Source organism: Polistes dominula, unplaced genomic scaffold, assembly GCF_049000335.1.
Source record: "Polistes dominula isolate Pdom_NZ unplaced genomic scaffold, Pdom_raw_medaka contig_23, whole genome shotgun sequence".
Taxonomy (NCBI): domain Eukaryota; kingdom Metazoa; phylum Arthropoda; class Insecta; order Hymenoptera; family Vespidae; genus Polistes; species Polistes dominula.
Window position 1 is genome coordinate 4809805 of NW_028300963.1, and position 72089 is coordinate 4881893.

Below are 72089 nucleotides of genomic sequence, written 5' to 3' on the forward strand. Positions count from 1 at the left end.
ATGATGATGTTAATGGGCTAATAATTTGAATAAAACGTGGCCCATTGCTGGGCCCATTACTCGGCCGATAATAACTGCCGGTAATGGGCCGATAATAACTGCCATTAATGGGCCGATAATAACTGCCGGTAATGGGCCGATAATAAATGCCGGTAATGGGCCGATAATAAATGCCGGTAATGGGCCGATAATAAATGCCGGTAATGGGCCGATAATAAATGCCGGTAATGGGCCGATAATAAATGCCGGTAATGGGCCGATAATAAATGCCGGTAATGGGCCGATAATAAATGCCGGTAATGGGCCGATAATAAATGCCGGTAATGGGCCGATAATAAATGCCGGTAATGGGCCGATAATAAATGCCGGTAATGGGCCGATAATAAATGCCGGTAATGGGCCGATAATAAATGCCGGTAATGGGCCGATAATAAATGCCGGTAATGGGCCGATAATAAATGCCGGTATGGGCCGATAATAAATGCCGGTAATGGGCCGATAATAAATGCCGGTAATGGGCCGATAATAAATGCCGGTAATGGGCCGATAATAAATGCCGGTAATGGGCCGATAATAAATGCCGGTAATGGGCCGATAATAAATGCCGGTAATGGGCCGATAATAAATGCCGGTAATGGGCCGATAATAAATGCCGGTAATGGGCCGATAATAAATGCCGGTAATGGGCCGATAATAAATGCCGGTAATGGGCCGATAATAAATGCCGGTAATGGGCCGATAATAAATGCCGGTATGGGCCGATAATAAATGCCGGTAATGGGCCGATAATAACTGCCATTAATGGGCCGATAATAAATGCCGGTAATGGGCCGATAATAAATGCCGGTAATGGGCCGATAATAAATGCCGGTAATGGGCCGATAATAACTGCCATTAATGGGCCGATAATAAATGCCGGTAATGGGCCGATAATAAATGCCGGTAATGGGCCGATAATAAATGCCGGTAATGGGCCGATGATCAACTATTATTAATCGGCCAATGATCAATTACCATTAATGGGCCGTGGTTATCATTTGGATATTGAGCCCTCTATGGGCTATTAGAAAACGTCAATGATCGGCCGTTAGTTGTCATCCTTTGCCCGGCGATTGGCCATCCAAGGGCCTGTTTTCCAACTTTGTATGGGGAATTATTAATATCACTCGACTTGAAAAAAAAAAAATAAATAAAAGAATAACTCCACCCCAACTTTTCACCTTTACCAACCAGTACCCCAACTTCTTCTTCATATTCTTCTTCTTCCTCTTTCTTTTCCGCGTTGTGTTTACACTTTCCTTATTATTTTCATTTTAATTCTCATTCTAATATCTTCGACAAGGAAACATTTTTATTTCATAAAAAGAAAAAGAAATGAGAAATGTTTAATTGATCATTGAAGTTGAATTTTATAAAATAACAGATTCCCATGTTCTCAACCCTTTTTCAAAGTTTGTTTGCATTTTAATTTATTTTCATTTCAACTTGTTCGTACACTTTCGACGGAGACTATATCTTTCCTTACAAATAGAAAGGGATCATAATATCTCAAGATTCATAAAAAAAAAACAAAGATAATAATAATTACCATACGTGTTCCATCGACTGGTGTAAGTACCTCAAAACTAAGGCACTGAAGCAAAAATACAAGCATCCTCCGGCACTTTCTAAAGATGTACAGAAAGTGCTAAAGCCTATTTATGAGGATCTGACTAAGACAGAACTGCTGGAAAGATGTTTAGGTAGACATACGCAGAATAATAATGAAAGCTTTAATAACTGCGTATGGAACATGGCACCTAAACACCTGTTTAACGGCAAAAAAGTTGTTGAAATTGCGTGCAAAGTTTCAGCATGTATCTTTAACGAAGGATTTCAAACAATGATGAAGATAATGTAAACGATGGGCATGAAACTTGGGCCATCGACTTTGCTAAAAGACGCGACGACCGACGTATCGAATCTGCGAACCGTCGAAGCTCTGAGTGCTCAAAAGATACCAGATCAAAGTGGAAGAAGGCAAGACTGGAAGAAATTGAAGAATATGAACAAGAAGAAGGTCTATTGTACGGTCCAGGCATCGCAGATTAAGTTTAGGTAAGAATTTTTAACGATTTTGAGTAGAAAAAAAAAACTTTAAACGCGTTTATCTCGAAACTATGTTTTGAAATACTAGCTCCATCGTATCTCACGAACCAGTAAACCGATTCTTATAAAATTTAATCCACATATTCTACACATGAGCTGTAACAAAGTGACGGAGAGTTTTTTCTTATATTTTAATTTTTACTATTTATTTTTAGTCAAAAACAATAAAAAAAAGGTCAAATTTACGTTTTTTTTGTAATTTGTCCACCATTTTTTTATTTATTGATAAAATTTTTATATAAAACTGTCACTTTGTAGCTGAAGTCATACAGAATATAAAACCATTTTACTTTTATGTTTCAGGTAAGCCATTCTCAAGTTCTGATGGAGCTACCAAAGCACTAAAGTTTTAAGGTGTTTTTTTATACTACTGTTTTTGCAATAAAAAATTAATTAAAATGAAAAAATAAAAATTCATTTATATAGTTTAAGACTCAATTTAACAAACCCAACAACTTTTAGATCGATATCTTTTATAGTTTTCTTGGAAAAAATTCGCGAAAATAGCCTTTTTTTTAGGTGCTCAGAGTAGAAGGTCCCCTTAATGGGTAGCGGGTAAATTTTTTGTTCATAAAGGGTGGTACCATTTACGAATAAAGAATTTACTTCAGGGATGCGACCCTGCCCACGCGAGCCATGATTCTATCTTACTCCCTTACTCCAAGGATAGAATCATGTTCATTTAACTTTTAAGCTGGAACTATCGTCTTTTTTTTTCTTTTTTTTCTTTTTTGGCTTTTTGATATGCATAGATAGATATGCATGTAGCATGGGAAACTGAAGCTTCATTGTAAGGGAAGGCATCTTCCGCTAATTGTTAGACGGACCCAAGGATTCTTTTCCGTAAGTTCGCTGTTAGTATATGGTGTTGGACTGAACATTTAGTGTAGGTTTCTCCTAAATTTAGAGTCAGTGGACTAGTCCAATCGGGGGGAAACCACTTAAAAAAAAATCGTGAATAGTTCCGCTTTCAAAGTTATACCCATCCCCCTTTTTTCCTTTCCCTTTTATTTTTTAACTCTTTTTTATCCCCTTGTTTTCTGTTGCAGATTGGACTATGGTAAAGAAACGACCACAGGTGGACCAAAGGAGGATCATAAAGGAACAAGAAGTGGACTTGGTAATATAGGATAGTATAAAATAATTATTTGCATAAATAAAATTAAAATTTGTATCCTTATATAATTCTCTTTGTAGCATCGCACATGTGTAATAATTATTTTTAATGTATTTTCTTTATTTATAGGTTTCATGGAACAACTCATAATTGTATATTCTTTTTAATTATTATACTTTATTTTATGTAGATTAAAAATTATGTATATAAATGTATATAGATTGTATTTGTATAAGTTGAAGTTATTCTAGGGTGTGTTAGTTTTAAGTAACATCGATGATTCTATTGAATTTCTTTTCAGATTACATTCCTTTTTTATCATTTTGTATTTTTTGGTATTCAAATTTTTCTTTAATATTCTCGATAATAATTGTGTGAATTTTTTTGAATGGTACTCTTATGGTGGGGCCTAAGAGTTAGGTTCATTCCTTTGAATGATATTCGGATGTGGACATCTTTAGGATGCACATGCACTCGTGGGTCTTCAGAAGCGGTTACCTCCTCGTGGTTAGACCTGGGCAATGGATATTACTTTCCATGTAATATTTATCATATTTTTATATGCTATACATTCCATGGCAAGTGAAATCTAGCTAAAGACCGCTTATCATTAATATTATAATTGTAATTAGTTTCTTTCATTTTCCTAATAAATATCATATTCACATTCCTCTCATTGTTTTCCCTTAAATATTCCCTTCATATTATATTTCACATAATAATACTCGATTTATTTTGTAATAACTTTTATCATGTACATTCTATCAGTCGATTTTTTGAAGTGTAATGCGGTCGGTTTAAACACGTCTCGGTCGTGTTCGCGTTCGCGTTTGTAATAAAAAACTTTATTATAGTTTTTTATTTTCGTTACCGTCTACTGGTCATCGTCATCTTAAGGGTAGGAGACCCATCGGGCATTCATCATAGGAGTCTAGAAGTAAGTATAATTTTTCTGTCAAACATTTTGATGATAATTTCAATGTGATTTTATATTATAACGATGATATTAATAGTTCTTTTTCATTTTTCTGTTTCAGACTACCATTGCAATCGTGCGTGTTGGCAATGAAGGGATCGTTTGTTTGCATCGTTCAACATAATCGCGAATTAGAGTCAGTGTTTGTTCGCCGTATGTAAAAATTTCGGTTTTGTTCGGGAAAAGAAACTCCGACAGTTTCTTTTATTCGATTGAAACGCGCGCGCATCGTCATCCTAAGGGTAGGAGACCCATCGGGCATTCATCACTGAAGATAGAAGGTAAATTAAAATTTCTATTAAACATTTACTTTAATAATAACTTATAATTTTGAAATGATAACGATGATTCTAATCGTTTTGTACTTTTCTCTTATTTCAGAAGGGTATGCAGTGTTAGTGTTTGAATTTTTTGACTGCGTGCAATGCAGTTAATAAAAATTAGAGTCAGTGTTTGTTCGAATAATTAAAGTAAAATTAAATCGCGAAGTAGAGTCAGTGCTGTGGTCGTGATAAGAAACACGTAAAGTTTCTCCGTCGTTTGAACCGTCTACGTCATCGTCATCTTTAAGGGTAGGAGACCCGTCGGGTATCATCTAAAAAGATGAAAAGGTAAGTTAATTTTTTTTATTAAACATTTCATTAATAATTTTATATGATTTTTAAATAATAACATTGATTCTAATCTTTTTATTTTTCTTTTTTCTGTTCACAGGTAAGACGTGTTCAGGTTTTGATATTTTAACTGTCCGGTATGCAGTTGTAAAAGTAGAATCAGTGTTTGTTCGAATAATTAAAATCAAATCTTTTATCGCGAAATAGAGTCATTGTTTGTTCGAATAATTGAAATCAAATTTTTATCGCGAAATAGAGTCAGTATTTTTTCGTTTATATTATATAATTTTAATATCACGGATTTAGAATCATCAATAACTGCGAGCAATGCAGTTAATTACAATAGTGTATTTGTTCGTATAAAGTTGTTTTTTTTATTTATAACAGTCGTACAGACTGTTCGCGAAAGTAGAGTCAGTGAAGTGAAGACCGGGAGTGAAATTTTCGTGTGTATGCATTTGACTGCGTGCAATGCAGTTTTTTTTTAAAGTAGAGTCAGTGTTTTTGTTCGATTAATTAAAAAGTACAATTTTGATCGCGAAGTAGAGTCAGTGATCGGGCGGGCGTATAAATTCAATTTAAATAATAAGCGTATGTAGAGTCAGTGTTGTTCGCCGTATCAGAAAAATGTCGGTTTCGCGATAAGAAACTCATCTATAGTTTCTTATATTCGTTTATCGCGTTATTAGAGTCACGCGAGTGAGTGAGTGAGTGCAAGGAAAAGTGCATCAAGAAATTCTCCGATGGACCTGGTGGACGAGGGATGCAGCTGGGACCATTTTCTACGAAGTAGGAGTGTTTTGGAGCCACCGCAGAGCTTCTAATGCCAACTGTTCATATATCATACATATAACATTTTATTCTAATAAAATGTCACATCTATGTTATATAACATTGGTAACGAGTGAGTCAAAAATTTTAAGTCCCTCCGGTGCTCAATCATGCCGAGGATGAAAGGTCCGAATCGGCACGAGTTACTGGTTGTAATTTTTACAAGAAAAATTATTGACGAGCACATGAGTTTATTCTAAAAAAGGATTATTCCTTTTTTGAAATTGCTCATGAAACTGTATATTTCATTGTATGTATGTTTTATTAGTTTAGGATAGGTCTTCTTGTCTCTTCGGTTAAATTCATTTAATTAACGATGCAAATTAATTAAATGCACTTTTATTTTTGATTACGTGTTTGATTCGCGTTTTAGTAGTGGTGAAATCGAGTATTAATTTACTCAATTTCGTACCAATAAAGCATGTCATAAATTTCTTACATGCATTGCTTCGTAATTAGTATATTTAATCGCGATTAATTTCGATATTATAAATAAATGAGCAAGAAGACAAACCCCTTTCGCGAACGGATAGACTCTGGCAATTAAGTGGCGGCTGTGAAAAGCCCAGTTCTTTAATTAGAACAGCCAACTTAATCAAAGGAGTCGTCCGAGGTTTTTTAATTTTTTTAAATTCTTAATATCTTTTTGAAAGTCTTAAAGACTTTTAGAGTCATAGCCCGGTTAGATTTATTTGAGAATATTTAAATGTATTAATCAATTTTTTAGATTAGGATTTTCAGCAACTAATATACTAATACCCCCTTTTCTCCCCCCTATGCACGCTTCGTTCTCATCTATGCGTGTTACCCAGGTGTTACACGTATGGGTGAGAAAAAGATTGCATGGGTTATTAGTTTTTAAGTTTTCCTTTGGCGGCTGTCATTGTGCTAGTGATTGCACGGTGTACATTGCACCTGTGTGTGCGTGATAGGTGGTGCATTGTACATCGTTCGCGATTACGTGAAATACCGCGCATTTTTGAAAAAGTTATTCAAATAAAAATAACTTGTAGAGTCACGCGTACGATACGAATTTTTTTTTTTTAATAATCGTTTTGCATAGTAGAGTCACCCACATGTATTTGTGGAAACATACACGTATATAACTAGTATGCATATATATACTAGTGTATACTTGTATTTTTGCAGTAGTTTTATTTGCAATAATCACTAGCCTTGACATACGATTACAGCAACTGGTACGTAACCTTTTAGTATATAAGTTTATAAAACGTGGTTGAACTAGGGTGTCGGAGGTGCCCCGGGGCATGCTCTCTAGTGTAGGCTTTTGCACCCTGGTGGAGTGTGTGAGAACCGTGGAGTGAATGGGGGGGGTATGCATGTGTTTTTCTCTGAGTGAATGTGAAACTTTAATTTTAAGTAGGTAAGACCCCGGAAAAGCACATGGTACACTTGTACTTTGATAGTGCAAGTCTCATCTCCGGGTTTTTAAATATAGAATTGTCACAAAATTTGATCTTTTTATTCTATCATACTTGCTTAGTAAATTTATTTTGTGACAATTCTATCATTTTTAATATGTATCATGATTCAAAGGTATTTGCAACCATTTGAAAGATTTATTTTTACTTCGATTCTATCTCGAACGAGACATAATCGAAATTAAATTCGCAAAATCTTTGATGAATTTGATACTTTGTTTTAAGTATAACAGGTTTAACACTTCGCACTATCGCGATTTTGTCTTTCAAATGTTTGATATAATTCAATATAAATTAAATAAAATTATTGCAAAGAAATGCATTGCAATTTTAGTATTATTTTTTTTCAATTCGTTTTTATTACTTGATAGTAATAGTGCGAAGTGTCATGGATTAGCTCAATTAACTGCTCGGACATTCGATTAAATGTGCTCGTGTAACATGTGCACAGTCGATGAACTCTTAGTTCATTGATTGTCCACGAGCTAAATGAAATTATTTCATAGATATTGTAATATGAAATGTATTTCATTTATCTTAGTGTTATAAGCAGTTGAGAATAATTGGGTGAAAATGTCTTGAAGTCGTTTCTAAATTGTAGGACCATAATCTGGCATGTTACAACGGTATGGTATTAGAATAGAATCGATAATTTACATGGTTAATAATATTCCTTTCGACGAAGAGATATCTCTCGATCAAAAGGTAATCATTATTTTCTATGTAAAAAAAGCTCAGGATGTTTTACTAATCACATTTTTATTTTCAGGGTTGTGTTAGGGTTGGTTAGGTCGGGTTTTTTTATTCATTTTATAATTTAGAATCAGGGACGATTCTGATTCTGTATCATTGATCGTTGTAACATGCTAAATTATGAGAATACTTTTTGGGAACGATTGACGTTTTTGGTTAATGACTCTTTTCATGCTCGCACGTAGGGAATGTCCGACAGTAGGCATCAAGAAAGAAGAGGCAAAATGCCGAAGAGGCCCCCACTTAATTGTGGCTCAAGAGGGCAACTACAGACTCAATGAGTTATTTTCAAATTCAACAGCATGGTTGAATTTTTGCGAATAGCTCATTGGTCATTTGATATTTTGATTGTTTTATTATTTTGCTCGTCAATAATTTATAGTGGTTTTTAAGAATGGAAGTAATTAATATAGTTTTCTTTCTGTCATAGGTGAACATCGTTGGAATTACCACCACCAACTCTACCAGAGATTTTTATTGCTAAAAATAAATCGAGTATTTGATAAATTTGATTTTATAAAGTACAATCCCATTTAGAATCCCCCCTCACTTTAATCTCATATCACTTTTTAATTTCCAATTACCCCACACCTTTCATTTTTTCATTCTTCATTTCATTCATAGAAATTAATTATTTTATAATATTTTTTAATATATCTTCTTTTTTTTTCTAGGTATTAGGAACATAATTTTCATTTTAATTTGTTTCAGGATATGATGAATTCTAATGCACTTGTAAGTGCATCGGGTTTTTCATCGGGAACTTGCCCTTCGATGCATTCATTGCATCTTTTCAGACCCTCAAAATAATCTTTTCTTTTTTAGGTTTGTTTCCAGTTTCTTTTTTCAGTGGGTAGCGGGTAGATTCTTTCTTTGGTTTCTTCGCAAAGAAAGGTCTACTTTAGGGATGCGACCCTGCCCTATGCGAGCCATGATTTTCTCCTACCTCCAATAATTGGGAGAAAATCATGTCCCTTACCTAGAATTTCACTCACGAACCATAACTTTCCTATTCTTTTTAATATTTGGTTAACAGGGTGAACTATGATGCAAAATTTTATTCAAAAAGAGGGAGAAATGGACCAAAAGAGGACTGAATTATGGTAAAGGGTAATAAAAAATAATTATTTTTTAAAACAACTGAAGTATTTTAATTCTTTTTTCAGGTAGCATCTAATATCGTTTTTTTTTTTCTACAGGTAGCATTTAATATCTTTTTCTTTTTTTACAAGTACCATCTAATATCGTCTTCTCCATCTAATATTATATATATATTTATTTTTTTTTTTTATATTACATTTTAGGTAGATTAAAAATAATTAAATATAAAATATTCGTAATTTGTAATTTTCCTATGTGCATATATTGAAATTATTCTAAAGTTTGTTAATTTGAAGTAACATTGATGGTTATATTGAAATTCTATACAGGTTGCACTCCTCGTTTATCATTTTGTATTTTTGGTATTCAAACTTTTCTATGGTATTCTCGATAATAATTGTGTGAATTTTTTGTATGGTATTCTTATGGTGGGGCCTAAGAGTTAGGTTCTTTTCTTTGAATGATATTCGGATGCGGGCATTTTTAGGATGCACATCCCTCTTGGGTCTTCAGAAGCGGTTACCTCCTCGTGGTTAGACCTGGGCAATGGTATTTTACTTTCTATGTAATGTTTAACATATTTTTATATGCTATACATTCCATTGCAAGTAAAATCCAGCCAAAGACCGCTTACAATAAACATTATAATTGTAATTAGTTTCTTTTTTTAACTTTCCTAATTAATATCATATTTTTTTTGTATTCTTCTTTTATCTATTTTATTTATAGAAACTAATTACTTTATAATGTTTCTTAATAAAATTTATATTTCTACAGATATACTACATCGATTAAATAATATTTATGCAATTTTTATTTTATTTCGTTTCAGAAAAAGATTAATTCTAATACAAGTGAAATTAGTAAAGTATAGTTACCGTTAGTCTATTGGTTAATAATTTTAATATAATTTTTATTTTATGTTGTTTCCGGAAAAAATTAAGTTTAATGTTATTTTTATTTTATTTTGTCTTAGAGAAAAAAATTAATTCTAATAGAAGTAAAATTTTAAAAATATAGTTCCCGTTAGTCCATCGGTTAATAATTTTAATGGTTTAACTTTATTCGGTTGTAATTTTAATGTTAATTTTATAATAATTTTTATTTTCATTTTATTTTCTTTCAGAAAAAGATTAATTCTAATGCCAATGAAATTAGAAATATAATATCTATCATATTTTCTAAGTAATGCATTCAATGACAAGTAATATCGAGTCAATGGTTTTTAGTTGTGTCCACATGAGATTATCCCTTTGTTTCTTAACATAAAACCCTTCATTCTCCCTTTCTCCTTCTTGTAGATAATCCCTTAAATTACGACCCCCGGAAAATAACATTTCGACTAAGAAAATATACTTGTGTGTTCCCCTTTGCAACGATAATGGCATGTCGAGGTTGGTCTACGTATCCGAGGGGTGCATTTCAATTGATTCAATTTCGCGAACTTACTACGTACAGCACAGCAATGGAGTTCGTTGACCAGGAACTTAAAGGTACAGGAAGAAAAGCTCACATTGGGAATGTCCTTCGAGGGTAATCATTCGTTCATTAAGATCATCATTGTCATTTGTCTATTGTCTCTTTCTACATTATCGCACAGTCACGTTTCCCTTTTTGTTTTCATAGAATTTCAAGAGAAATTCACCATATTCGCGTTTCATTTCACGATTCTTTGAAAACGATAAATGAGAGAAGAACGTGGGATTACTACGTAATATTTTGTCCTTGAAAATTAATCAATTTTTCTTTTTCTTATTCTTTTCTCAAAAGATCAATACTTTTGTAAAAAAAAAAACGAGTGTGAAATGATTTTACTTTGTAAAAAATTGTCAAACAAATCTTTCATCTTTTTCTTCAATTCAAATACTTTATCAAATTTTCGAGATTTCGTTTATTCTGATTTGTTTTTTTTTTTCTTTTTTTCTAGTAAAATAGTGGAAGGAAATGTTGAGTATTTCAGGAACGTTATTCTGGGGAAATATCGATGAGTCAGAGATGCAGGAATCATCCCCTGAGATGTTATGGTTATGTGTTATAATACATATGTGAACATCTACGCACAATCATGATGCCACACGTTTCGCATTAACATGAAATATCCGTGCACATAAAATCGGTGATTATACAAGTGATCTATCATTAAATCTTCATTTAATTGCTTGATTCGTATAATTTAGGAAGATAAGAGGTAATTGTCATAAATTAAATCCAACGCTTAATATTTATGTATGTTTATTGAAAATTACTTATAAAATCAAACAACACATTTCACATCTGTGATATAATTAATTACTGAATAAACGACCTCGAAAATTACCTAATATACGATAATGAACTAGCTTAAAGCGCGATATGTTAGTTGCTTAATCAAAAGCATTTCGAATTGTCGTTCATTTCAGGTAATATCATTAATTATCAAACGATCCGAGTTTGCGTCACGAGTTGTCAGACAGGTGTGTGTGTGTATGATCAAGTTTCTAACGTCACGCGAATCTGCTAAATAATTTCATTGATATGATATGATAGACGTTTCCTTGTTTATCGAATTATTGTTCGTTCAGTTTCTTTCTTTGTTTTTTTTTTTTTTTTTAATTAAATTCCATTGACGTAGATAGGAATTATTAATTATTGATAATTAGTGATTACGTATCTAGTATTTTTTTTTTTAATTTTAATTGTAATTATGAATTATATATATATATATATAATATAATTTTTACTTTATGATTTAAAGATGTTCAATCGGAAAATTGATAGAATTGCAAGGTCAAGGCTAAAACGACGTTACGCAGTTTATTACTTTCCTATTCGATATGTCTCTTTTGATGATGATAATATAGTTTGCGTTATTACAAGCCAAGCATTTTCGTAGAGGGATTGAACGTAATTCAAGCGTATGTAACACTATCGTATCTTTCTCATAGACAAGCTCGTCCGTGTACAATTAATTAATCGATAACTGACATTAAATGTCTAGGTAGGTGTCAAGACTTATTCAAAAATTGTATGCCTGATGTATGTTATATAATTGCATTTGTGTTTATCATTCGATAAACGATATTTTTTTCCTTCTTTTTCTTGAATATTTTTTGCTGATTTTTTAACGACAATTAATTGATCGATATTCTAAAAAAAAGAAAAAGAAACACATTTTCTAGGAAAAAAACGATTTTAATGATTTGAATATGAATGTTGTTAAAACATGCATTTTGCATAAATTGATTTTTTTTCTTAAGTACTTCGTTAATATCGTTCGTCTGATTTATGATCGATCGTAAATATCTAAAGTTGCTGACCCGTTCAAAAATTTTATCCCAGACGATCAAGGTTCTAATATTATGTACATTCTGAATTCTAATCAAAACATCCAATAGTCATTTGTTCATTTAATAAAAAGTTATTAGTTTTATGCACTGTTTACAAGCGTTCTATTCTGACAACGTAGAGAAAATAAAAGGGAAAAGATTGTTACCATTTTATATTCCTTGTATAAAAATAACATAAGCCCTTATCGTTAAATTTTAAAACAAAGTATCGCTTTTAGAAAAGATACTTCAGTATCAAACAATTTGCTTATTAAACAATCTTTAAACAAATTTTAAGGATTTTTGTATACATCAAGATTTAAATCTAATTACTATTAAAAATATTGAAATTCTGAGAAAAATCATGAAATTTCATTATACGTATGAAAGATTAATTGCAACCGTTTTTTAACTTGTCAATAATCTTTTTCTAAATGTAAAAAATATAACATATAAAACCTCATAATTTTACAAAATTATTATCCTATCTAATTAACAAATGAATTTTTTCTTTCTAGCAGATAAAAAAGCTACAACGTAAACGAAAATATCCTAACGAGTTCGTAATTAATCATTATAAGATGAAATGGTAAAACACGTAATAGGAATATGTAACAAATAGGACGAAAAAAAACGTGCAATCAAAGGTAAATTATTCTAATGAATAAATTTAACGTATTATCAGAATAGGCAAAACTATATGTTTTACATCGAATAATAAAAAAGTAAATTTTATATAAATTTATATAAAATTTATAATATTATATATTTTTAATTTATATAAAATAATTTATCGATATAAATATTGTTTCGATTTATACAATATATAATATTATAATAGTATTATATAAATAGTATAATTTATATGATATTATATAAACCGATGCATATTTATATAAATATGAAAAATAAATTAGTTTCCATCAGACAAATACAGCTTTTTTTCTCATTTCGTATAAACAAGTTATAAACATCCTTGAGAGACACAAGTACATAGTACAATCTTAGATTGCTTAAATAGGCTCTATGTTTTCTCACTTTTTCCTATTTTCTATCAAGATATAGAAGATACAAGAAGTCGTTGCGTAATAGTAATTTTATAACTGAACCATTCTTAAAAGAGGAGATTCAGCAGTATTTTTAAACCATTTACTCAGTTTATAATTTTTAATTTTTTTTTAATTAAACATGTGGTATATTATTAAAATTATTGCTTTAACAGTATTTGTAATTATATTATTCAACATTATTAAATACTTAAAAAATAAATTTCGGGAAATTAATATGGTGAAAAGTTGTCCAGGCCCTAAAGCTTATCCTTTGATCGGAAATTTATGTATGTTTCTTGGTGATTTGAAAGGTACATTTTTATTTCATATTAATAATATATACACTTCTGTTATTTCTATTAAATAAAATTGTCTTAGATATAACTTATAAATTCACGAAGTCATCTGTAACATATTCTTCACCTTGGCGACTTTGGATAGGCCCAAAATTAATCTTAATATTTGATGATCCTGAAAATATTAAGGTAAGATTCATATGAATTAATATCATTCTCTCTTTACAATTCGCTTACAAATGTTGAATTTTCTTTCAATCGTTGTATTTTATTGTTGATAAAATATGTTTATTTTCTTCTAGATTATATCAAACAATCCGTATGATTTTAAAAGAAGTAAACACTATGACTTTGTAAAACCCTATTTTGGTAATGGGTTGATTACAGCTCCAGGTAAATAATAGGTTAAGGTTTCTTTATGTTTTAATTACTAAATACAATATTTGAAAAACCAGCATAACAAATTAAAGTAACAAATATTATCTTATTTAAAGCGTCAATGTGGAAAATTCATCGAGCGATGTTAGGTCCAGTATTCAAACAAAAAATGTTTTCAACTTATATGGCCGGAGTAGTTAAAAATTCAAATATACTGGCAACTATTTTAGAAACTTATAATGGCAAAAACGTAGATATCATGAAAAATATATTGTCATGTACACTTAATATAATATTCGGTAAGATTTGAGAATTTTGGAAAGCTTGATAATAAACCGTCGTATTAAAATTTATTAAAAATTGATTTTTTGTTTCTACTGACAGATTGCCTATTGGATTGTAATTTAGATTTACAAAACAATTCGGAAATAAAATATGCCGAATACGCTGAGAAGTAATAATAAAGAAAATATTTATATACTTATAATATAATACAATATTATTTTATATTTATTTACTTTTACACTTAACAGAGGCATTGTCATTATTATGGAAAGGATGATGAGAATCTGGTTACATCCGGATTTTATATTTAACATTTCGCCTCAGAGAAAGCGATTACAGAAGCTTCGATTAAATATTGATAATATCACATACGAGGTACATGTAAAATGATTTTTCTTATTGTAATTGTCTTTTTTTATTAATAAATATTCTATAGCTAAGCAAAATAAAATCTTACTTACATAAATAATTTTCATTTGTGAAGATTATAAGGAAAAAAAGGAATTAATGAAAGAAGGTAATATTCTTCAAGAATCAAAAGGAGTTGATGAAAGTAAGAATAACAATTTTATAAAATATTCTAATGTTTATAAATTTATAAATAGTATACTTTTATACCAATACTAAGAAGTATATTATATTCTCTTGATAATAAAGATAAAATCAGAAGTCCATTTCTTGAGGTGCTATTAACATCACTTTACAAGGGTGGAGAATATTCCGAAAAAGATATTCGTGATGAAATGAATACATTCATTTTTGCAGTAAGTTTTATTTTTTTTAAATAAGATAAAGTTTTTTATTTTATCCATGAAAGATAATAGACATTTTATATTTTCTTTTTTAGGGAAGTGAAACTAGTGCTAATGCAATTGCATTCTTATTTTTAATGCTGGCAACATTTCCGAAAATTCAAGTACGCATAGATTAAAAATTAATTTATATTTGTCCTTATCTTTTAAAAGTTAAATATATTTCTATACAAAATTTGTATCACGTATCATGTATCACGTGGGCATTTTTGGTTGCAGAATCAAGCATATCAAGAATTATACGATATGTATGGTTCAAGTGATGATCCTATTACATTGGAAGATACTAAAAAAATGGAATATTTGGAGCGAGTCATCAAAGAAACTTTACGATTATTTCCATCTATTCCATTGATTGGACGAACTGCATCTAGAGATATGAAAGGTACATTTATAATAAAATATTTTCTATATATATTTTTTTCCATTGACATTACTATTTTATGTAAAAATAATGTGTAATTATGTATCGTCTAAAGTGAATGAGAATTTGGTTATACCGAAAGATTGCTATGTCCTTATTTCAATTATTGGTCTTCATCGAAAAGAGAAAAACTGGAAGAATCCTTTAACATTTGATCCGGATCGATTTTTGCCAGGAAACTTCGATAAAAAATATTTTCTACCATTTAGCCGAGGGATTAGAAACTGTATAGGTAATAACATATACTTATCTATTCTTGAAATAATATTTTAATGAATTGATCAGTTAATTACATGTTTATTGAATAATGCTCTTTTAGGACAGGATTTTGCTATGCTCGAAATGAAGATAATTGCTGCTACCATATTAAGAAAATTTACTCTACACACAGATTATGCAGTATCAATTGAAGATATTAAACTGAAATTTGGTATAACTTCGTATCCAGCAGAACCTATAATATTGCGATTTTGTAAAAGATGACATTATTCATTATTTTCAATACTATGCTTCCAATAAAACAATTGTTATAATTACCTGTACAAATAAAAAATCTATACTGTACATTTCCAGTTTTCATTTATAATATCTATATTCGTAATGTTAACTACAAAATATGCAATATTACAAATAGACTTAAGAATTATACACTTTAAAATAAAAATTAAGTATATAACAGGATAACTCGAGTAAAACTTAAGTTACTTTTATCAGCAAATTTCGTATAATAAAGATATTTAATTTTATTCGTTGAAGTAAAAGAATCATTTATAATCATTTATTTATTTTATATAAAATTTTTACTTTTTTCGCACTGTTTACAAGCGTTCTATTCTGACAACGAAGAGAATATAAAAGGGAAAAGATTGTTACCATTTTAAATTGCTTTTATAAAAATAATATAAGCCTTTATCGTTTAACATTAAAACAAAGTATCGCTTTTAGAAAAGATACTTCAGTATCAAACAATTTGCTTATTAAACAATTTTTAAACAAATTTTAAGGATTTTTGTATACATCAAGATTTTAATTTAATTACCATTAGAAATATTGAAATTTTGAGAAAAATAATGAAATTTCATTATACGTATGAAAGATTATTTGCAATCGTTTTATAACCTGTCAATAGTATTTTGCTAAATTTAAACAAAATTAACATAATAAAAGTCTCATAATTTTTTAAAATTATTACTAATCTTGATAACAAATGAATTTTTTTTTTCTAGCAGATAAAAAAGATACAACGTAATCGAAAATATCCTAATGAATAATTTCAATTTGAATTTCAATGGTAAAACACGTAATAAGAATATGTAACAAGTAGGACGAGAAAAAAACGTGCGCGATCAAAAGTAAATTTTTCTAACAAATAGATTTAATTAATTTTTTATCATAGTTTGCGTTAATACAAGCCAAGCATTTTCGTAGAAGGGATTGAACGTAATTCAGGTTACGTATGTAACACTATCGTATCTTTCTCATAGACAAGCTCGTCCGTGTACAATTAATTAATCGATAACTGACATTAAATGTCAAAGGAGGTGTCAAGACCTATCCAAAAATTGTATGCCTGATGTATGTTATACAGTTGCATTTGTGTTTATCATTTGATAAACGATTTTTTTTCCTTCTTTTTCTTGATTATCTTTTGCTGATTTTTTAACGACAATTTATTGATCGATATTCTAAAAAAAAAAAAAAAAAAAAAAACACACACATTTTCTAGGAAGAAAACGATTTTAATTATCCGTATATAAATGTTATTCAGTTCGTACGTGATCATATCAGAGTTTCGTTGAATTCCTCGTTTGAATTGATTTGACATTTCTTATTTGTGGAAAAAAAAAGTGAAGAAATGTATGAATAAAAGTTTTACTTAGGTTTTATTAAAGTGGCAAAAACGATTTTAATGATAGCTACATAATTTTCATTTTAGCTTAAATTATTATTACTATCTGTGTTTTTTAAATGAATTTCTTACTTTAGTTTCACGAATTAGGAATATTTAATATTTAATTTATATCCTAATATTGTTTTATTATCATTAGCAGACAGTTTTTATTGTGAGATTAATTATAATATTTTTAATTTAATTATCATTATCCTTTTCCTAATTCTTATAGATAAAGTCGTATCTATCGTCGATAATTTACCGACGTTTTTATGTCGGTAATTTCATTCTCTCTTTGTTATCGACTGCAAAATAGTTATTGTAATGTAATTATTAGTCGACAAAATAGTACCATTATAAAATGAATGTATGTATGTGAACAAAGATTTCACTTTTTGTGTAAAGAGTTTATCTTAGTTTGCACCGAGACCACCAGTGGGCAATAGTTGGTAAAATACTGTATTTTTTGATAATATTGTATTGTTCTTTAGTAGTACTGTACCTTTCTTTGATATTATTTTATCTTTCTTTGATATTATTTTACTGTCATCGCGTTGAGTACCTACTATCGTCCACTGTTAATCCCAGTGCTAATTAAGATGAATTTTTTACATGAATAATAACATTTCAATGTTCTAATATTTTCTATATTCTTTCCTTTTGCGGATAATCAATGTCACGTACAGTCGATAAAACAGTTTTACGTCGATAAAATTTTCTTTTTACTGTGCATACCATGTCTTAATTTCTTTTTTACAAGCTTTTAAATCATACTTCCTTTCCTTAAATTCCTTGTATTTTTAACTTTAACTTATATAACAAATGACAAAAATAAATAATTACACGTACTTTGTAAGGAATAGAATTTTCTTTCATTGATAAAAAAAAAAAAGAAAAAACAAAGTAACAAAATTACATATGAATAATTAGAATTTGTTGATTATAACTTTGATTGCGTTTCAGAGTCCTTTTTACTTTTAAAAAAAATTTTTTTTTTAAATACTTTTCATTTCTTCGATCATGTTATTCAGGACGTTGACCTTAGCATGGAAAAATCCAACGACGAACATGGTGCTTATTAATTTTCACGCGCATACTCTTAACGCTTACACGCTAGCGAACACACGTACTTCGAAAACGTATTCCGTGGTACAAGTCCTTGTTGCTCGGTCGCATAACTTTGCATAGCAATCGAGCTGTGGAACTTGCGCTCTATTTGCCACGATCCGGACTTTATAACACGGACGAGAGATTAAACCGTAGGAAATAGAGCCAAAGAAAAAGAATATGCATGGATAAGTTATAAATAGTTGTATATATATATTTACAACTAAAATTATCGATTAATGTGAAAGATTTCGTATGGTTGGTTTATTAACAAAAATTGTACGGTGTCCCATTTAGATCGACACATTTTTGTTACTTTTATTTTTTTTTTTTTAATTTTTTTTTTTTTGATTAAGAATAAAGAATATAATAATTATCAACACTTTGGTTACATTTGACGTATCAATACGTCATGCATTTATTTGGATAAAGACTTACATGACGTTTTGATACGTCATTGAAATTGAAACGAAATTTAATTAGTTTATTTTGATTTATTTCAAAGTAATGTGTGTGTGTGTGTGTGTAATTTTTATATTATTATAATTAATTATTATAATATGTAATATTATATTTAATATTCATTTAAATTAATTTAAATAAATTAATTATAATATAATTATAATATAAATTAATTTATATTATAATTTAATATAAATAATAATTAATATATTAACGATACGCATTACGTACGATATATTAATATATTAATATATTAATGTTAATATACGTTAAAATATTAAAATATATGTTTTATATTAATAAATAATTAAATTATATTTAATATAATTATATATTATAATTAATTTATATAATATATAATAAATTAATAATATATAATATAATAATATTAGGGCATAATTAGAATTAAGTATATTGTCAAGGGGAACGAACATGTAGGGAGGGCCTTCGGGGTAAACACCCCAAAGGGGTATACCTGAAATAAACTTCTTCTTCTTCTATATAATATAATAATAATATAAATTAATTATAATATAATTATATTAAATATAAGTTAATTATATGAAATTATAATAGAATTATATTAAATTATAATATAATTAATTAAATTATTATTAATTAATATTTCAAATTTTTATATAAATCATTTCATACAAAATATAATTGAATATTTTTATTAATTTAGTTAATGTTACAAGAATTATCATTGAAACGGGTGGCCCTGTAATCTCGAAAGGCAGGAAGGAAGGAAGGAAGGAAGTTACGTCGTTCTAAGTTCACGTTGGGAAGCTAATCTAATACCTAAACATCGTGTAAGTTTGGATGTTTATCTTTCTAGCAATATCGAAAGTTAGCTCTTCCGCACTTTGGATGCATTTCATGTGCATACACGTATGTATATATATATATATATATATATGTATGTGTATATGTATTTCAGTTAAGATTAGCTTTGAATATAGGTGGGTTTGTTAAAGGAAACATTGACGTACAACTACAATGATCGTAGAGACTTTTTCTATTAAAAAAAAAAAAAAAAAAAAAAAAAGACAAAATTGGTATTATTAATTGGTATGACAATTCGTATACGATGAAATGGAGATAACGATCGTACTAATTAACCACCACTGTAGACAACCTGTAATAACTACCTTATCTCAACGTACACGAGCTTGCATTAGATCATACAGCGGGATAAGTATTGCCACAACATTAAGCTGTTATCGCTTAATTTCCCATGAAATCCCATTAAACGAAAGCACACACACAACCTTGCTTATATTTTGGGTATATTTTCTCTTGGGAAGGGAAATATAACCTACATATATGAATATCGTTTTCTTTTTTCGAAACATTAAACAATGTTCTTAAAATATAATGAAAATAACACACGTTTATATGAAACACGTGTAACGAGTATACAAAACAAAAGAAAAAAGAAAGATACGAAAGGTTTTTTTTTCTTTTTTTCTTTTATATACAAGAATATTTCTCTACTTAATAAAAAAAAACAAAAACAAAAAAAAAGTTACAATATAATAATACAGTTATAAACAGTTACAGTATAATTATGATATCGTTTTATAAAAATTGCGGAATATTACAATACTAACGTAAAACTATGATTAAATATTACAACTAAAAATGTCAATTAATATTACGTTGATTAAAAAAAAAAAAATATAACAAATGTCTTCTTCTTCTTCTTTTTTTTTTTCTTCTTTTTTTTTTTTTAATTTTAAATGATATTTTTAATGAGATTTTTATCATACAAATAAATTTCGATCGAAAATATTACAATAAAGTTAAATTTATGATTGATTTTTCATGAACACGTTGAAAACATAGATAGATAATTATTTCAATGAATACGTTTAAACCTTTAACATTTACTAACAAATTATACATAAAATAGTGCTAGACGAAATAAAGTGGACTTTATTTTATATATACAGCAGTAATAGCAAACTAAGCTTTAGAAAATATCGTACGTTTAGTTCGCGCAATTGGAGAATTCGAGTCGAATGAACCGCACGCACGCGAGTGCATCGTTTGTAAACGAAGGGTCGAAGGGTGGCAAAGAAAGAGGAGTAGAAGAGCGGGAAAGGGACAGGGGGGGGGTAGAGAGAGAGTGGGGGGGGGAAGAATTGCAATGGAGAAACTGCATTCCGTAGAGAGATAACATCCGACAACGAGGAGAGAGGGACCATAGTTGTTATCCGGTATAATGATTTGCTTGGTGGAACTTTGCCAAGTGGGTCATTCTTGTAATTGTTGTCGCTTCGGTTGCCTTTCGAGAGTCGCGTTTTGCGAACGAAATGCAATTATCATGGACTAGAGAAAAGAGAGAGAGAGAGAGAGAGAGAGAGAATCTACGCAATACTATAAATCGTTCCAATTATATCTATACCAATATTTCTTCCTTTCATATATATATATATATGTAATATACTATGTATTAGGTAGACCGGAAAGTAATGTCGGTAAAACAAATACCCAATTTTGTATATTTTTTTGTAATCAATAATCGATCGATTTTCATCAATTTGATATTAAAAATTGGCATACTAGATGAAGAAAGGTTGTTAATGATAACAAGGTTGATTATGTTATTGATTAAAAATCTAAATTTGTTAGAAATTTATTTGTTGCAATTTAAGGTTAGGAGGTGACATTATTTTCCGGTTCACCTAAATATTATACTATTTTTGGTAATATAGTAATATAGTAGTATACTATAATAGTTATTATAATTAGTATATTATATATAGTAGTTTTTAGTAGTATAGTAATATACTATATATACTAAATATTATTTATTATTTATTATACTAATTATACTAAAATAGTATAATACTATTATATTATTTTAATAAAAAATTAAAAATTGATAATTAACAATTAATAATAATATAATTGAAATTATAAAAATAATATATATATATATATTATGAATATTAATATTTATTTAACGTCTTTTTTAACCCTGCCCCACCTTTCCTTCGTATTCCTAGTTTCATTTTGGTTAATCTCATATATGGTTTGTTACCCAGTCATAATAAAGTTATTGAAGTGTTGTTTTATATGACACATGGGATAAAAGTGTACAATTCTTTTGTCATGTATTTATTTTTTTGTTTTTTTTGTTTTTTTTTTTTATTAGGAAATCGACAAAAGCGTACGTTTGTCAGGTACATCCTACGAAAAATGTTTTTCACAGCCTGATACATGCCACTCATTCTATCATTCTCTTTCTTTCTTTCTTTCTTTCTTTCTTTCTTTCTTTCTTTCTTTCTTTCTTTCTTTCTTTCTCTCTTTCTTTCTTTCTTTCTTTCTTTCTTTCTTTCTTTCTTTCTTTCTTTCTTTCTTTCTTTCTTTCTTTCTTTCTTTCTTTCTTTCTTTCTTTCATTCAGTTATGTATCAAAACGCGATAAAAAAAAAAAATATATATATATATATTTAAATATGCATATACATATATATGTATATGTATATGTATATGCATCTTGTTGTTCAAAAATATTTCGTAGATATAAATCATTTTTATCTATAAAATCATTCGTAAGAATCTTGTTTGCTATGCGAAACTCTCTGGCGATGTCTTTATTGGTTTTGGAAGTAGAAACGTTACCAGGATGCAGACTAAAAAAATTGATTATCCATACATAAATAGAAATTATTTAATTTAGACTTTATTTAATCGTTTAGATACATCTTTAAAAAAAGAAAAAAAATATTATTTTACGATACTTATCTTATCTAAAAAAAATAAGCTTTATTATTTTTTTTATTTTTTTATTTTTTTTCAGAAAAAAGCAACAACAACAAAAAAAAAAGAAATAAAAATAAAAATATTATTCGTATTATCGCGCGATAAGTATAATTATAAAGATATTATATTCGAAGCGTGGTTGTTGTGTTGTTTCCCCTAATATTCTGTATATATATATATATTTATCATATTAATAGAATATGAAATAATAATAATAATAATAGTAATAATAATCATAATAATACGCGAGTATTAAACGAGATAAAGTAAGTATCGATTATAAAACAAAACATAAGATATAAAAAATATAAAAATGAATAAAATATAAATACTTACCTATGAAAAAACAGGCCAAACCGAGAAATGCTGCTAAACACTCGAAGTCAAGTAGAGCTGAGAAAATGACATTCCCCAATACGACTCCTAAGTTTCCGGAGGACGTGATAATACTCACGCTGGTGGCCCTTAAATTAATGCAACGATTCGGTTAACGGAGCACGTCGCGAACCTCTTGTATTTATAATGGCTTTTTATCTATCCTTATTTCACTGAAATGTAACCTGATAGAGAGAGAGAGAGAGACAGAGAAAGAGAAAGAGAAAGAGACAAAAAAATACCGAAAGAATGAAAAGAAGGAACGAGAGAAAGAGAAAGAACAGAAAAAATGAAGAAAGAAAAAAACCTTTCTCGTTTTCTCACGAGATTAATTCTATTTAAAAACGAGGCAAAGTATGGAATAACTAAACGATTAGACTTATTTTACATTAGGGGATTATCGTTATTTTTAATCGATCAACTTTTTTCATTTTTCTTTGAATTCTACATTTTTCGAAATTTTGTCTATCAATCGAAGTGTATTAACCCATTACCCGCCAATGATGGCTCTTTTTTTTTGTGGACGCATATTGAAATTGTTTTTTTTTTTTTTTTTTAATAATTGCAACTTCAGAATGAAATATATTCGTTAAAATTATGAAATTGTACTTTGTGCTTCATGAAAATATTACAAATTCATACTATTGTATTTTAAATCAATAATTAATGATATTAAATAATTATTATATTTAAATAAAAACAACAACAACAACAAAAACAATAGTTGGAAAAATAGTTCTATTTGGATTAGTATGAATATCATTATACAGTTAATTTAATTTTCTTTTTTCTTGCATTTTCGTGATTATAACGGATAATATAAATTAAAGTATAGAAAAACAAAAATTATTGTATTTTAAATCAATAATTAATGATATAAAATAATTATTATATTTAAATAAAAACAAAACAAAACAAAAAACAATAGTTGCAAAAATAGTTCTATTTGAATTAGTATGAATATCATTATACAGTTAATTTAATTTTCTTTTTTCTTGCATTTTCGTGATTATAACGGATAATATAAATTAAAGTATAGAAAAACAAAAATTATTGTATTTTAAATCAATAATTAATCATATAAAATAATTATTATATTTAAATAAAAACAAAACAAAACAAAAAACAATAGTTGCAAAAATAGTTCTATTTGGATTAGTATAGATATCATTATACAGTTAATTTAATTTTCTTTTTTTTGCATTTTCGTATTGTGGCAGGTAATGGGTTAACGAAAGATTAAAAAAATAAAAACAGTAAATAAATGGTTAAATAAAAAATGTTGGTAAAAAAAAAAAAAAAAGAAATGAATGATGTAGAAGATTATATAGCGATCTGGATTGAACCGCTTACGAGATAGATAAAGTTTATAAGATGAGTGTATCTATAATACTTTTTTATTTGCTAGGTATTTACCTTAATGGGATAGGAATAACGTCGGCATTCACCGAGGTAACGATATTACTCGCTATTCTTGATGTCACGATAACGGCGGCTGCTAACGTCAGCATATAGGGAGGTGCCTGTGCCCAATTTATTCCAAAACTGCTTGCCAGTGATATCAGGAAGGCCACAACTGCAACAGTAGCATCTGTTAATCCATGGATTTAAACCAAGACGTTATTTCGAATTGTCCCCCTTTTCATTCTATTATTCAAATTCTATTCTATTATATCAAAATTCAATGTCACATTGTTGATTTTCAATGAACTTCAAAATTACTGAACCATTTTTTTTTATTTTGTGTGATTTTTTTTCAATTTATTATAGTATTGGGATCTCTGGCAGGGGCGTGACGTAGCAATTCGACCTATCTATTCTAATTTTGTATTTAGCCACCAGATAGCGTATTCAAGTGCTAGAGATCCCAACATAGGATTGTTTTTATTAGGGATTATTTTGTATTTTTTTTTTTTGCTAATTTATGAATTTATTATTTAAAGGTTATCTAGGTCTCTAGGTTGTTTAAGTATTCAATAGATGGCGGTGTATTTCAATGTACATACGACATAACCTTACTTTTTCTATTTTTTGTGTGTGTATTATTATTTTATATATTCCATTATATTATGATATTATTTTGTGCATTGTTATAATTTACTAAATAGTTTAGAATTAAATTAAATCAACACACTTCATAAGAAAGCCACAGCAACGTGTGGTCGGAGTATCCTAGTGAATATATAAATTATTAGGTGAGCTCTCGGTATCTTAATTGGATTAGACGTATCTACGTTAATTAGATAAGATTACAATAGATTTTTGAAAATTAATTGAAAGATTTTATATATTAGTCTTATCAGAAATACAAAAGATGATTGTTCTAATATACAAAAGAGTCTTTTGTTGAAAAATTAAATATGAAATATAAGTACTTACATAAAATAATTCTTTTTCGTAATCTATTGGTCATAATAAATCCTACGAGAAAACCAAATAGTACAGCTGACGAGGCAATGATCGTTGAATTTTGATAAACGGATGGATTAATTTTCCACTAGAAAAAATAAAATAAACATAATTACACACGCAATATAATATAGGTACAGAAATCGTTTAATTAACAATAAGAAAACGTGTTAATAATTATTATCAAATGATCGGTGTGATATCGTTGTGTAAACTAAAAGTGTACGCCTTGTCTCGATTATCTCGTATCTTTCGAGCAAAAGAGTTAATCTTGCTAGTTTGTATCGTCAATTTATTCTCACCTCGAAGCATGCATCGTCAAAGTTTGTACAATTTAAATATGGTCTGCCAGGTTTAGCAGCATGCCGATCCAACATTTCACATATCGTTGGAGCTCTTCCGGCAGGTTTCCAATGTTCGTAATCATAGTTGTTTAAAATGATGAACATATGTGGTACCCATAATCTCATAGTATTAAAACTGTAAGAATATACATATATATCTTTCAACTCGTATCTTTCTACATTATTACATATCTGTAATGTATTAACGATTATAACATGACAAATAAATATTATGTCTGTAAAATATTAAACTTCATATTAGGGGTACCGACAAGTAATCAAACATTTTTCAATGAGTACACTCACATTTAGTTTGTGTCAATGAACAATCGAAAGACATTTTACAAAAGGAATTGAATAGTTTTCTTTACGTAAGGCAAAAAGTGTTTGAAAATGATGAAACAATTTTTTGTTGATTAACATTTAAAATTTGTTCAATAAATAAAAAGACAAATATTGATTACTTTTCGGTCCCCCTAATATATATTTATCGGTATAATTGTATCTTTTAATAAAAAGATATTTTATTTGTACTAATTTTTATCTTCATTTAAAGCATATTATATATACTTATTTGCAATATACTCGAATATCATTTACATCATTTTCCTATTAAAATATATTTTTTTCAGACGTTATTAAAACACACAAATACACACATACTTAAAACGATATATACTTATTAAACATTTACGATATTTTAATGGTAATTATTTGAAATGAAGAGAATAAAAATAAAGAAATGCAAGAAGGTGAATGACAGTTTGACAGTTTGCATTGGGGAGTATTATTATTATTATTCACACATACACACACTTACCCTAGCATACTTCCAAATTGTAGAAAAGTTAGGACGGAGAAGGCTGACAGATAAGGTGCCGAGAACAATAGTTTAGTGTTGTAAAGGTCGATCCGAATTTTTTCGAGACTTGCCCTTAACGTCGGCCGTGGTAATTGCGACTTTTGGACGAGCAACGTTTTTATCTGTAAAACGAACGTCGAGAGGAGAGAACAATGGGATACCGTCTAAAATACAGTCGGTGAATTATACATATCCCGACGTTTGAACCCCCACCCCTCCTCCTCCTCCTCCCCTCGTAACACGCCCGTAGTACCGGTATCTAAATGTTCTATTCGCTCGGAAAATCCGATTTTTCGCGTTTCTCTCTGTTTTCTCGAGTCATACGTGGCGATCTCACCTCCCTTTTTTTTTTCATCCCTTTTTCTCGCCACGTGCTTTCTCACTGGACGATACGGTAAATAAAAAATGTCGTTTGTTTTCCACGTACGAGGAGGAGGAGGAGGAGGAAGAGGTGAGTGGGGAAGGGGATATCTCTTTTTCTCATGGTCGTTTGTTAAAAAAGTATCAGGGAAAGAGGTGTAGGAGAGAACGAAAAAAATATATGAATCACACACGCGTTATTTTCGTCCTATCATAGGCGGAGAGAAGAAACTCGTTGACAATTTAAAACGACTGATAAGACATTGTTCACGTCGTTAATCTTAATACGTCATTATAATAAATCAGTTGGAAAATATTATATTACCTCGGTAAATTATTTCGATTTGTTCTCGTTCATTTGTACGTTCGTTCGTTCGTTCGTTCGTTCGTTCGTTCGTTCGTACGTTCGACGAATGATTTATCGTTAATTCATTTATTAATAATTTATTAATTATGCATTTAGGATATATATATATATATATATAATATTCTAATATTTGTACAATATGGTAGTAAACTTCTCGAGGATTCAATTTTCAATAAAGTATTGTTTATATTAATTATGTGAATATTTATTAATGTAATATTTTTGGTAATATTTCAATTATTAGATATTTAAGCAGATAATATTCGTAAGAGAGGTAGGTGGGGTGGTGGTGGTATTCTTATTTAATGTCTAATCTTTTACGGAAAATGATTCTGTGGAAAATACGTGAGAGAAAGAGAGAGAGAGAGAGAGAGAGAGAGAGAGAAAGTAAGAGAAGAATGTGAAAATTCAGACGATGGCTAAATATTCGTAGCTTCGTCGGTAGGAATGTCAGAAATTTTGATTATTAACGCGATCGTTCGTCCGTAAACGAGTCCCATGAGATACTACGAGAGCGTAATATTCAGTAATTTACGAGCATTGATTAAACCACGTCGTTAAAATAGTCTCTATTACCCATGCTTCTTCATTATGACGTACGTTGAATGACGAGTTAACGTTAAAGTTATCGCAAATGATTTTTTTCTTTTTTTTGTTTTTCTTATTAAATTTTCTAACGAAATTTTCCTAACGATTTTTATTAGGATAAAATCGTGAAACGGAGGAAAATGAATGAAATTCGTTGGAAATTGTGGGAGGGTAGTACGAATAAGAAAGGAGAGAGAAATGTGATAAAAAGAAAAGGAAGAAAGATTTCGAAGAAGCTCGCGAAAAGAAAAGTTATTTCCTTACTATCGCGTGCTACCGTTATAATTACTTTTACGATCCACGAACTAGGAAAACTTTTCTTCCTATCTTTTCTTTCCTTTTCTTTTCTTTTCTTTTCTTTTTTGTTATGTTCTTCACGTTAACAGTTCGCGTAAATTCGATTTTGTTAAAGGAAGGGTTCGATAAAGTTTACGCGTGTTAGGTGAAACTTTTGCGTTAAAACTCGTCTTTAATTAACCGATCGACATGATAGGAGAAAGATATACCGGGTGAGTCGATAACAATTGTTTTTATGAAAAGAAACAAACAAAAAGTAAGTTTATGTTTGATTTTATAGTTAAGAAGAAGAAATGATTGATAATTAACCCCTGTCGGTCATAAGTTACGTGAAAAAGTTATTTACAAATAAAAATATTTTATTTAATAATTAAATAATTAATAATCTTATATATTTGTAGTAATCCTTTTTCTTCAAAAAAAAAAAAATAAATAAATAAATCATTTATAATTAATAATCAATTATTCTAATAATATTAAACAATTTTGTTGCATAATTTACCGAAACCACTTACAACTTACAATCAGTGAGAATCATCAATATAAAAATCTGACGACCGATAAGGGGTTTTTTTTTCTCTTTTTTTCTTTTCTTATTGAAAAATATATAATCGTAATAATTTAATTGTTGTTGACCCAAGTCTGTATAACATCTACATATCGATTAATTACGAACCTTACCGGGAACGTATCGGCCGGTTTTCGGGTGTTCATGCAGTACATCCTACGAAATAGTTTCAAAGCAACATCCTGTCTTCCCATTTCCATCAGGTGTTTCGGACTTTCAGGTAACATGCTAGCTGTCACAAATCCGAGAACAGGTGGTATTGAACAAATCAGCAAGTAAATTCGCCAGCTGTTGTAAGTTTTACCGAATACATCGACTTCCAATTCTAGGGGTAGGATATTGAAACCCAAAGCTATATATATATACATTGAAACAATAAATTATTAATAATAATCAATAAAAAATATATTAATTATGAATATCAATATTATTATCGAATGAAATCATTTCAATTAGTTACTATACGTAGAAATAAATTGTATTTTCTTACCTGCCGGTACGATAGTTCCCATTGAAAACACAAAACCAGACCAAGCGGCAAAACGTGCTTTGTATGTTGTAGAATGAAATTCTGTTAAGTATCCCATTACCATCGATGGTGGACCACCTCCTCTGAAATTTTCCACATATATGTGTATACATATGTATATGTATTGTAATTATATGCGATATAACATACGCAAACAGCAAAAATAGAGTTGCATCGAGTACGAATTAGTGAGTATAACCTCAGGCAAGATAAGAAAATGACTAAGCTTGCGAAACACGAGGAAAAATTCTATCTACGTGTGTGTATATGTTTCATTTGTCGCATGTTAGGTATTTCTATCTTTTCCTATCACCTTCTATATTATTTTTCTTCTTCTTCTTCTTATTTCTTTACTCACATAATGCCGCTGATAAATTTGATGAGTAAAAACACGTGGTACGAGTCTACAGCAGTGCTCAGTATATTTAGGATGGAATTTGCTAGTAAGCCAAGAACGAACAAGGTCCTTCTACCTACGTAGATTGTCACGTAATCCCACAACGAAGCAGTGGCCAACATTGCTGTTGGGATATAACATAAAAATAAATAAATAAATAAATAAGCCTTTTACAAATATCAATTTTCTTAAAAAGATCATTCAACTTTTTAATACATGAGGAAAGAAGTCTTTTTTTTATATTTTATCTTACTTTAGTCGGAGTAATTTGAAAAATAATTTGATTATTCTGTCAAACGAATACGTTCTCATTTGAACTATGTTACGTTAATGCTATTTATCTTATAAATAATAAGTATATTTTCCGATGGTTAAGCGCAATAACGAAAGATAATGCAAATGAAAATTATAATTAATGGATTATTTAAAAAATAAAAATTGTGTTACCTATAAATGGGAATGCTATGAGAACGCCTTTTCGAAAAAATGTTAGTTGCAAGTCGCATTCTGCTGACGCTAAAATAAATGCCGGTGATGTTGTGTCAAATAGTGCAGTCCACGCGATTGGCACTGCTGCCACGAATAATAAAATGTTGAATAATCCAAAACCTAAGAATAAATATTTGGTTTGCATTTAAAAACTTGTAGAAACATATTTCGATAATTTAAACGTTTGACAAAGTTGGATAAATCGTTTTTTAATTAATGAAATTAATTAACAAAATATGAGAATGTGAACCTTATAATAATACGACGAATAGTAATTCATTATTATCTTTTAATAATTATTAAGGATACATAAATACTTTCATATTTATAAATAATAATTATCGATGAGAAAACGTACCGGTAACCGAAATGGCTTTTTCATAATTGGCGGGTTCATCGACATTGTTGACGTTACCTTAAATAATGCGTAGAACGTGAAATATTATTCAGAAGAATTAATTAAAAAAGAAAATAATACAAATAACATATCATATGACAATATCAATTATGCAAATGTAGAACAATTGTGAGATTGATTCTCTTACCAGTTATAGTAGAGACCTTATTATTCTCCTCTGATGTTTCTCTGACCATATCCAAAGATCAAGGAGACAATAAGTTTGACGATGAAAATGAAAATGATTAACACGATGAAGAAGTAGAAGAAGAAAATCGTTCGATCCAGTCGAACGCTTCCACGCGTTATACAACAATATATATATTTGAATTATATATAAAATCGAAGATGGATGAATCTGTTGAAACAGATGAAATAAATCCGTGACGATGAATCCAAACGAAGAATAGAGAGAGAGAGAGAGAGAGAGAGAGAGAGAGAGAAAGTCCCGGTCACCCTTTTTTTCTTCTCTCGCGTAGCAAAAGTTGACAAATATAATTTCTTCTTGTGTATTGAAATCTAAAATGTTGAATTATTAGAAAAAAAAAATTATTTATTTACGTGATGTAACACGAACGACATTTTTGTTTAAGATTCGCGAGAGTGAGCGAGAACGGGACTCCTCCTCGACAAAAAAAAAATCACTTCGAGAAACACTCGATAGCAAGAAGGAGTGAGCTTTACTGGCAACTGTCCCGTGTGTTCGAAACCTAAAGCCCACCACCCGACACACACACACGTACACACATACACACGCACAGTGTCTGCGACTTGCCAATAAAAACGGGTCAAACGATTCAATTGATACGCACGCACACACGCATGCACTCACTCACTCACGAGCATCTTCTTAAGTTACTTTTAATCATTTCAAAGACCAAACCAAAAATGTTTAGGGAATCCCTCTACTTTTTTTTTTTGTTAGTTGATAACAAATATAAACAGGTTTTGAACAGTACTTAACAAGCTATTTTTGTATGATATATGATGATTTTTTGTGTCCTTCTCTTTCTTTCCTTCATCGTTCTATTTTTTTTCGCTCTCTCTCTCTCTCTCTCTCTCTCACTCTCTTTCGCTTTCCCTTTCACTTTTAATTAATCGTTTTTTTTTTGTCAGGGTTACAGATAAAAAAAACAGCTTTAAATTAACTCTACAAATGATTCCATATTTATGTCGATTAATAATGAATCGTATTATTATTGTGTAACATTATTGATATATAGTTGACAAAGAAACTAAATAAAATATTAAAATGAACGTAAAGCGTGACACTACTACCATTCAATGAATTATCGCGATTAGATCATATGATGATGACACGTGACAATGTTAGTAACCATACATACTAGCATGATTTGTAGCAATGCGTTTGGTATCTTTGGTTATATTAGTTTCTTCTTTGATTACGTCAACTATATTACACGTTGTAAAAGATCACGTTGATTTACACTTTACCACGTTACTTGTATTTGATTTTCATTTGCACCGTTATAGAAATGGAACATCGATATTCCTCGTTGGGTATTATGCAGGTATCTTAAGAAAATCCAATTTGAATTCTCTTGCTTCCGTAAATACTGTGATATATAATGACGTCATTAATATGTGATCATCTAATATTACAATCGTTTATCTTGAAAATATGATAATATCACGTGAGTAATATAGATCTATCTTGTGTGATATTCGAAAAGGGGAATAGAAATCTAATCGATAAAATAATCGATCCGAGTTTTATAACATTATGATCCGTAACTATGTACACATATGACTATTTATCTGAACGTTCCAGAAAGAACTGAAAAAGATAAGTTTTCTTACGGTGAATGGATAACCGACAGATTTCGCTAACGTCGTTTAACGTCAGATTTCTTAAGAAATCTTAAGAGATCTTAAGATCGGAAAGATTTTCCTCATTTTTTTTTTTTGTCATTGTCTTATCTGTTTATTGTCGTTATAAAGAAGTATCGATTATATTTGATTCGCTACTTATTGTAAGAGACAGACACGTTAATCGGTATCAAGATGATTGAGAAACGTAAACAGATATTATTACTGACAAAAAAAAAACTCAAATCTCTGGATATTATTAGACAAATTACTATTTACTTAATGATCTAACGAATGATAATGGTAATTAATAAATCGTATAAATTGATGCAAATGTTGCAATATAATTAATTTGTATATTTTTCTTTAATCTTTTTTTTCTTTCTATCTCTTTAAAAGATATGGATAAAAATATTGTTTGCCTACTGTTGTTAATTCGATAAAATCTTTATTAATAACTAGAAATCGATTGATAATAAAAGATCGTTTGATACTTTTTATCGTTACTGTAAGAGGCTTAGCATTTTTTTTTGCGTTAGTGGAAAAGCTTGACTTTTCTTTTTATAATAAAACTGGTATTTTTTTTAAATTATTATTTATATTATTATAGTTATTAATATATTAATAGTTGTTATATAGTATATTATAGTTAGTTATACAGTATATTAATAATTATTTATATTATTAATATTTTTCTAGAAACTAAACGGATCAATCAAATGTTAAAATATTTCATATTTAACAAAATATTCTTTTTTGAAGTATAAAAAAAAATATTTCTAAAGTTATTCTAAACGTTAATCAAATATTGGGAATTGTTATACAGTATTTATTAATAGTTATTAATATTTTTCTAGAAACTAAACGGATCATTCAAATGTTAAAATATTTCATATTTAACAAAATATTCTTTTTTGAAGTATAAAGAAAAATATTTCTAAAATTATTCTAAACGTTAATCAAATATTGCGAATTGTTATACAGTATATATTAATAGTTATTTAGTTATTAATATTTTTCTAGAAACTAAACGGATTATTCAAATGTTAAAATATTTCATATTTAACAAAATATTCTTTTTTGAAGTATAAAAAAAAATATTTCTAAAGTTATTATAAACGTTAATCAAATATTGCGAATTGTTATACAGTATATATTAATAATTATTTATTTATTAATATTCTTCTAGAAAATAAACATATCATTTAAATGCTAAAATGTTTAACAAATATTTTTCTTTAAAGTATAAAAAAAAATATATATATATATATATATACCTAAAAGTATTGTAAACGTTAATCAAATATTGCGAGTTGTTTTGTTTATCCAAGCGAAAAAGGCCTCGAGGGGGTTATAAAAGGGTTAATTACTAATAATATTCCTGAGTAGTAAGCTTGTGAAATTACAAACTAACAATCTCAGTTGTGGTCATACAACGTTTGTGAGATGGTTAATTAGTATCGAAAAGAGAGAGTTGAAAGATGGAGCTGGTATGCTCGGCAAGCATCCCCCAAAGGCAATAGCACGTTCCCGCTTAAACATAGAAACGGAAACGGAAACGGATATTTGATTCGGTGTTAGGTCGTGGGTAGCCTTTGGCCCATTTTCGGCAGTTCAAACCAAAGTGTGCCTGACCCAGTTGACAAGAACACGAGAGTGCCATTCAATTTCTAGCCGAGAGTACGGAAAACGAGATTCTGAAAATCAGCTTGGTCTTCAGCAGCTTTCCACTTTGTCACGTGTACATTTGTTAAACTTTTTCAGTTTATCTCTATTTTTTTGTTCTTTTTTTTTTTTTTTTTCAAATGGTATACTACTTAAAAGCATTCACATATATGTATACTATAGTTGTCATAGTTGTATAATGGAAAATTTCTTCTTCTTCTTCTTTTTATTTAATAATCAAAGTATAATTTTCATCTTAAAATAAATCATCAAGGTGTAACGTGAACAATTTTCAAATAAAAAAAAAAGCATCGTTTCGAGATAAAAAAAAAAAAAAAGAAAGCAAAACTGACCTTTCTATGTAATAATATAATGTGATATGGCTCGAGTAATAACTGATAATGTTTATTGCAAACATACTTCTAGAGTTAGATAAACGTAAAATATTAATATATGCAAATGTATAAATGAATGCTCGTCAAACAGGCTGATATGCGTTACAACTTTTATGGTAGATTGAACACAAGTCTTACTCATGCGCGTAACTGATATTATCGAATAAAAAAAATAATGTATTAAAGAATGTAGATAAATGACGTCAGGTATAACAAAAAAAAAAGAAAAGAAGAAAAAAGAATAAAAAAGTAGTTTCAAGAAAAAAAAGAAATACTAACTAAGAGGAAAAAATAAAAGTAATAAAAGAATTGATCATTTGCGCGTTAATTTCAAATGTGTATTTGAATTATTATTAACTACCGCTTGTAATAGATAATATCTTATAAAGTTAGTCGCGCGTAATCAGCTGAGTACTCATACTATCTATTTTAATTGTAAGTATATATATATATATATATATATAGTGTACCTGGGGTGTCGATTTTACGTTGATGTAGTTCTGGTTCACTTGCACAGCTGGTGGCAACCTTCCCCCAGTCAATGGCAACTCCCTTAATGAGTTTCTCGGGTATTCGATGAGGAATGCGGGCTCTATTCAAACTTGTTTCACCTTATAGCATCGGTTCTTCTGGATTCTAGCAAACGGTATTACACCGAACGTCTGCAAGATCTTACCTTCGAGCATCTATTTAGCTCGATGAAGGTGCTGCTGCTAGCAGAGCAAGCAGGCTTTACCTTTCTTCAAACCTTTCCCTTTCAAGCCTTTCACCCTTTTATCTTTCTTCGCTTTCCTTCACCCACCTTTGCTTTTTTCTTTTTCTGTTCGTCTCTTCTTATAAACGAAGAGCTTCTTCTTCTTCTTCTTCTGCTTCTGCTTCTGCTTCTACTTCTACTTCTACTTTTGCGTCTGTTTCTTCTTCTTGTTTTGTCGACTACAAGCAAGAAAAAAAAATATTATTTCTTTATGGTACATGAGTTTCTTTAGACGTTTGATACTGTGAATCAATTTATATGCAAAAGCAGTTTCTCTTGTTATAATTTTCTAAGGAAAAAGCCTTGATCTTTGAATTTCTTTTTTATAACTAGTTTATAATTTCTGATTTAATTATTTGCGAGGTAAGATGAAGAATAATAAATAATGAGAATATACAGATTTAATGGAAATAATAATGTTGATTATTAATATCAACAATATTTTAACACTTTCTGTTTATTCGATAGTCTGTCTCATAATATTTTCTATTTCATTTAATTATTTGTCTGAGGAAAAAGTCTGAACAATAAATTACGAGAATATACAGATTTAATGGAAATAATAATATCAATGATTTAATATCAATAATATTTCAACACTTTCTGTTAATTTAATATGTTTTCCTTAAATGTTCTTTAATTTTCCTTTTAAACTGAATTATTTGTATGAGGAAAGATGCTGAACAATAAATTACGAGAATATACAGATTTACTAGAAACGATACTATCGATGATTTAATATCAACAATATTTTAACACTTTTCTGTTTATTTAATATCTTTTCCTTAAATGTTCTTTAATTTTCCTTTAAACTTAATTATTTCTATGATGAAAGATGTTGAACAATAAATTACGAGAATATACAGATTTAATGAAACCAATAATATCGATGATTTAATATCAACAATATTTATAAAACTTTCTGTTTATTCGATATTTTTCTCTTACAAATAATGTTCTTTAATGTTCCATTCAACGTTTGTATCTTTCTTCATTCGTTTCTTTTCCCTCTCTCTCTCTCTATTCAGTTCGTTATTCTATCTTATTGTAATACACACTTCTGACTAACCATAAGTTCGATATCTGCTTTTTGTTGACCTAAACTTACCTTGAGAAAGAAGAGACACGTCGAACCGTTTATTTGTCGTTATACCTAAACAGATCTTGTATTCCTTCGAAGAAGTTCAAACCGAAACGTTCTCTTATTCCTATTACATACAACACAAACACACATACACACACAGACAAATACGTATGAATGCTACAGAGAAACTATGAAATATTATACCATTTCTAAATATCTTCCTCGGTGTAAGATTACACAAACTGTAGGAATTAACGTAGACGTTTATCAATAAGAACGTAAATTCTATTAATAAATTTTTATATGATATGAAAAATAGAAAAATAAAAGAGAAATAAAAAAATAAAAAGTAGAGATTATTTTGCAACCACGCGAATTATATTTTTGTTGCAAATATATATCTATATATACTACATATATACAGTTACTGTGTATATATATATTATGTGTTATGTATATTATATATATGTTATGTGTATATATATACAGATATATCTGTATATATCATATCATCTGTACATATCATCTGTGTATATCATATATATATATATATATATATATATATATATATATATAGATTTCATGGAATGAGTATATTTAATTAAAAATTTAGTGGAGCAATAAATTAAAATAATATCTTAATTTAATGGAATAAAATAATTTAATTAATTTATATATATATTGTTGATAAAAAATAAGAAAGAAGTTGATTATCACAAACTAAAAAATAACACACAGAAGAAAATTTGTTCCTAGACTTTTTAATTCGTGGAAGAAAACACTGACTGAGTTTTTCTTTTTTTTTTTTTTTTACATTTTTTTTCATGTGCATAACTTCCCATTCTCATTTCTATTTTCTTCATGTCCTTTTCCTTCTATCGTGAAAGTCTGGGAAATGACCAAATGCGGGCAACACAACCCTCGTCGAAGAAGAAGAAAAAGAAGAAGAAGTCCTTAGTGTTTGCGAGAGAATTTGCGCGGGCTCGCTATGCCGGAGGGTAAAGAAACGAAAGTAGAAAGTTTCGGAGCTTGTGGATGGTACGTAAAGGAGAGTTACCATTGTGCACGAACTTATTTTCAAGTATATATAATACGAGAAAAAGGGACGAGGAATGTTTTTATCACGAAACGGAATTCCTTTTCTTTTTTTTTACTTTCCTATTATATTAATATATAAATAATTTATATAATTATTTAATATATAATAATTGTTACATATTTACCGAAATACCTTATAACTTATAATTAGTGAGAATTACATGGATATAAAAACCTAAAGACCGATAAGGGTTAATTGCATTGAAACACAAATCCTTAAATATATATCACAATTTCAATATAAATAGAGTTAGGTTATTTTCAAAATAAAAAAGGCTCACACATAATAATATGTTTTTTTTTCTTCCCACAAAACAAATCACGATACACATATAACAGGCTAGTTACACAAAACTCGAGTCCAACACTCGATATACTCGTTTGAAATTTCCACCACTTAATAGCAATCCTTTCGATTATTTTGCAAATTACTGGGTCCTCTCCCTCTTCCCACCCCTTGTGAAAAGCAACGAGCCGTTAAACGATCTCTCGATTACCGGGTAGCCATCGAGGACCGATCGTTAATCGGACAATGCTCATTGATTTCGAATAAACATTTCGACGAATGCAATTTTCCAATGTTCGTTGGATATTTCATCTACGTACATGACCATCTGAAAAGTGTTTACTACCATTATTCAATAACATTTGATCCTTTCTGCCAATAAATGCTCTTATTTTGTTATTGTGTTTTTTTATATTTGCTTAACCTTTTAGGTTAACCTTTAGACGTTACTATAGTGGCTTTCGAGGGTTTCATCTTCCAGTACGAAGCGTCACTATAGTGATTTCTATGGATAATATCTTTTAAAATATATTCTACCTAATTTTATTATTAATTATTAAAGTAAATTGTCTATGTTAAAGTATATATGTGTATTATTTCTATAAGAAAAATTATAATTTAATTATGAAAAACTTTATTAAAATGTACTTGCGTAGAGAACCGCCGTTGTTCGTCACACATCGTTGTTTTATTGTTTACACGTAATTCTCGTTTCATCCTGTCGTACAGAGAAACAACCCCGTGCAACATTCAGCTGTGCTTAAGAGGTTAAATTTTTACTAAAACTCCGTCACACTTGTTTCAATGCAAATATGTCAAATATTGCATACACAGCATACACCACTGATAAGCACCTGTTACAGGAATCGAAGTAAGTCGCATTCAACCATTTTCTGTCTCTTGAAATGCTACGGTGTGGAATGGAGGGAGTTTGATGTATAATCCCTGTCCCCATTGGTGATCCACGCGAATGCACACACAACAAACAAAATACTGAACGTTCAATCTTTCTATCTTTATTTTCTTTTTTCCCTCCCTCAACGATTTAATTACGTTTTATCAAAAAGTGAGACAAGGAAGATAGACAAGCAACCCAAGGTAGTAGACTCTGGAGAATATTCCGTGGAAAAAGGGTGATGGTGAGTTGAAGGGATAGTAGGAGAAGGGCTAGCTTTGGAACTTGGACTTTAATTGCGATGAGGAACGAGGAACCGAGACTTGACGTATTCAATGATATGCACCCTAGCGAAAGTCCGGACACGAACTCTCGCTTAATCCATCAAATTCCAGCACAGAACGGCTGACGTTCGTCCATCGGGCAAGGAGGAAACTCACCCCCTTCCCTCCCCTTTCGTCTGAGTATGTATGTGTGTAGGTACGTCTCGTATATCGTCGATATTTGGTCCCTTGGAACCCTTTGTTCTCTCTCTCTCTCTCTCTGTGTGTATGTGTTCATGTGTGTGTACGACTGTGCTACGTTCGGTTAATGGACCTTGGCTCGCAGTACGTTACCATCTGTCGTTTGTAATTTCCATTCCTCGGTGTACTATCTCTATATATATATTTGTGTGTGTGTGTGTGTGTGGGTGTGGATATATGTGTGGTCATCTTTGTCTATATTAGCCTTGCGTAAACTCAAACGTAATGTCTTTATTATTGTACCATCGCTTCGTCTACTGCTATTTATGCAAAATCCTCGATCAACATATTGTACAGTTGTAACATATGAATATGTCAACTTTTATATTGCACCACAGGATTATTATTTGACATATTACTTTATTCTTAACGACATATGGTTTCAAATCGAATGGAGGGAGGATTTATTATTTCGTTGATATTAAAATTATTATTGTACGGTTCTTTTTTAGAAGTAGAGAATATGTGGTTAAAATGTTACAGATAATGATACGGGGTATTTTTTTTTATTATTATTATCTGTCTAATGAATAAGGGATAAAGGATGTTTTTTTTGTTGTTGTCACGTCAAACTGATTTCGTCGAAAATGTTATTACGTAATGAACTTTGCAAAAAGATAATGGATATCAAGCGATGGTGCTTTTTATTTCCAATTCATTATTTCTGTTTCTCTCTCGATTGAGCATGATTTCAAATTGGAGTATATTTTTTTTTCTTGTAAGAAAGAAAAATATTTTTGTTTGTTAGTTTGTAGTTTTTTTTTAATGGAACAGTTGGTCTTATATTTTTGTCTTAAAGACAGTTGATTCAGACATGCTAGTCTGTTCAGTCTTGTTTAGAATCTGTTCAGATTGTTTAGAATATTATAATAATATTTTAGAAAATAATTTTGTAAAAAATATAAGAATAAGATAACTCATTAGTGATTCATTTTAACGATTGTGTCGTACGATTTTCTCATCGTTTATTCGATGCTAACCAATTAACCGTTGTATCATTAACCGTTATCTCCGTTCTGAACCGTGCAAAATTCAATTCGTCCTTTTAGCTCGCGGCCGACTAACGAACCGACGTAGAATTACGAATAAGGGGAGAAAGAGAGAGAGAGAAAGAGAGAGAGAATGAACGAGACCGGAAAAGGACGATACTGTGATATACAATGTCAGAAGCTCCAACATAAATTGATTTATGTTGAAATCAAATGCAACCTAATGTCCGATGCAACACCGGCGAAAAATATAATTCAATTATCTTGACAATGATCAGGGAACAAAATTACGTTGTCTTTTCTTTTCCGCAAATCTATATTAAGTTTTTTTATTTTTTTTTATTTACTTTAAATATCTTATTTATAAAAAAATAAGATTTTAGTGAATAAAAATATCTCTGATATTTTAGATTATTTCTTTTCATATAAATACATTTAATAGTTTATAGTAATAATACTCACGTTTTATATTCCAATTACAAGGATCACACAAAATAATAAAACAATAATAATAAAAAAAAAAAAGAAATAAACAAAGGAAAAGAACTTGAAATGAAATTGCATAGTAACGTCCGACGATTGTTCCAACATCAATTAACCATAGCACAATTTATTATACAACGCTAAAATCAAGGTACACATTATAAAACACAGAAGAGAACTATTCTCTCTCTCTCTCTTTCTCTCTCTCTATCTTCTTCTCCCTTTTTCTCTTTATACCGGTAAGATAATAGACCGTAATAGAATAAAAAATGTTGTGGACGTCATGAATGAAAGCGAAACAGCACCCGGAGTTTCTCATATCTTTTCCAATAGACTGGAAGAGTGGTTGGAACGAAGGGTTGAAACGAAGGAAAATAGGAGAGGGAAGGAAAGGGGAGGGATGGACGGGGGGGAGGGTGAAAGAAAATAGAGATAGAGAAAGTGGATACTTGAAAATATACAATAACGCGTCGCTGGTAGCTACCCAACTGGTGGAAATGAGAATTCGAGTGGCTTAATTGCCTGACAATGCAAGTAACACGGACACGACTGAAAGGATAGTATGATGTTGTTGTTGTTGTTGTTGTTGTTTCTGCGTTGCTATACTATAGCGATGTTGGATAAAGAGAAAAGAGGACACACAAGGTGGAAAGAAGGGAAATGGGAGAGTGGAAAGGACAGGGAATGGGAGGTAGAAAAGCAATCAGCGGAAATTCGCGATTCGAATTTTAGCTTTCCAGGATATCCTCTATCTCTCTAGGCTTCTACCGTTCGTCCCTTGGGATACTTTGAGATAATTGGCCAGTAGAAACACGACGCGTTAGTTTCTCGGCTTCGTAACCACGTCGTGTGTAACGAGTATATGCCACGTGTCATGGAGATTTCGTTAACGTAAGTGTACGACGACGACGACGACGACGACGACAACGAAATGCGAATTTTCGTCCGGTTTCTCTAACGAAAATCGAAATTTCTTTGGGCTAACGAGAAAATTATCATCCCCCTCTCTCCTCTCTTCCCTCGTGCTTCGTCACTCTTTATTCAATCTATCCCCGTTGTATGTCGTAGTGTACCTAGATAGATCTATTTATTTATTCTTTATTTCTTTATTTTTTTTTCTTTAGTCCAAAATAAATTTTGTACTATACCAACTATAAAACTTAGAATAAAATATCTTCTACTTCTAAAGAGATTATCAAAAATATTATAATATTATCTTTGTAATATTATTTCTGGTTGTATTATCTATTATTTTTTTTTATCTCAAACAAACTGTCCACCACATCGAAGATATTGCAATAGAATCGAGTTTGCCAATACAATTTTTGATCATCAGCAGCTGTTGTTTGTGTTAAAAAAGAAATGGTTTTAGATATCGCGTGTAATCCTTAAGTAATCGAAACGGTAGATATCGAAAATGATTATCCAAAATCTGACGATTCCGGTAATCGCACGAAACGATCACGTGAATATCGCGTCCGACGGATCTTTGTTAATCCGTCATCGATTGTTATAATTCATTAACATCTATGTAACATTTGTCCTTGGATATCTAATGATATTTATCGATTATCGATTTCTTTCTAATAATTCTATTGTCAAGTGCACAAGCACGGTTGTGATTGATAACAAAAAAAAGAATTTTCATTTGAAAAAAAATATAAAAAAAAAAAATTAGACAATTGTGTAATACTTGTTCTAGAATGATCTAAATCATTTGTATACTTATCTATCGTTTCGATGTTTAAATTTGATTATGCGTCATGCGATAAGATTATTCGAATATCGAAATTTGACGATCCATTGAATTTCACGTATATTTCGTTTGATTCGATTAAAATTAGAAGTAAGGAATGGCATAGGAAATTGTTGGAGCATCGTACGATCATTAGCCTACCATATCCCAGATAGATCCTTAGGGAAATCCCTAGAGAGATCCCTAGAGAGACATTAATTTTCTCGTTCACGGTCACGGACCGTTCATGCTGATTCCTAATCAATGTATGTAAATACAGTTGGTGTCTACGTGGCTTTGGCTTTGCGTCAAAAGCTAATGACATAAAGATAATCCCTGGTTTCCCTAGGTCGTGTCAGTGGTCCCTTTTCGTCACCCCCCTTTCCTCGCTCCATTTCGTCACTCCTTTCATTCGCACCTTGTTAATTTGTTGGCGCCAACGTCAATCGGATTAAACGTCGGGACAAAAGTTTTCAAAATATTCGTACGTGAAGTTTTTTTTCTTTTTTTTTTGAGAATATTTTAATATATTTTTTAAATAAATATTTTAGAATATACAATAATTAGAAAATTTGTTTATATCTTGTTTTTTTTTTTTTTTAATTAAGAGTAACTTTTCAATCTGAAATTAACATCCAATATGGAAATTAGACTTTATATAACGTAGGTACATATATTATTTATAACGAGATTGATTAAATTTTGAAATGCATGTAATTTGTTCGTAACATGGTTGCAACAAACGCGTATGACGTTTCAATTAGAAAAGGAGAATGTATTTTCGTTTAAAAAATCGTCAATTCCATAGGGAAACTTAGAGGAAGATATTTTCTCGTTAGAAAATATATTCATAAACATTTCCTATTTCCATACGATTAAATAAAATCACTGGTTACGTCAATTAACTCGGTTAAACTCCAATATGAAAATTTGTTTTTAAATGTGTTTTTTATTTTGCTTCTTCTCATTAATCATCTAAAAGCTAAAAACAAAAGAACAAAACAAAAAGAGAAACAAATCTACGTGATTTGGCTTTTCGCTTGAACCTAATAATACTACAACCTATTCAAGCTAAATTCTAAATGGGTAATTAATCAGAGACGAGTTAATTGCAAGGGCTTGCGCTAATTACAGAGAATCCCTTTGTTCTCGAAAAGCACGAACCCGTGCGTAACGTTGCGTCGATCGACGTGCAGCAAGCAACCTTTATCTCATCCCATGGGACGAGTTTTCTTTCTCTTTCTATCTTTTCCCTAAACTTCTTTTTTCCTTGCAGAATACAAATATTATTCAAATGACGATTTCGAAAGTGTATTTTGCAAAATAAGATACCACCTTCAACTTCGATATCGCAATTCCCCAATTTCAATATCAGGAGAAAGAACATTTTTTGTACTTTTTCAAGTGCACTGTGTTTCATCATTTTTTATCCTTCGCTCGAAATGAAAAGCTTAAATAAAAAAAAAAAAAGAAAGAAAAAAGGGCTCTTTAAGTTGCATACATTCCTAGGGGGGGGAAAAAAATATTAGTCATTGATGAAAGAAGATAAACGTAGGAAAGGGGAATGTAAGTAGTGGGAGGGAAAGAGAAAGGATGACAGGGATGGAGAGTGAATAGAAGAGGAAAAGTCAGAGAACGAAGAAGAGTAATCTGGTTCGATCTAGGAAGATGGTCTGGAGGAAGCACCGAGGAGTGCAATTTGTCTTGAATTCGCTTTTCTCCTTATTCTCTCAGAACCCCGTAGGTAGTAGTAGTATAGTGATGAACGAGTAACGAGACTGAGCCACTTGCCATGCCAGCTTAAATGGTCCAAAAACTATCAAAGCTCCGCTGATAATACTCTAAACGACAAGCTCAGACATACGCTTATATATATATATATAAGCATTTTCTTTTAACACGTTTTTTAATTAAATCAAATCTTCAATTAAAATCGCGCGTATTTTCTTTTAATACATTTTATCAACTAAATTAAATCTTTACTTAAATAATATTTAATTTTAATACGTTTTTCAATTAAATCAAATCTTTTTGAAGTGAACATTTTTTTGAGATTCAGTTTTATTTGAAAATTGTCAAACGAAAATGTGTCAAACGATTAAACGGAAATACGTCATTAAAAAGAGACAACATACTAGGATGCTCCAATTATGCGTTGCTGTAGCTTTGTTGTAAAATGTTGATTTAGTATAATTCTAAACTATTTAGTAAATTATAACAATACATAAAATAATACTACAAATACAATGGAATATAATAAAATAATAATACAAGAAAAAATATAAAAAGTAAAGTTAAGTTAAGTCATACGTAATTAGTAATAAAAAATAAAAATAATCGCGAAATTTCATTAAAATCGGTTCATTAGTTACCAACAATATGACATTGAATTTTTATATGTAAAGATATAGGATTTAATCTGCGAAAGAATGAGATAATAGACAGTATACATTTGTCTCCTACTTTTTATTTCGCACGCTTACATTTATTGAAATAATTTTTAATAATAACTAATAAAATAATTAAGAGAGAAAGAAAATGAGAGAAACAAAGAGAGAAACGGATCGATAATAAGGTTAAAGATTTATCAAATCTTTCAAATCTCTCAAAAATCCTTTTCAGTTTTTTAGTTGCATATTATATATATATATATATATAATATATATTTGAAAAGTTTGAATGTTCCAAGCATCCAACGCAAATCTGCTTCTACTTCTCATACCACTCATCTTCCCCTCATACTTTTACACATACTCTAAACTTAGTTCAGCATAATTCGTGAAAAAGTTTTTAATGGCGAGTCGCTGCTGGGTGACAGGACTAGAGCCAGCCCTCTCCCTCCCCCTCCCCCTTCTCACCCCTTTCTTTTCGCGTGTAACCGGTACGATTTCTCGAGAAGAACTTTCTCTACGATTATGCATACAGTCCAGGCTACTACCTGGCAAGTAGTAGAAGCAGCAGCAGCAGCAGGGATCTAGGTAAAAGGAAGGACCAAAATGGGTAAGGAAGAAAGAAAAAAAAAAGAAGAAAAGAAGAAGAAGAAGAAAAAGAAGAAGAAAAAAAAAGAAGAAGGGAGAAAGGTTCTCTCTAATCGATTTTACCAATTTTCAGCTAAAAAGTCTCGAAAAACCCCAACGATAGGAAACGAAGAATAAAAAAGAAAAGAAAAGAAAAGAAAAGAAAAAAAAGAACTTGTTCGTCGAACCACTCGGAATCGTAAAAATTTCAAGCTACGTCCTATACTCCTTCAACCTTTCCTCTCAAGCTGTCTCCGTTAATTTGTTCGCAGCTGGCGCGAGGTATACGATCTTCTTAACCTCCCGATCATCCCGATTTAATCGAACGAAAGAACTCGAAAGAGTTATCAAGAAGGAAAGAGACAGATATATTAGATATATAGATATATTACATCATCTTAGTTGACTAGCGTCGTTTAATTCGATGACATTGAGCAAAAGAAGAAGGGGGAAAAAAATGAAGAAAGAAGATCATACGAACCAAATAGGATGAGACGAAGTACTTCGATAGGAGTATATAGTATACTACATTTTCCGATATATTTAGTTTAATATTTCACGCTTGGGTTAAAACGGAAAATTTTGTCCTTCCTTTTTTGCCATTTAATTGAATAACCTCGCGACAATAATTTGAAAAGTTGACGGAGTAGTTGTAGGACAGGGGAATGATAATGGGGTTTGTGGCATGAATATATGGAATGTCATCGTGAAAAATTCCTCTTTCGTGCTTGCAAACCGAACGTATAAAGCTTGGCTTGGTGGTAGGTCCGTTGGTTGGTTGGTTGGTTGGTTGCTTGCTTACTGAGTGAGTATTATAGGTAAAGAAGAAGAAGAAGAAGAGCTGATGATGTAGAGAAAGAAGAGGAGGATGATGATGGTGGTGATGGTGGTGATGGTGGTGGGGGAAAAAAGACTTTAAAAAAGTCTCGCAGTGTGGCTTGAAGACATTATGCGAAGCCAGTTTCTCTGTGCGAGGATAGAAAAGAAGCTTCGAACTAACTCCCGCTTCTTTCTTTCTTTCTTTCTTTCTTTGCAGCTACAGCGAGAGAAAAGATCCATCCTCCCCTATCTTTCTTTATCTACTCTAGTTTTAGACATTGACTTTCTTCGCTTGGAATTTACATACGAGACTCTTCCACCTACGACTTTTAGCAGCATCACGTCGACCTTATGAGGAACTGCATAAGAAGAAGAAGAAGATACACTTCAACGTCCTGTTCTTTGCCTCCTGTTTCTTTTCTATTCCTTCGACCATTGTTCATTTTTTTTTTTTTTTACCATTTTTACTTATGATAATAGTAAATGACATTTTTCTTGCTAAAAGTTTCTTTGAATTCCTAAAATCCAAAATAATAAATAATACAAATAGTGAAACGAAGTTTTTTTTTTCAAATCGAATAAATCAAAATGAAGTTTCTTCACGTTTGATAATACTTCGTAAGAACAAAGTCAGAGATTTTGAGTGTTTCTTTTTACCATTTTTACTTATGACAATCGTAAATGACATTTTCTTGCTCAAAGTTCCTTCCAATTTTTAAAATAAAAAGAAATAAATAATAAAAATAACGAAACGAGGTTATTTCAAGTTGAATAAATCAAAATGAAGTTTCTTCACGTTTGATAATACTTCATAAGAAACAAAGTCAGTGATTCAGTTCTTCTGAAAAATGTTACGTTAGAAAATATTTCGAAAGATATCGGCACGTTTCGACACTTTTCTATTTCTCTCTTTTCTCTCTCTCTCTCTTTCTTTTACTTTCTATCAATCTCATCAGTTTGAAGTAGGTGTGGGGTGTATCAGGATCTTCGATTTCCGCCAATAGCACAAGGTTTGCTGCTGCTCATCGTCGAAAAGTCGAGATCGTAAGACTCGATCGGCTACTACCACCAACAACCTTCTGCAATCTTTTTACCTCGCTTATCTTTTAACCTCGTTCTTTCAATCTTTCTTAGTTTTTCTTTATTTTTTTTTTCTTTTGAAGGATAATACTCCAATATGGATGGATCTATTGGAACAAAAGCAATTTGATTTTCAATGAAAGAGAGAGAGAAATAGAAAATCTTGTTTTTAGTTTTGTTTGCGCCAGAAACGTTAATTAAATTAAACCTTTGTGAAAATATTGTTGAATTTTTCAATTCTACGTGCCATATCTTTTACGATAAATCGATATAATACGATTCACGATGATTGTTGAAAAATTGAACGAATTGTCGTTGAAAAATTGCAAGATAAAAAAAACAAATGTAAAACAAATCTTTTCATACTAGTCACGATTTAGATCTAATTTATACAGGCTTTGTAAAGTTTTTATGAATTAGAACCAAGTTTTCAACGATATATAGAAAAGAGAGAGAGAGAGAGAGAGAGAGAGAGAGAGAGAGAGAGAGAGAGAGAGAAAGACAAACAAACAAAGATAAGAGAGAAAAGCTTTTCACACGTTTTCTCTAACGCGTAACGCAAACGAGTCGAACAAATATGTATATGTATATAGAAAGAATCTAGTGACTAAATATTAGATAAAAATTTGGCCTATCGACAAATTTGATTCGAAAAAAAATCAAATAGATTCAGTAAATAACGTATAAATAATAACAAATTAAATTTAAATTTAATTTTATAGTATAGTATAGTATAGTATTTTAGATACTATATAGTATCTACTATATAGTAGATATATATCTACTGTATATATCTATATATATATATATATATATATATATATATATATATTATTAATATGATAATTATATATCATATCTATATATATATTATTAATATGATAATTATATATACATATATGAATGCAACGATGACAAAAATAATTAAACATTTTCATAATTATCGGACGAGTTGACAAATGGAAAAAAATAATTGGAAAGGGGTTAAGAAATGATGAAGAAAATATGAATATTATCTTTCTTTCATTCAATTCTTTATTTTGATATATTTTATTTCTTTCCCCCCCCCCTCTCCTTAATATTACATTATTCTTTTGTACACTCTTCTCGTCATGGAAAACATACCCTCGGGGAAATATCAATCGATGCATCATTAACAAAATTTGCGACGATTGACAAAAATCTTCTCATCCAAGCATCCTGTACTCCTCCTTCACCTCCTCTTCCTCCTCCTCCTCCTCCACCTTCTTCTTTTCATCTGCTTATCGGCTCATCATCATGTAAATTTCAACTTTCAATAATATTCGAACAGATCGAAAGTAATTTAAATTTGTTCTTCGCTATGCGAGGCCTCTTTTTTTCTACTTATTTCTCGACCTTTTCATTTATATTTTTTTAACCTTATCTTTTATCTTTATATCTTTATATTTCTATCTTTTTTTTTTCTTTCTTCTTCTTCTTTTCTCCTTATTTCCTCTTTTCGAAAAGAATGCAAGAAAAATTGATAATAAATGTCTCGAAAAGGATCATGAATATTTCATATAATAAAACGTACACCTTTGTATGACTTGCACGAAAGAGAGAGAGAGAGAGAGAGAGAAAGAGTTTAGACCAAAAAAAAAAAGAAATCGATAAAAGGGAAATGAAAGGCCCATAAATATGTTGAACGAATTCTCGTGAGAAAAGAAAAGAAAATGTAAAGTAGAAACTATGAAAAAAAAAAAAAAAAAAAAAACAAATGATTTAAAATACAAGTCTTGAATTTGTAAAATATCATTGTATATTAATTACTTAATTCATATTATAAAAAAGTAATATTTTAACAAACAAACAAACAAACTTCCGCAGAATAATTATGATTTTTCTGAACGAAGTATTTGACCAAAAACGAGAATGGATATTTTGTTACTATATACTATACAAATACATATATTTATATATATAATCCCTATAGATAAAAATACATCAATATAAACTTTCCCACGAGATATAATTCTCCCTCTCTCTCTCTCTCTCTCTCTCTATCTCTCACTCTCTCTCTATGTATCTCTATCTCGGCTATCGGTAAACGAAAGAAACCACGAATCATCGATGATCACGTAACACCTTCCCAAGCGTGCTACCAGTTTTGCACGTGACGGTAAAATATCTTCATATTTTATAGCCGAACGTTCTCCCTGTTGGCATATTTTCATTCATATTTTATCAGCTTCCTTCTCTCTCTCTCTCTCTTTCTTTCACTCTCACTCATTGTCTATCTCTCCCTCTTGAACATCGAGGAGAACACAGTTATTGTTCTCTCTCTCTCTCTCTTTCTCTCCTCTCTTTCGTATCTATATGCAGAGCTTGTTGGATGCATCGACCAACGTCCATACCCGTATGTTTAAAGGTTGAAATTGTACGGGTACCTGTAGCCGGCTTGCACTATCGGAAAACGACTAATCCGTACAAATCGCACCGTCGAATAACTATTCTTCCTTCGAGCTGGTCATCTCTCTCTCTTTCTCTTTCTCTTACACACACACACACACACACGAATAATATACATACACACACACATACACGTATAATACATAGACAATCTTTAGCAAGAGGGTAACCATTCCCAATCGTACGTTTGGAAATTCTCCTACCCCGTTGCTTTCGAATTCGAGAATTCTCTTTGGCCAGTGATGTAACAATCCTATCTTTCTCCCCATTGATATTAAAGATTAAATAAATAAATATATTATATTTTTAATTATATGTTATTATAATAATAAATACTAATTTAATGTATATTGAATTATTAGGGGAGGCCGGAAAGTAATGTCGTTTCTACAAATGTTCAATTTTTTATATTTTTTTTTATATCCAAAATCGATTAATTTTTATCAATTTGATATTCAAAATTTTGCATACCAAATGGAAAAAGGTTGTTGATAACGAGGAGTGGTGATTATGTTATTCATTGAAAATAAAAAATTGTTAGAAAAAAATTTCTTAATTTAAAATTAAAATAAAGAATTAATTTAAAATTGTTAGAAATAAATTGATTAATCAATTCAAGAACTAATGAAAATTTATTACTTTTGTTTCATTTTAAAAACGGACAGAGCGAACTTTCTGGTAGACTTGATAATTAAATTTAAAAAAATTTATTATAATAATTTTTACTTTTAAAAAGGTTAAAATTAGTTTAACCTTTCAATTAAATTAAAAAAAAAAAAAAAAAAGAAATATTAATATTTAGATGAAATAAATCGAATATTGGTATTTATCGATAGATTTTATTTGTAGAAGGGAAATGCATCAAAAGGAAGGAATAGAAAGTATATTTTCAAATTTGTATTTAAGTATGAATCTTACGGTCCTGGGTTTTTGCCAAAGTCCCTTCGTCTTTTGCCCTCTTTCTCTCTCCCATTCTCCACACATCTTCTTGCGGCAATTATCGTAACTCTCTTTATCTACCTTCGAGCACCCTCGTTTCCCTTCCATCTATCTCTATCTCTCTTTCTCTTTCTCTCTCTTACTATTCCCCATTCGTTCCTTGCTTTCCACGATCTTTTCTTTATTTATCTATCGTTCTTACCTTCTATTGTTCTCATACCTTCCCTATTCATCTATCTTTCTCACTCTCTCTCTCTCTCTCTCTCTCTCTCTTTTGGTCTATTTTATTTATTATTCTATATAGTTGAACTTTATATTGTCTCATTCGTACTTACAATTTTATATTGTTGGTGATAATGGTGAGATCGTAGTATTTTTTATTTAAAATACTTTATTTAAATAATATAAATGAATTTATAAAGAGTTAGAGTAGAAATTAATGATAATTTGAATAATAAGATTGTGATTATGTTTTTTATATAATTAATTGAGAATGGAAAGTAAAGTATGTACTTTATACTGAATATAAATACATTATGTGAAATAATGTAAAAAAGAAAAAATATCTAAAAACTCGTTGTATATTGGTCGACGATCCGTTACGAAGTGAAAAACTTTGTCTCGTCTTTCCATTTTTCTTTTTAGAGAGCGTAAATAAAACCCAAGTCAGGTAGCTAGCTTCTTTTGGCTCGTCTCGATCAGCTAGTTGCTTGTATACATGTGTGTGTGTGTATGTGTGTGCACGTTGCTAAAAAATGTATTTTTCTCAACATATACAAGTAACCTTTTGAAAAACACGGTATTTGAAAAACACTATTTTCGATTAATTCTTTAGAAGTGTTTAAAACTATGAATTCAAACAATATACATTATTAGTTTTATATTACACAAAAAAAAGAAGATTGAAAACGTAACATTTTTATATATTTTTACACTAAAAACGGAATCCTGTTTTTTGTAGTCTTGAAGAAAACAATTTCAAAGAACACAGAACCAATTAATAGTGTTCTTAGTTTACCTGTATATTAATCCTTTTATAATATAATCGTGTTTAATTTTTCTTTTCTTTATTACACTCAAGAACAGATTTTTCATAGTTGTTTGTAGTTTGAATTCTAAGAAGAGAGTAACTCTTTTTTCTTTTGTTTTTATAAAAAAAAAAAAAAAGAAAAAAGAGAAAAGTGGTTTTAACTATATAGATATAGGAGAGTATTTGGAAATGTGTAGTCTGAAAAGGTGGGGGTTACTTCTTTGGGAAGGGTAAGTTCTAGTAGCAGAACGCAGTGGTCCCTCGAGGGTGACGTTCGCACCGTTTGCACCGTTTGCATCGTTTCCAACTGCCCTAAGGCCGAATCTTTCGGCAAAACGACGGCTAATGCTGCCTCTAAAAGAGAAGAATCGTTCCCCCCTTGCTTTTCCAAACTTCTTCCACGACTTTATTTTCATTCCCTCGACCCTTTTCTCTTCTTTACTCTCAAATCTCGAGGGTAGGTTTTTTTTTCTTTTTGATACTTTTTCAAACGTTCTTTCAAGATCCTTTTGTTTAACCCTTTTGTTTTTCCACTCGGTTTAATAAATTAAAATATTTATTTATTTATTTATTTTTTTTTTTAAGAATGAACTGAAAAAAAAGAAATTCTTTTATACAAAATCAACTAATTTTGATTATTGCTAAAAGGTAAAGAGTAAAAAGAAAAACAAAACAAGAATATCAATATAGATGAAAAGTTTATACAGATATTGACAATTCGTTGGTGGTAGTTTTCGGTTCTCTTGATTATCCTATTGTACGTAAATTTGAAAGGGTTCCTCTCTCTCGTTTGTTGACCAAAAGGATTCTCCGTTGTTGATTCCTGTCATCTCGCGACGTAATTAGATTAAGATAAAAGGATTTACCCTTAGCACGATGTTTCCTTTGCAATACTTTCAATCTAATTAACTTCCTTAAATAAGACGATCATTATGATTTGTTAAATCGCTGATAATTAGTTGTCACATATTTTTATTTTAAGATATTTTTTGATTAAAAAAAAAAAGAGAAAATAATCGATTAATCGATTATCGAATAATAAAAAAGAGAATATATATATATATTAGGGTGGGTCAAAAAAATTACTTATTTTTTTTTTCAAGTGCCACGCAAAAATGGGTTCCTAGACACCTTAAAAGAATTCTCACCCAATATGAGCTCTTAATTTTAATAGGAAGATCCTCCGCATCGCAGTTTTTTATTTTTTTTTCACTTCAATAGATTAAAATTCATACCTCATTATTTATTGATTGTACAGAAAAATGTTCAAGACGAATTTAGTAGGAAATTTAATGCTCTACAAAAAAGGTATCTTATACTTTTTCCGTAAACCTCACCATTTGAATGATATTGAAGATTTAAATTTGATGATTTTTAGACAAATCTCATTTTTGCTTATGAATTTTATAACTCGACAATAAATGATTATTAAAAAGTGCACAATACAAATTTTTGTAGGAAATTAACTGCTGTATAAAAATGGTGTCTTATGTTTTGGCGATTAAATTAAGCGTTCAAAAGATATTCATCATCAAACTTTCATGTGTAGTGATTTGTGTCTCTGACACAAAGTCATTTTTTTGACCCACCCTAATATATATATATATAGGGTTTATCACGTAAAATAAAATAAAATAAAACAAAATACAATAAAATAAAATAAAATAAAATAAAATACAATAAAATACAATAAAATAAAATAAAATAAAATAAAATAAAATAAAATGAAATAAAATAAAATAAAATAAAATAAAATAAAATAAAATTAAATTAAATAAAATTACATAAAATTACATAAAATATAAAAATAAGATAAAATAAAAATAAAAATAAAACAAAATAAAATATTAACTGACGAGTCATTTACGAAAATAGTTCCAAATGTTGTCCTTATATATATATACACTTTGTTAAGTATTTGTCGACGTCCTCGAATTCATTTCTAAAAGTTTAGATTTAACGAGGCGTGCAAGAAAGCAAGAAAAAAGCTTTTCCTTACGCGTCTATTTTTTTATTCTTTCATTTTATTCCCTTTTTCTTCAATTTCGAATATCGTCGTCTTTTCGTAAAAGTCAGTTCTCTTCGCACCAATCGTGGTGGCCAATATAAATCGTCCAAAGGAGAGAGGTCCTGTAATGCGAAGTAATCCGTTGTTGAGAAAAGGAACCAATCCTCGCGATACAAAGTGGTGAATGTTAAACCGAAAGAAGGTACCGTGAAATTGAAAGGTTTCGTCGATAAAATTGTACAAAATAAAGTGAAACGAGACAGTTTAGAACATTCGAAAAATCAATGGATACACCTGTTTTTCTTTTTTTGTTGCTATCAAATTGTTTATTTGCATATACGTTTTAATTGTTATAAACATATATACAAATAATAAAAATTGTTTTAAAATTGTATTTCGAATTAAATCGAACCGTCTTAAAGGAAGGGGGTTGGGGGTGGGGTTTTCTAAGTTGTCACGTGCGTGTTACCGGTAAAGCTTTTCACGTGGCGGCAAATTCAAATTAATGCAAAGTCACGAGAGAGAGAGAGAGAGAGAGAGAGAGAGAGAGAGAAAGTCTGGCAAACGTCACGAAAGTTTAATTGTCTCTCAACGAGAGAGTGTGCAAGAGAGAGAAAGAGAGAGAGAGAGAGGGAAAGAACGATAGGAATTTGTCTTCAAAGTCTACGAGTTACGAATAGCATCTTTGCAAGCTTCTCCAGTTCTTCTTCTTCTTATTCTTTATCTTCGTTTTGTTTCTAGAAAATAACTGGAGAACAATGATATATTTACCTGGATAATGTTTTCCTACGTTTTATACGTATCCTATATGCGTATAATATGTACAGTGTGTATAATCCAGTGTATTTCTATTTACGTAAAATCATGATAAATCTATTGCGAAGAAGTTTTCTTTGCTTAATATTAACTCCAATATTCTTTTTGTTGATAATTATTATTCGTATAATCATTAGCATTATGTAATCGATCAATTTGTTTCTTTTTAGTTCTCATATCATACACATAATTCATCTTGGTTCTTTAATGAATTTATTCACTTAATGAAAACATACAAAAATTTATTACATTTTCTCTTTGAAAAAAATCAATTACTCAGTAACTATCTTTATTTGATTTTACCTAACTTCTTTTTGTAAATTTTGTGTTAATTGATTTATCACGCAAAATAAAATTTAAATAAAATAAGATAAAAATAAAATAAAATATTTACTGGCGAGTTATTTATGAAAATATGATAATTTTAAATGTAGTCTTTATTAAAAAAAAAAAAAAAGAAAAAAAAAACAGAAAATACGAATTACCATGAGGAAAAAAGGGATGAAAAAAAGAGAAAAAAAAATGTTTGTCGATAGGTCATTCGTCTCTATAGCGAATGATTATCCTGGGTCTTTCGATGGGGGACTGGTATGGCAATACTTGGCACTCAACCATGAGCGATTGTAAATTTAATTTGGCGTCGTTCCTGCAGTCATTGCGCCGTTGATCAAACTCGATTGCGTACCTTCGGTCCACGGTGTTTTCTATCTATCTCTCTCTCTCTCTCTTCCACACCCACACCCACACCCACACCCACACCCACACCTATACTAGCACAAATTCTCCCTCAAACCCTCTTTCTATCTCTCGTTCTCATTCACTCTCTCTCTCTCTTTCTGTTCAATTTTCAAACACGTTATTTCAAACGTTCCATCGTACAGCTCTGAAATGGAAGATACTCCAGACATCTTAAGCACCTCTTTCGAATGCCAATTGCATTCTCGAAGATTCGAAAGAGCGTACAGCTGGGAATTCGCCTTCTAAAAATGTCTCGAGTATATACTGACTACTCATATTTATTCTGATAACCAGTCATGAATGATACTCATTCGAACATTATCCGAATAAGAGAAATTTTCATCATTTTTCTCCTCGTTTTTTTTTCTTCCCTCTCCCCCATCCTCCCCTCCCCTCCCCACCCCTTTATTTTAAATATACTTTTATTTCTATCATCTACTTAAAAATTGCGAGATATTATTCAGGAACGACGGTTTCATTATACATCGAAATATTATAATTAATCAGAATACACTAACTAACTCATTTATTCGTCTATCTAATTAATTGATTAATATCCCAGCATCCAGTTGCATTTATTCAGATACCGAGTTTAATAATTTGCAAATGCAAAACTATTTATCGCTAACTCTCGTGAGAATAATTCTAAACGTCGGAATAATTATCTAATCAAACAAAATATTCTGATTAATTCAACGACCTACTTATTCGTATGACATACATATATATATATATGTATATAATTAACTAATTAATATCTTATCGTGGAATTGCTTTTTTTTTTTTTACCAATGATTTTTATTTCAATCGTTAAAAATGAGAAAAGATAAAAAAAGTAATAAAGAATAGGCGAAAAAGTCGAGATTGCTAAGTTTAATGAGAGTAAATTGGGAGCAAATAAGTCGACCGATCTACTTATGAATTTTTCCTATAAAGTTGAACCCACCCGACTAGGTTAATGCGTACATACTCACGTACAGAAGTTACGTACGCACCATGTTCGGGAAAAGAAAGAGGAAGATGAAGATGAAGTACTTTCGATATCGATTCCGATCCTTCAATGAAGATCCGTTTCTAGTTACGGTAGGTTTCTGAGCTTTTCACGACTCTCTCTCTCTCTCTCTCTTTCTATCTCTATCTCTCATCGACCTACTTCTCCTTTCCTTTACACATATATGCATACATACTTTCTCTACATATACATACATACCTATTTATCTACACACATTTAACGAATCTAGTTTTATTTTTCTAAACGTACAAGCTTCGATTTCGTTTCAAACGAAATTATCGATCACACATTGCTATCTTTTAACGAATGAAAAAAAGTTGATAGAAAAAAAGAAAAAAGAGAAAAAAATGCTTCATTCTATTTCTCTCTCTCTCTCTCTCTCTCCCTCTCTCTGTCTCTTTCTGTTCCATGGCTTTCGTAGATATTTCTATTTTTCGTTTCTTTTCTTTCTTCCTTCTTTCCTTCTATTTTTTTTTTTTTTCATTTTCCACCCGAGCTCCAGGCTAAACGAGAAATGGGATTCGGTAGGTAATGGAAAAATCTGGGCGATATTACGTACTCTTGTCGCTTTTTTACAAGCTGAAGAAACGAGTACGTTGATAGGGAAAGAGAGAGAGAGAGAGAGAGAGAAAGAGAGAGGAGGACCAAAAAATGGTAAAAAGAGAGAGGAAGTAAAGAAAGAAATAAACATAAAGAAAAGAATTCTATCTCCATTTCTTTGATACAAGTCACAAATTGGGATTCGTCTTTAACGAAAGAAAGAAACAACTTCGACGACAGTATGCGCGATCATGGAAAAGGAAACTTTAATTACACAGGTACCGTTAACTTTTCTTCTCTTTGAAAAAAAAAAAAAAGGAAACTTGCGGAGATGTGATACTTTAGAAAAAAAAAAGATCTTTCCAAAATCGTTCTACTTTCGGAAGAGGGAAAAAGTAAAACACACAGAAAGGGGGACGTGGGTGGTTGGGGAAAGAAAAAACAGGAAGTAAAATTAGAAGGGACGTAACTCTGTATAAAAAAAAAAAGAGGAAAAATAAACCCCATGATCGATAGATTTGGCAAAGTAAAAATTGTTCAAAGCAAGTATCCGAGTAGAGAAAGTTTAGTAAAAGAAAGTTTTCGTTAGTCGTTAAAGTATACCGATAATCGATCACGCGTGCGTTCCATTAAGTGTTCGAAGCCACCCGATCCCATCTCACCCCATTGAAGTGGTAGTAAAGTGTAAAGGAAAAGAAGGTACTTTTGAGTGGAGAAAAAAAAAACCGATTTCTCTCTTTCTCTCTCTCTCTCTCTCTCTCTCTCTCTCTCTCTCACTCACTCACTCACTCTCCGTGGATAGATATCTAGGATGGAGGCAAAGGTGGTTATGGTTGTCCTAGGGTCAGTCAATGAGCTTTAGCGATCCATCAAGTGGTACCAAAGAGACAGAGACAGAGAGAGGGTAAATAGGAGGCCATGGTTCGCAAGTTAGTACGTTATTCCCGTGAGCTTATGGTTAAAGCGTGAACATCGAAGGGAGATTATTGCGAATCGGTTCATTTCCAATGCGAAACGTCAACTTCGAAGATCCAATTAATTCGATTCTAACTAGTGGATAGTAATTTCGAAAATGTAATATGTGTTTATATGTTTGTGTATATAAGTGTGTGTGTGTGTGTGTATAGATGTGTGTATATATCTTCTTTATAGATAAAAATTTAGTGTCATATTATTGGTTTCCAATAAACTTCGAAACTACTGAACCGATCTTAATGAAATTGTTTTTATTTTGTATAATATATTTTTTTCAATTTAGAATATAGGATGGTTTTTATAGGAATTATTTTGTATTTTTTATTGCTAATTTAAGAATTTATTATTTATAGGTTATCTAGGTCTCTAGGTTCTGTATTATATAAAATTTATAGTATATAAAATTTTATGTAATTTTATGCCTTATTTGTATTCCAAAAAAATTATTAGTGAATATTAATTTAACTGCATTAAATAATTTAAAATTATATTAAATTAACAACATATTTTTTTATAACAAAGCCACAGCAATGCTCAGCCGGAACATCCGAGTACTATATATAATCATGAGAAATCGTGACGTCACGTCCGATCATCTCAATTTTCTTTTATATCTTAAAAGAGGACCATCTAATTTGATCTCTCGTCAAGTAACAGGAAGTCTCCTTTCCGACTTATCGATCCTTGTTGAAAGCACCATTTACACTGTGTTTGACGGGTGCCTGGAAGCGGCTGCTACTGTTGATGCTGGTGGTGGTGGTTCTGGTGGTGCTGCTGCTGCTACCCCTGGAGGGTCCTACGCAATTTGAATAAATAGTACCTACCGTCGCGACGAATCCATTAGACGTCGATATTCAAAACAGAGGAGATCGTTCTTGTACAGTCGAATCAAAATTATCAACAAATCATACATTGAGAATATGTTTCCTGTCATTACTTTTTTATTTACCCTAATATTCTTCCCCAAAGATTCATTCTCGCGCAAAGAGGTTGTTTTGATCGTTAAATTACGTGAAATGAAATAAAAGAAATCGTAAAATGTACTGAAGAAATAAAAAGTATGTATATACCATATATATATATAAAGAGAGAGAGAGAGAGAGAGAGAGATCGTATTAACATAATCAAACGATAAATGGAAATTCATCGGGACCATATAAGAAAGAAAAAAAAAAATGAATGAATAAGAAATATATATGGAAAAGACAAAGATATTAAAGTAAGATATTTTTGTTCGATTTGATCCCCGACTGTATATTACTTTAAAGTCACGACTTTTCCAATAGCTCTGTAGTACTACATCAGAGGGTCGGCGAATAATTTGAATAAATTGAATACGGTATCACGGTGGTTCCATTAGGCCGTCGATATGCAAAGTAGCGAATTGAAACAAGCTACGTAAAGCCTCGTATAAAGTACCGATATAACGACTGTGGACGGGGTGGTGGAGGGTGGTGGTATGGTAAAAGGTATGCGTTCCTTCGAAATACAGTAATCGACTTACGTCAAGCATGAACTTAATTCTTTTTTTTTTTATTTCATAGAAGTTTAATCAGATTGAAGTAGAAATGGTAAAAAAGTGGTTTGACTTATTCGAAATTTTTTTCATTTCTCGTTACATTGTTCATCTTCTCGAACGAATGACGAAATATCGTTGTAATCTAACGATCGATATGTTACTTATTTCGATTGATTTTATTTCTTTTTTTCTTGAAGAAACGCGAGACGGAAAAAGGAAAGAAAGGATTAGATTGTTGGAAAGTAGGTAACGAAGGAAGAAGTTTCGGGAATCTGCAGAAATTGATGTTACACCTTGTAACTCTAATAGAATTTGGCGGATCCACTGAGAGAAATCTATTCCTACTTGGAATTCTTTTTTGGACCTGTTACTTTTACTTTGAATCTAACTTAAAGTTTAACGATCGAAGAAGCTTGAGATTGATCAACCTGTTTGTACAGTTCTTCGAAGAATATTAAATATATACGATGTAAATATATGTATATCGAAAGACTATAGTCTTGGTCAAACGTACGACATCCAACTCGATTAAAAAAAAAACAAAAAATTGCAATTTTCAATTACGTTTACTTGAAAAAAGAAAGAAAAGCCATCTTTTCTTTCGATGTTTCAAATGATTAATGTCACTCGAAAGTTATGGGAAACGTACTATCCTAGAAAGTATAATGGGGTTAATCGAAGTCAAGAGAAGAAGTAGAAGAAGAAGAAGAAGAAGAAGGTTAGTCGAAGAGGGAAAGAACGTGTGTAGTATGCGAGATCAAAAGTTCCAATCGAAAACTTGCAACTTGTTCTTCCTCTTCTTGAAAAGTACGTGGGGACTGCTGCTGCTGCTGCTGCTGTTACTGTTGCTGCTGTTACTGTTGGTCTTAATACGAAACCTGGTGCTTCAAATACCGAGAGAAAAGGAAAGAGAAATATATATATATAGACAGTAGTAAAAGCTCTAGAGCACAACATACGATACCCTTTAAAGTAGAATCGCGGTAGTAGTTTGGTTTGATTTGGAGAGAAAGAGAAATAGAGAAAGATAGATAAATGCGGGCATGTAGAGAATTATAAAGGATAAAAGAAGAAGAAGAAGTAGAGAGTAGTAGTCGAAGAGACACACAGAGAGTGGCGTGCGACAGCAAGTGAGACCAAACTGTCAGCAAACTGCATTTACCATTGTTGCTTCCGAGCCTCGCTACATTGTGTTTCTCCTCCTAGCTAACTTTCCTAACGATCTCGGGGCCCAGCTCTGTGTTTTCCTTAAATACGGCGAAACTTGGAGATAAGCCGAAACCAGTTTAAGCGTCACGTTTCCTTCCCCCATTGTTACTGCCAGGAATCGTTTAATCCTCCCACAGGAGAGGCAGACCAAGAGTTTGCAAAGGAGCAACAAGGAAGAAAGAGAGAACCTCCCCATCCCTCCCCTTACCCCTCACACAAGAATGACGTAGAAAAGGAATACAAAGCTTTGACTCTCTTCTACTTCTCTTTGAAAAATCATCCTCTTAACCGAATGAATGACAACAAACTTAGCTTGTACGCTTTCAAATGTTACTTTCTACCTATCTATCTTTATATATATATATATATATGTATCTATGAAATTAATCTATGTCTAGATCTGCTGAGTTTTCAAAGATGTATAAGATTTATGGTTGCTGATGCTTAAACGAAAAGCGATACACTTGGGAATCGATTCTCCAAACTATTCGTTATCTAGGACACCTCGGTTATCTTGCTCTTTCGTGTTGCTCTTTTTCTCTTTCTCTCTATTTCGTGTATATACCATTGCAGAAAGGTGACGTTACGCGAAAATAACTAGGTCAAAAATGAATGCTCCCAATTTTATATAACTCGCACGAATATATAATAATGTAATATAACATTTGTGTGGGAGTTATAAAATTTAATGAGATATTAAAAAAAAAAGAAATTTTAATAAAAGATATAACCAATAGAATAAAATGATATACTTGAAATTATTCTTTTTTTTCTTTTTTTTTCATTTAAACGATTGAGAATGAATCGTAACTTATCATTAGTTGAAATCGTGCCAGGTCCTTCATCATCGGTAGAGGAATTTTCGATGGCTAACGACATTCGATTAATCGATTGGAACCTCTTCCGGTCGTATATTTCCGTTGACGTTCGTAACTTCCGTGGTGGTCCGTTCGATTGGGGGTATGTCGTTAAACTTGCGTTCGTGCAATTAGAGCTGGCATAATGGTGGGTATTCAATGTAAATCAAGTGTAAGATCTTCCTTCCTACCAACACCATTATCGTTCGACTATGAAAGCTATGAAAGCACACTTGGAGGCTTCCTATTCCTCACTCTGGCAAAAGCTCTCATCTAACACAAGCATGGTCCATTCCATCGCATCCGCTTTCATCGATCCGTGTCACCCTCAAAAGGAAAATCGATTCGAAACGCGAAGGAACATTGAGTTATTCCGAACTTCATTTTACATTGCCGTTCTACCATTTCAGTTCTACCATTTCAAATCCCCAATCCCACCTTTCTCCTTTTACTTTGTCCCCTCCTATCACTACTACTAACACTTTCATGTTATTCCAAAGATTTACATTTAAAGAACGGAATCTACTGGCACAACTTCCATTTTACGTCTTTGAACTTACCTTAGATCGATTCCTAAAATAGTAGATAGTTGGTATTTATTTAACATAGCATGAAAATAAATATCAAATTGTCTCTCTTTTCCTTAACGTCTTACGACGAGAAATTTCTGGACGGTGTATTGATAAAAACTTGCGAGACATCCAAATAGATTCTTTTCTTTGAGAAGAAAGGTTTATTTCAGGTATGCGAACCTGTCCACGCAAGCTTTGATTCTCTCCTACCTCCAAAAATTGGAAGAAATCAAGAAGAAACCAACCCAAAATCTTGCTGATAAATCCTTCTATACCACTTTCTATTAAGAACATTAAATGAAGATTATTTTCAATAAGGGTGAATGGGATGATATATCTTAAAATGTAAAACTTACCCTTTAACCGAAGAAACTAACATAATCTCGAATTCAAACACAGGACAAGCTTTAGAAAGCTTTTCTATGAAGAGGTAAAAGTACGATTAACTATTACTACTACTAATACTACTGCACACGAGAGCATGCTTGTTTTATCGAATAACGGAGAGTAAAGTTTATAATGGTGGTGGTGGAATTAAAGTGTTAGTTATGTGGCCTATAATATGCACAAACACCTCCTCCGGACACTTTTCAACGTCAGTCATGGCAATGGCAGTGGCAGCGGCAATGAGTGTTGGTATTGGTGTTGCTAGTAGTAACGTTGGGCTTGCAACAACTTCGAAGGAAGTGTGTTAACACGTCAAGCGTTTAGAATTCGGTCCACGGCTGCTGATATTATCTCGAGACAATTAAATTAGCTGCTATTGAAATTGAGTTATTTCGAGCTACAATACAGAAAGCGTGTAAGCTCGGCCAACGCAGTTGCATACAAAGTGTTTCAAAGTTAAGCTTCCCAAACCCCTTCGATTTTAACCCCATCTCGAATCTACCCAAAACCACCACCTCTTCCTCCTTCTCCTCTTGCTTTACACCTCCCTCTCCCCACTAACTCGAACACTTTACAACGACGTCCATGTTAATTAGATAGTCGACCCATCGGCCAATAATTATGTGACGCCCTCTAATTAAATCCGATTCGTTCGTGCAACCCCTCTGCATTTAGACTTCACCCCCTTGCATCCCCCCTCTCGCCCTCCTCAACATTTGCCTTTTCTACGAATCGCGTATTCTATACGCGTGCGTTGCATTTTATCGTACAGCACGGATTTTCATAGCACACGGATATACTACCGACGTTCGAACAACGCGTTAGGCGAAATAGAATGAGGGGTTGCGTCAGGGTTGCATTGCATTGCGTTTTGTTGCATGTTGTATATAGGGTGGTCAATGTTATTCGTAAAAGATAAACGACGTTGGATCCGTATAGCTTGTGTCGAAGAAATTAAACGCATCCGAGTTTCAAAGTCGTGGCCTCGAGTTGTTGGGAGTAGATGGGTGGATGAAGGGGGAGCGTGGGATGGATACGTTTTGGTGTTGTAAAAAAAAAAAGGGAAGAGAAAAAATAGAGGAGAATTGGTATTTTTTTTTCCTCTCTATGCCAATCGACCGTTCCGATCGTAAAGGGAGAGAAAGAGAGAGGGTGGAGGCGGGGGTAGATTTAAATCCGTTCGAGTTGGAAATCGTTTCTGATCTATCTGCGTTGAAAACTTTATGTTTTTTTTTTATTTCTTTTTTTTTTTATATGTATCTTTTTGAGAATTAATATTAATTATTTATTCGTGTTATTTGCTATTTGTGGAATTTTTTAACTGAGGAAAAAATGAAAAATTGTAAAGAATTTAATAAGAATATTTGAAAAAAAAAAAGAATATAAAAGCGAAACTCGAATGATTAATTACCCGTCTCGTTGACCGCGCGTATAAATTCTCTTTCATATTTTTTTCTTATTGGCAGAAAAAGTTAAAAAGGGAAACACTCGGGTTGAAAGGTATAAAATTAGAGAGAGAGGAATGTGGTAGTTTTAATTCATCGAACGAATGTTATTCATCTTGTTTTATATGGATCCTTGTACCTATATCGCGAAACAACGACAGCACAACGATAATTATATTTCTCGTAGTTGAGCTTTTGCGTCACGTTAAGATCCCATTAAGCTTCTAACGACGATTTTATCGAGGCACGTAGGCACGCGAGCTGGTTACGAAGGAAATTTAACGACCAATCTGCGTACACGAATCAACCCTATCTCTCTACCTTCTCTTAAATGCAAATACACTGTTCTGTTGGTGATGATGGTGAAGGTGGTGGTGATGGTGGTGATGGTGAAGCTACTGCTATTGCTTCTGCTGCTGCTGCTGCTGCTGCTTTGCGGTTTGAGAAACTACAAGTAAGTTGGCACATCCTGTTATACGGTAACAAGGAAATTATTCGAGCTTTAAAACGTCGACGTGTAAAATGTGGCATACCGCAAAGCTTCTCACTTGTTTTGTGTCAACCAATCTTGTCATGGTTGTATACACATACTCTATTTAACTCTTCTATTGTCCTGCCGACCATGTGGGTTTATGTTGTTTTTTTTTCTTTTCTCTATAATATCGATCAATATTAACCTTTATCAGTTGTCAGGTTTTTTATATTGAAGATTCTTACTAAGTTATAAGTAGTTTCGATAAATATTCAAAAGAACTTGTTTAGTATTATAGGATTAGCTTATTTATTTTATTTTATTTTATTTTTTTTTGAAGGAGTACTACAAATATATGAAATTATTAATTATTTAATAATTAAATTTTCCTCCTAAAAGTTTCCTAATAACGATATAAAAATTATTTATGGTAGTGTTTTTTATGATAGATCTTTTTAACGATTGACATTTCACCGTCCAGATACAATGGATGCTCTTATCGAGATTTCGAAAATGAATCGTAAATCGAAAAGTCACTTGTTTTTTTTTTCTCTTTTTTTTTTCGAAAGATAGAATCGTTTGGGAAACACTTAAGAGATAAAACGGTATGGTCTTTCATCATCGTGTTCGACATGAATGATCCACGCGTCTGATTCGGTTTAACGAAATCGAAAGTTTGAGCGTCGGTTATATTTTTCTCGTATGAAATCTAGACACCATTCTCTGTTATGTAAATTTGAGGCTTTTCACGTTGAAAAATCCCTTTTGAAAACGAGAGAGGATTTATGTCCTATCGATACCGACAAGTATACTCTTTTTCCTCTTTCTTTCTCTTTCTTTCTTTCTTTCTTTCTTTCTCTCTTGTTTCTATCATAGAATTTCATTGATTTATGACAACGGAGTACGATTAATCTCTAATTCATTTAACTTTTCATCACGGACGATGGACAAGAACGCGAGTAACATCGAACACATTTTATCCTTTGATACGGACACATTTGGACTTTTAATTTCATTAGCTTGGTCGTTTCATCATCGGTTATTACTACTATCCGTCGTGTTATTACTTTCATTAAAACGGTCCATCGGTTCCGGGTCCCATTCCCTCGCCCCTCCCCCCATCTCCAAACCCCCAATAATCAGGATTGATTTGGAAAAGGGAATTTCGGTTGGCCAGAATAATTCAATTTTTCAAGAATCCGATGGTATTATTGGCTCTGCTGGATGTTAAATGAACAAAAAAATATGACAGATGATTCAACAATTAATGTTTTCAATTATTTCATTAAAACTTTTAGGCATGGTTGAATTTTGCGTGGGGATGTTTTTCTATATGGCAGGGTTCAACGAGAATTTGTGTGTAAACGATAAAACTACGATGTGTGATGTACTTTTCTACTTGAGTACATTTAAATAAAGTTTTACATGATTGAATTATAATATTTTTCAAAGAAATGATAGATGTATATTTTATTCAAACAATTTACTTTAATAATTAATTATAAAATTAGGTATATAATATATTTAATATATTTTAAATATTTAGGTATATTATATTTTATAATCTATGTAATATATTTTAAATATAATATATCTTAGGTATATAATATTTAAAGATGTTCTCCACAAAAGCCACTATAGTGACACGTAGTACCTAAAAAGTTAATATTATATCTGATTTGAATTATTTCAATCGATCATTATCGTCATATATTATCTGTAAGATATTACGTTTGATCTTTGTTCGTTGGGTAGGATAATAAAAAAATATGATCCAGGGGAAAAAATGGAACAGGATTGGGGATGGTTGGATAGCTTGCATGAACTCGCTCGTTAAGTCGATGTCGAAGCTTTCCACGATAAAGTGACCTGTCCGATCATGGAAAACTTTTATCTCCCTCTCTCTCTCTCTGTCTCTCTTTCTCTCTCTTTCTCTATAGTTCTAGGAAAGTTCTAAGCAAGTTTACGTCCTGGACGTTCATCCTATAGTTCCAGCATCGTTTCTGGACCGATTGAAAAGTTTCCCAAAGTCTGCGGTAATCTCGACGCAGCGTTACCCTCGAAAATATGTTGTCCTAAGCTACAAACTCACGAAATACTTATAGACGTCTTCCCACGCTCGTATTTCCCCCTTTTCTTTTCTCTTCTTTTCTCTTCTTTTCTTTTCTTTCTTCATTTTGTTTGTTTTTTTTTCCTTTCCTTTCCCTTCTTTCGACTCCTCCACTCGACAAACTTTTGATCGCACGATCGTAAATATATCTATAAGGAAGTTTTTTACGAGTGCAAATCGGATTTCACCTCAGCGTACTTGCTTTAACTTACGTAGATTCAAACTTCACAATATATATATATTCTCTTGAGAAAGACGATTTATCGATAAGTGATTTTCTTGTCCGTTATCTCGATTATCCAAGTAATTAAAGTTCTTTTTTTTTTTTTTATTTAGCTACCATGGTTTAACACAAAAATCATCCGATAAAATTTATTTATATATCGCGTTAATTTTCGTGTTTTTTTCTTTTTTTGGTAAATATTTAATCTTTTGATCTCGAATGAATCCATCAATATTGATACGGCGAGATCGTTACATGCAATTGTTGCTATTTGTTGTCCATTGACTAGTAAGCAAAAAAGTATCTCGAAAATCTTAAATATACTATTTTTAAGATTTAAAATAAACAATAATAATTGAAGATAAATTAAAATATCCATTTTTTTTTATTTATTTCAATTTTTTTATGCTACTTTAATTTACTTAACTTAAATCGTAGATACGCCTTTGGTGCAGTCAAAGAGTTAACAAAAAATATATTAAAAAGTTTGTAAAAGAAACGAAAATATTGCACAATACTCGATTAGTAGGTTAATATTTTCGATAAATTCTCGAAACATCCCTAGGATGCTTTAAGTGCTTGCAGGACGAACGACAATCACGAGTAAACTTTATCAAATAATGAAGTAGTAGTAGTAGTAGTAGTAGTAGTAGTAGTAGGAGAGGTGCTAGTTCGTAAAACTCGATAGCTCCTTCATAGTTGACTCCTTCTACGATTCTATTCTAGTACTATAGAGATAGAAACTCGCGAAAACGGGGGATTGGGTTAGGTTGGGTTGGGTTGGGTTTGCTGCTGCTATTCCAGGTTGTTCTAGACTTTAGTCACTATACTTCCAGTCTTACAGCTCGCATCTACCTCTTTAGATTAATCGTTCCACTCTGCCAGGATATTACCTACGGTCTTTGATCGAAGACGCCATTGTACTCGAGCAATTTGCCAGTCGATAATTCAAAACTCCCGCCAAACCACCATCACCACCACCAACACCATCAGCATCACCATAGTCTCCGGAAGTTATCTATCCAAACGTTGCTTTCATTGTACGACGTGAATCACTCTCTGAACGGACTTTAATCGTTTACCATTATAAAAGGAAATAAAAAGGATTAAATTACACGTTAATTTTAATCGATTATGATGGAAGATCGTGTGTCAGGATTTAAAGGTAAAAATAAAACCAGAAAAAAAGGGAGCTAATTTTACTTGTTAACAATTTGAAAAAGTGGAAGTGGAACAAGGTGAGATGTGACAGTTTTTAAATAGAAATTCGTTAATTAATTCTCACCGTATCTCGTGATTAATTATTATTATTATATTATCCGACCTAATTTTCAATTTTATTATATCTGCAATATATCTTAGAGACTTCTTTTTTGATTTGTTTTTTTTCTTTCGAAGATATAAAATACCAAGAAAAATTATTCATTTAATTAAATATATAAATCAATTGTTCGTGCTTACCGATTTGCAGGAATCACGAATCTGGATAATTAAATTAGCTATGAAAAATAAATGAATTATTTAATGTCGATGTAAGTATTAATAGTAGATTAATCGACGATGTGCGTAAATGTAACATTTATTCGGCATAAATTATGACATTAGATACATAGATTAAGTTATAGATACAAAATGAATTGACTGTAGACAGGACTGTAGTGAAAATACATCGATGCTTCCTCGGTTTGAGTATTCAACGCGCTGTTTCGTATTCCTCAGTAAAGTCTTCTCTTCACCCTTGGAGATATTTTTTTTTTTTTTTGAAATACTCGTGCGGCTTGCAGGGTCGTGACAATTGATTTTTTTATTTTTTTTTATTCATATTTTTTTCCCCTTATACAGTAATTACTTTATAATCATTATCATTACAATTAATATTAATGTTATAACTATTATTATTATTATTAATTATTAATTATTAATATTATTATTATTAATTTTCTGTACACTTACGTAAATATGTATAATATTTATTTTATATATATATGTATATACGATCATCGATCGATCTACGACCCTGCAGCCACGAGAGATTTCTTTCAATTCATTTCCTTTCTGATTTTATTATTATTAGTATTATTATTATTATTATAATTATTATTATATTATTATTAATACATTATTATTATTATTATTAATATTTTGTATATACAAGATAATTTCTCTCTCTCTCTCTCCTCGCTTCTTTCTTCCCTCAAGTTTGAATTGCACAAAGAAGAAGAAGAAGAAGAAGAAGAAAAAGACGAAGAAGAAAAAACGTTTACGGTAAAAATTCTTATTTCATGCGATTAGAATTTTTCAGTCGGATTAAAAATAGAATTAAAAAAATGATTGTACAAATATTTGCAAAAAATCGAACAAGTAAATATTATAATCGATATACACGTAAATATATTTATATATGCGTACAATTTCGTAATACACACATAGATACACACAGAGGACAGTCTTTACAATTGGATTTAAAATTGAACGCGGGGAATAATAGGGGGAAAAAAATCAAAAATGACGTAATAAAAGAGTCTATTATACTTTTTTACAGCTTTGATTTTTGTCTTTGTTGTTTCTTTTTTTTTCTTTTTTTTTTTGATTTTTTTTTTACGACAAATACGAAAACAGCGAGCGATCTCAGCTCTGTCAAATGCGGAATTTCATTTCTATTTCTATGAGCTTATACAACGACGAACATAATTTGTCAAAAAAAAAAAAAAACTTTTCAAAGAGACGATGATAAATAATTAACAAAAATTGCACGATCTATCCCGGCTGCTCTCTCTCTTTCTCTCTCTCTCTCTCCCTCTCTCTCTCTTTCTTTTTCTCATTCACTTGACATGTAGCGATATGAGAATTCAATATTTTTTCTTTCTTTTTTTTCTTTTTTTATGAGAGCGAAACGAGACGATATACGTAAATATTGAATGTTTCTTTTTTTTTTTCTCTATTTTCGGTTTTTATTTTTGGTTTTAATTATTTCGTTCACTTTCTTATTCGTTTCGTTAGAACGAAAACGAACTACAACGACGACGACGACGACGACGACGAACAAAACGAAAATTATTTCCTTCTTTCTTTCTTTTTTTTTTTTTGTTCTTTTTTTATGCAAAACATAATGCGCGAGATTTTTGGCAAAAAAATATCGTCTTACTTTTAATTTCTTTTTTTTTTGGGGTTCTTTTTTTCTTTTTTGGTTTCTTTTCTCTCTCTCTCTCTCTCTCTCTCTCTCTCTCTCTTCTCTCTTTCTCCTCGTCATTTGTCACTAAATAATTATCATTTTATGTCGCCATAACTTATATACGTACAATTATTATAGATTTATTATAATATCGAATATAATATGAACCGTTTATACAATTAATAAGGATCACAGCCATAGCTTTGAATACGAATGTGTTTAGCTTCGTATTTTTTTAAGACCAGTACAATTATAATTCGATAGCGGCAATCATAAGAATAAGTTTCTCCAGTTTCTTAACTATTACCTAGAAATGCTAGATACTAAAAACTAGACATCGATTACATAGAGAAACTTGGATTAGATAGTCGAGCTAGAAAATTACTATCTAAATGAGAATAAAAACAAACAAAATTGTATATATATGAGGTATCGAAAAGTAATCAAAATGAGTACTTTGATGAGTACACTAACATTTAATTTGTGTCAATGAAAAATCAAAGAATTTTTTAAAAAGGGAATTAAACAATAAGGCAAAAAATATTAGAAAATGATGAAACAATTTCTTTGTTGATTATCATTTAAAATATGTTCAATAAATAAAAAGAAAAATTGTGATTACTTTTCGGTTCCCCTGATATATATATATATATATAATAATTAATAAATTTATATAAATTTGACTAGAGAGAAAATTGTTTAATATCGTATTACGTCAAATACTCTCTCGCATTAACAATTAATTTTAATGTCAAATATAAAACAAAAAAAAATATCAAAAAAAATCTTTGAAATTTTAACTAACGAATAATCTATAAATCATATATACATATATATTGTATATAATAAATGTAAAACATGTAACAAATATACCATAGTATATATATATTTATTGTATATAATATAAAAAAAATGTTCGATTAAACTCGACTATCGTATCCTAATGATCTAACAAACGTCAACTCGTCGTGTCTCAATTGACGTCAAATTTAAAAAGGAAAAAAAAATAGAGAAAGAGAACGAGATGATTGGTTAAGCCGTGAAATTGAAGATCGAGGATCCTTGCTGCCTAGAAAAAATAAAAAATTTAACGAACGACGACGTTGGCAGGAGCAAACACTCGATCGACGATCATCAGGACGTAGACAATAAATTCCTTTTCCTTTTTTATTCTTTTCATTTCTTTTTTTTTTTTTTTTTTTTTTTTTTGACGTTCGTTTCCAAGAGGAACGAACTCGTTGACGAATTTGTCAATTCTCTCTCTCTCTTTCTCTCTTTCTTAATTTCTATTCCTTTTTCTTTTTATCTTTGATTCAACGAGACAACGACATCGAATTTCACTACGTCCACTACTAAAACGTCTACATATATGTATATATCGTGTATGTGTATGTTATTCTTTCTGTATTTGTTGTACGTGCGTATGTCTACTGCATGTGTATGTGTAATATATATAAATATACATATATATGTATATATGAGAGTAGTGTGTATGTATATAGTATATTCATGTATATAACTATATATAATCTCTCTCTACACGTTCGAGGATAGAACTCGTCCCGCTTCCTCTTTTCCCTCGGAAATCGTCGAATTGAATTTTGATCCTCTTAACCTGATTCAAACGTCGATTTCAAATTAATTCCCGTGATTATACAGTGTACGCCCCGTCGTAGGCGTCCGTTCCGTTTCTCGATTAACGATCGAACGCATATATGATTTATATTTAAATATTACTTTCATATACATATACTTATTTAATATAGTATATATAGTATATTATAGTATAGTGTGGTATAATAGTACGATAGAGTGTTTGTTGTTGTTGTTTTCTTTTCACACTCTTACACTTTTCTTTTGATTTTTCATAATTTTTGTAATTCTTCTCTGCTGACACCATGGACGGATCTATATGTAGTCATTTGATTGATCATAATTCGTCAAATCATATTTTCTTTATTATTATTATTTATTTATTTATTTTTTTTGTTGATATTTTTTTTTTTTTTTTGGTGATAGAATTCCGAGAGACAGTTTAGAAGAAGCGGGTCTACGAAAAAACAGACTAGAGACCCAGCCGTTTGTGCAGCCAAAGAAGATAAGGTGACTTTCATTATCTTTTTGTTTCACTTTATGAAAGCGTGCATCGGTGGGTCTAAACTACGGCTAAGTAGTCAGGAGGGACCGTGATATCGGACGTACGTTCACTTATAAACCACCCTAGGAGGCTCTAATT

At 30.7% G+C, this 72089-nt stretch overlaps 4 protein-coding genes across 11 annotated transcripts in view; 2 read left to right on the forward strand and 2 right to left on the reverse strand.

Annotated features, from left to right (window-relative positions):
* The first annotated feature begins 13754 nt into the window (after positions 1-13754).
* Positions 13755-14736, forward strand: LOC149032541 (cytochrome P450 4C1-like). The gene is made up of 3 exons (XM_089172556.1): positions 13755-14309; positions 14395-14464; positions 14544-14736. The coding sequence occupies exons 1-3, from the start codon at positions 14132-14134 to the stop codon at positions 14683-14685; spliced, it is 390 nt and encodes a 129-aa protein (XP_089028682.1). The 5' UTR covers positions 13755-14131; the 3' UTR covers positions 14686-14736.
* On the forward strand, positions 14612-16221 carry LOC107065602 (cytochrome P450 4C1). The gene is made up of 7 exons (XM_015319446.2): positions 14612-14670; positions 14780-14848; positions 14953-15059; positions 15143-15211; positions 15327-15492; positions 15587-15763; positions 15851-16221. The coding sequence occupies exons 2-7, from the start codon at positions 14803-14805 to the stop codon at positions 16012-16014; spliced, it is 729 nt and encodes a 242-aa protein (XP_015174932.2). The 5' UTR covers positions 14612-14670; positions 14780-14802; the 3' UTR covers positions 16015-16221.
* A 3428-nt stretch (positions 16222-19649) lies between these two features.
* LOC107065758 (synaptic vesicle glycoprotein 2C) lies at positions 19650-32508 on the reverse strand. Of its 4 annotated transcripts, XM_089172561.1 has the most exons (13): positions 32201-32508; positions 30894-31103; positions 30707-30763; positions 30307-30468; positions 29821-29983; positions 29424-29545; positions 29047-29285; positions 26712-26875; positions 25850-26027; positions 25518-25635; positions 24555-24714; positions 23100-23227; positions 19650-22633 (listed from the first exon to the last, which is right to left on the reverse strand). In XM_089172561.1, the coding sequence occupies exons 2-13, from the start codon at positions 30940-30942 to the stop codon at positions 22569-22571; spliced, it is 1605 nt and encodes a 534-aa protein (XP_089028687.1). In that variant the 5' UTR covers positions 30943-31103; positions 32201-32508; the 3' UTR covers positions 19650-22568. The 4 variants fall into 4 exon arrangements, with proteins under 4 accessions (XP_089028687.1, XP_015175212.1, XP_015175211.1 ...); XM_015319726.2 differs by lacking the exon at positions 32201-32508 and having other exon boundaries at positions 29047-29258; positions 30894-31460; XM_015319725.2 differs by lacking the exon at positions 32201-32508 and having other exon boundaries at positions 30894-31455.
* A 35736-nt stretch (positions 32509-68244) lies between these two features.
* Positions 68245-72089, reverse strand: part of LOC107065748 (uncharacterized) — a 78514-nt gene continuing 74669 nt past the window's right edge. For all 5 annotated transcript variants that reach the window (XM_089172877.1, XM_015319712.2, XM_089172876.1 and 2 more), the window contains one exon: positions 68245-72089. This exon is cut by the window's right edge and continues 4456 nt beyond it. The gene's annotated coding sequence lies outside the window, so the exon portion shown is untranslated.

Coding starts and splice junctions, on each gene's coding strand:
- LOC149032541 (XM_089172556.1), top strand. CDS start 14,132: ATGTGGAAAATTCATCGAGCGATGTTAGGTCCAGTATTCAAACAAAAA. Junction 14,310..14,394: donor TACACTTAATATAATATTCG/GTAAGATTTGAG, acceptor TTCTACTGACAG/ATTGCCTATTGGATTGTAAT. Junction 14,465..14,543: donor TATGCCGAATACGCTGAGAA/GTAATAATAAAG, acceptor TACACTTAACAG/AGGCATTGTCATTATTATGG.
- LOC107065758 (XM_089172561.1), bottom strand. CDS start 30,942: ATGGTCAGAGAAACATCAGAGGAGAATAATAAGGTCTCTACTATAACT. Junction 29,546..29,820: donor AAATTTATCAGCGGCATTAT/GTGAGTAAAGAA, acceptor GGAAAATTTCAG/AGGAGGTGGTCCACCATCGA. Junction 26,876..29,046: donor AACCGGCCGATACGTTCCCG/GTAAGGTTCGTA, acceptor TTCGTTTTACAG/ATAAAAACGTTGCTCGTCCA.
- LOC107065602 (XM_015319446.2), top strand. CDS start 14,803: ATGAAAGAAGGTAATATTCTTCAAGAATCAAAAGGAGTTGATGAAA. Junction 14,849..14,952: donor ATCAAAAGGAGTTGATGAAA/GTAAGAATAACA, acceptor TTGATAATAAAG/ATAAAATCAGAAGTCCATTT. Junction 15,212..15,326: donor CAACATTTCCGAAAATTCAA/GTACGCATAGAT, acceptor TTTTGGTTGCAG/AATCAAGCATATCAAGAATT.